Consider the following 72,089-nt stretch of genomic DNA (forward strand, 5'->3'; position numbering starts at 1 on the left):
GTCAAAATAAGCTGTGATAATTTAGGAAACAGTAAAACCACTTCCTAGTATTTCGATTTACACTAGTGGAAAAAATCTTATTTGTAACAAGCTATTCGTAACGGGCATATGATTTCCCGTTACAATTACATTATTTGTAACGGGCAAATTCAATGTCCGTTGCGAATAACCAACTAGTCGTAACCAAAAAGTTTTGCCCGTTATGAATAACCAACTAGTCGTAACCAACAAGTCTTGCCCGTTACGAATAACCAACTAGTCGTAACCAACAAATCTTGCCCGTTACGAATAACCAACTAGACGTAACCAACAAGTCTTGCCCGTTACGAATAGGTTTCAAAGTAAACCCTAACTTTTAATTTGCCCTTTCTCACTCTCAAAATATTATTTCCCCTTTCTCTCTCCAATGTTGAAGCAGCTCAGCCGTCGTCCTCCGTCCTCACTCCCGCAACTCCATTGAAGCAACTCAGTTATCAGCTCAAGCTCCGTTTTCTCTTTCTATTTATTTATAAACCCGCTTTACTTCTTCTTGTTCCCCTTCAATTCTTAGGGTTGTCGAATACATACTTGTTTTTCTCTGAAACCCTACATCAGCAACGACAATTCTCCAGTTGAAGCATACGTAACTTAAAGTTGTGAACCCAGGTATTCTCTCTCCTCACCTTCTTAATTTAAATTTTAAATCCAATTTGTTTCAGTTCAATGCAATTTATCTTCTTTAATTGCAGTTAAGAAATTGAATTCAGTATTTGAATTCGTTTAATTTGTGTTATACTCTTCCTTTGCCTGTATAAATTCAACATGTAAGCCTAAAATTCATCGAATCCTTGTTTTTTAAATTCGTAATTTGATGTTCATTTGATTTGTTCGTTGTTTTTATTGATTGTTTCAATGTTGAATTGATTAATTTGGTGTTCAATTGGTTGATTTAATTTGATTAAACAACAAGCAGTGTGACGATACAGGGCGTTATAGTTAATATCATATATTCTTTGTTTTTGGTTGAATATGACAGATTAAAATGTCAAAAGTGTTATGTTGGATTTTGTGGAAAAATGAAATTGAGTAGATTTGAGTTGTTGTTTTGCAGCTTGTGAAATTAAGGGTTTGAGTAATGGAATGGGTTATTTCTTAAAAATCGAGCTGGGTTCCGGGTGACTCATCTAATCCCCGAAAACCACAATATTACAATGGCTTCAATGTAAACTTTAACATGATTAAGGCATTATTATTACATGTTCATTCTGGTTTCAAGATTTTGTTTGTGACTTTTTGACAATGCGTTCTAATTGTCAATTAACATATCTTGTTTCGAGCACTCATAAGTGATTCATATACCTTACAACATTATTTGGTTAACATGCATGGTGTTGATTTTAGCATAATTATATGCTTCAACTTTTTTTTTAGTATATTTGGCTGTTTTATTATAATCAACTCTTCATTGTCCCATACTTGATTTGATAATAGTGGATTTGTAATATGTTATAGCTTTAATGTCATTACAGTTGAGATAAGTTGATGATTTTACTGTGTTTGCATTTAGCTCATCTGAACTCTGAAGTCTGAAATGTATAGCGGTTGATTCTGGTTTGCTATCTTGATATTTCATGAAAATAAGTTCTTTGATAGATTTATTAAGGAGCGAAAAGAGAAGGATCCAAAGATGGATGTAGCAGTTGCAACTAAGTTTGCTGCATTACCATGGAGATTAGGACGCGAAAGTTTTGTCAAAGCCTTAAAGGATTCTCTCAGTCGCCTAGAACTCTCATCTGTGGAGTTGTATCAAGTTATCAACTACACTGGTGAGTATGATCTTACAGAAAATGGCCAATAACTATGTTAACATTCCGTTTTCCTTTTTTTGACATGGTTCGCTGAACTTTTGATGATCGGCTTTCCATATGTTGCAGTCTATTAAGGTGAGTTATTATATTAGTGTGTTATCATTGACTACTTCATTCCAGATTATTGGATGAAGTTGTGAAAACTGGCAGAGCATGTTAATAAGATAGGCAAACTTATAGAAAATTTATGCAAGTGGGTATGATAAAGAAGAAAAGGCAGCTAGGTCATACGACTTGGCAGCTCCTAAGTACTGGGGCCCCACTACCACCACCAACTTCTCGGTATTTTGCAATTTGAATTCGAGCTTTACTAATTATACTTAATATTGTAATGTCAGGTTCTTGCTGAAAAAGCTTATCTTGTAGGTGTGGAGCAAAAAGGTGTTAAAGTGGATTCTTTTGGAATAGAAGAATCTCTGAAAGAATCTCTGAAAAAGCTTAAAAACCGGTTTCTTTTTTGGATTTTGGCCCGTCAAACTCGTCATGCAGATGGATCGTGGGCTATAGACCCGAAGAATGTCGAAACCCAGCAAATAGCCAATGCTATTGAAAGTGTTGTTTTAAGTAACCAAGCATATTTTATTTTCATTACTTTTGAGCTGATCAATTCTAATCAGGCCTTTTCTGTTTATTGCTCATTTCGTGCGTTGTTTAATGGGCTTTGTTAAATTTGAGGCCTTTTCTGATCAGTTCCGATCAGTTCCGATCAATTCTGATTAGTTCTGAAATTTTAGTTCTGATCAGTTTTGAAATTTCAGTTCTGATCAGTTCTGAAATTTTAGTACTGATCAGTTCTGAAATTTCAGTTTCGATCAGTTTTGATAAGTACTGATTAGTTCTGATCAGTTCTGAAATTTCAGTTCTGATCAGTTTCGATTAGTTCTGAAATTTCAGTTCTGATCAGTTCATTTCAGGCCTTTTCTGTTTATTGCTCATTTCCTGAGTTGTTTAATGGGCTTTGCTAAATTTGACCTACATAATGGTTTATATGCACCATCTACCTCTTGCTTCTACTTATCACATCAGTAGAAAGCTTAAGATAGGGAAAGTGTTACCAAAGTCAATTCCCTTGATGCCTTGCATGCGTGTTACCCTTTTTCTTGATGAAGAGGATTTTTGGTGAACTGAGTGGTTCAACTTCTTGTTCAGAAATATATGTTAATTAAGGCTGTATTTAGGAGTTTTTAACACCTATTTTTTTCCCCTTTATATTTAATTTTCCCACTGCTGATTTGGTATGTATCTAGTGGGTAAAATGAATGAATGCTTGATCATTTGAACACTATGTTGATATAAACTATACATTTACATATACTCATGTTATTCATCTTTGAAAGTGGTATTTGGACACATGTTAATTATATTTAAGCAATTAGATTACGTTAGTTATAATTTACAAATTGTCAAAGATTGACAGACTCATCAATGTTAATATGAGATTGAAGTTGGTTATAATTTAGTCTTGCTTTTATGAAGTTCTGTTGATTGGGAAAGTAAGGTGTCCGTTACAAATAAATACTTATTTCGTAACGGGCACCTTTTTGCCCCTTAGGCAATTTTGAAGCCTTTTTTGCTCTATACGCACTCAAAAGTGAGTAAATGTCACTTTTCATTGATTTCAATTCATAGAAACCAAAATATAAGTTAATTAAGGATGTTATGTGTTTTATTGTGTTAATTTGAACCAATACATGAAAGATGGGAAAGATAGAAGTCCCTTAGGCTATTTTAAAGCCTTTTCGGCTCTATACGCTCCCAAAAGTGAGTAAATGGTCACTTTTCATTGATTTCAATTCATAGAAACCAAAATAGAAGTTAATTAAGGATGTTATGTGTTATATTGTGTTAATTTGAACCAATACATGAAAGATGGGAAAGATAGAAGTCCCTTGGGCAATTTTAAAGTCTTTTTGGCTCTATACGCTCCCAAAAGTGAGTAAATGGTCACTTTTCATTGATTTCAATTCATAGAAACCAAATCATAAGTTAATTAAGGATGTTATGTGTTTTATTGTGTTAATTTGAACCAATACATGAAAGATGGGAAAGATAGAAGTCCCTTAGGCAATTTTAAAGCCTTTTTGGCTCTATATATACGCTTCCAAAAGTGAGTAAATGGTCACTTTTCAGTGATTTCAATTCAAAGAAACCAAAATATAAGTTAATTAAGGATGTTATGTGTTATACTGTGTTAATTTGAACCAATACATGAAAGATGGGAAAGATAGAAGTCCCTTAGGCAATTTTGAAGCCTTTTTTGGCTCTATACGCTCTCAAAAGTGAGTAAATGGTCACTTTTCATTGATTTCAATTCATAGAAACAAAAATATAAGTTAATTAAGGATTTGCGTGTTTAATGTGTTAATTTGAACCAATACATGAAAGATGGGAAAAATAGAAGTCCCTTATGCAATTTTAAAGCCTTTTTTGGCTCTATACGCTCCCAAAAGTGAGTAAATGGTCACTTTTCAGTGATTTCAATTCAAAGAAACCAAAATATAAGTTAATTAAGGATGTTATGTGTTTTGTTTCTATATTATGAGTTTTATTTCTATAATTTGGTTCATCACATTTATTCTAATGATTGTTTTTATTATGGATTGTTTTTATTTTGTAACCTCTTTCATATGTTTTTTTTTTCAATAGGATTTTTGTCCAAGGACCGCCCCGTATGATGTTGACGAGTTGAATGTGGTTCGAGAACAATGGGCGCAATACTTTAGAAGTAAATATTTATTGAATGCATAACTATTAGCTTAGGTAGAACAACGTAATATTTTTAGTGTTGTTGTATATGTTGGATAAATTTATACAAGTTTTTATTTGTAATGTGTTACTACTTCAGTTTTTATATTACGTCGTATTAATTTTAACGAAAGATTGTTCGGTATAATTGCTTATTTACAGGAACAAGTATATTATAACAGGTTTTTATTAATAAATATTAATTATATATAAATACATGCTGTCGAAATTAAATAAAATGAAAATTTAATTTAATAATTATTTGTAACGGTAGCAAAATTGTCAGTTACAAATAACTAGTTATTCGTAACGGGCACTTTTGTTGTCCGTTACAAATAAGTGTTAAATTATATACAATAAAACTCTATTCGTAACGGACATTTAAGTTGTCAGTTACGAATAATCACTTATTCGTAACGGGCGTTTTAGGTGCCCGTTACGAATAAGGACTTATTTTAATACAAAAAAATTTTATTCGTAACTGACATTTCAGATGTCCGTTACGAATAACCCCTTATTCGTAACTAACATTTAAAATGTCCGTTACGAATAACCCCTTATTCGTAACTAACAATAATGAGTTATTCGTAACGGACATTTTAAATGTTAGTTACGAATAAGGGGTTATTCGTAACGGACAGTGCCCGTTACGAATAACAATGGCCATCCGTAACGGCCGCATACGTAACGGACGCTGCCCGTTACGGATGGCCCCTTTTTGCCCGTTACGGATGAGGTTTTTTCCACTAGTGTTACTTACTGCCCAAGATCCCACTCCTTACACTTCCTAGTTTTAAGGGAGTTGTGGTTGAGTGGTGATTGAGGCAACGATTATTTCAACTTCCTAATTTTCCTATAAATATATAGCTTCGGTTTTCTATTGAGAAAAATATACTTGAGCATTACAGTCTTTTAGCTTTAAAAAGAGTCATAATCCACTTGAGTCCTTGAGTGTCTTTGTACTTAGCAATTTAGAGTTTAATCTTGAGTTGTATTGAGATAGAGTTTCTGGAAACTCTAAGAGTGTTTTATTGCTTTGAGTGAAGCAAGGAGAAAGAGAGAGTTAGAGAGATCGACTGATTGAGGGATCAGTTGAAGGGAGCTTAAGTTTGTTGAGGAACTTGAGTTTAGAGTCTTAATTTGTAATAGGTTGTTTGCCCTATTATTATTAAGAGTTGAGTTTAAAATCCCTTGTGGTCGTGGTTTTTCTTCTTGATTAGTGCCAAGAATTTTCCACGTAAAATATCTCTTTGCACTTTTAGTTTTTGTTTGAGTTCCTTTATAAATTCCGCAAAAATTATCCTAGTTCCTCTACAATACAATTCATCCCCCTCTTGTATTGTTCATTCGAGTCAACAAAAAGATATAATATAGTCATATAGAACAACTTCGGGTCAAATACTCCTATCTTACACTCCAAAGTCATACTACACTTTCGACTAGGACATCAACGTTGGTGATTCATAGTTTGGACATCAACGTTTCTACTCCCCCTCCCTTCTTTATCAGTTACTTCTTGATCGATTAATATAGTGTTGCGTTTTATCAATTTATTTTTTAAATTGTTAATATTTTTAATTAAAATTAAATTATAAGTATATAATATTAAAATAATATAAGTCATACGAATCTAATAAAATCCCACATCACTATATTTGCGTAGCTATAGATCATCAAAGCTAGTCATAGTAAAAAAAAAATATGAATAGTGTAAAAGTCAAGCTGTTGCAAGAATAAAAAAAATGGACAAAGTATATAATAGAATAATGTCTTTTAATAGTTTAATTTTCCAATTGATTTATATATACTTTCATGAATTAATCTTATATTATGCAATATAATCTTCCTAATTATTTACTTCTTCATTTTTTATATATACTAGTTTAAAAAATAATATTTTTTTTGAAAATAATGCAATGCACACTATTTTTTACTTAATTAACCTAATTATGAATTACAATGTCAATTTAAAAATAATATTTTTTTTGAAAAACCAATATTTTTAATTGAAACAAATACTTTAATTTCTTTTCAAAGAAAACTAATTTAGATTTTATATTATATTGATATCAAAATTTGTTGATCATTAAATATTTTTTTTTTTAAAAAAAGCAAATTTAATGATGATAGGGTTTTATATAAGAATGAGATTTTATGTTATATATTTATAACATGTACAATGTACTTATATGTCCCTATTTTGTTGGCATAACCGGCAAAATATTTTATAGCATACTTTATTTGACCGGGAAAAAATATTTTATACAAATTTAATTGACTTACTAATCTGACAATTAATAATTAAGTTTCTTTATTTTTATTTTATATTTATAGTTATTGAATAGTAGTGTTATTATTATAAATAAATCAACAAATGTGTAATAAAAGCTAACGTGTCAATCCTGGTTGAAGTGAAAAAAAATTTAAAAGAAAAAAATACGATGTGAATGATCCAGAATACGGGAGTAGTACACTATTCTTATATATTACCTTCTACATAGGAAATTTTGACATTTGCTACCAGGGAAAACACCTGCTTTCACATTTACTACCGGTTAATTTTTTTTACTTTGCCACCATACCTAAATCAGAGTTTGTTAAAAATCACTACCACTTAACGGAATCTGTTAGGATTAACAGATTCCGTTAAGTTTATTCAAAAAAAAAAAAAAAAACCATCCACCCTTAAAAGCCAACCCCTCCCATCAGCTACCCTCCCCCATGCCCTTGCCGGCGGCAGAAAGCCAAAGATGTGGCTTACGCCGGTGACCCTATCAAAATCGGACTCTTCCCCTTTAGGGATGGCAATGGGGCGGGTCGGATGCGGATGATGGTACCTCCATACTCATACCTGCTTAAAAATCTTATACTCATCCCCGCCCCACCACCCGTGGCGGGTACAATATCCACATCCATACACGCCCCACCGGGTACAAGATAGGATTCATCCTCGCCCCATCACCCACTTGGATATTCATACCCACCTCATACCCGCTCCAACATCGTCCCACACCCAATTCCATGACACTCTATTGTATCACATTAATGACAATTATATCAAATTAGGTTAAAAAAATTGGGACTTTTACTATTCAAGCTTATTGGGTCTTAAGGGGTATCAAGTTTCATAAATTATAAACTCTTATAAAAGAAATATGGTGTGGGTATAAGGTGGGTATGGGGCGGGGCGGATATGGAGCGGGTTTACTCTAAAATCCATACCCGCCCCATCACCCATGGCAGGTACAAATTTTATACCAACCCTCGCCCCATCACTCGCCAAACCTCCCTCCATCCCCGCCCCACTTGGGCGGGGGTAGGGCGGGTCTCCCATTTAGTCCGACCCACTGTCATCCCTGCTCTCCTTCCCCCACCAAAAAACCGACACCCCTAACCCTAAACCACTAGCAATTTGTGGCTTCTTTTGGTGCTACTGTTGTTCCTCTTAGATATGCTTTGCCTTCGCAATTAAATTGTCAATCACAAGATTCGATTGCTCCGAAAACGAAACTGGGTCGTTCGCCAAAGGCTAAGCCTTAGGCCAGCCTAGTTTGGGTTCTGTCGGCCCATCTCCAGATCCTGCGGTAGGAGTTGGTAATGGGCCTTCAACTAGTAAAAGGCCTCGAGGCAGGCCGCCGAGGCAGCAGCAACAGCAGCGGCCGGCTGTTGCGGAGGTGTCGTTTGTTAAGCCTGTTTATAATGCTCCACCACTAGAGGTTGGGTTTGAATAATGGACAACCTGTTAAGTTTTCAAGAATAAGCCAAATATCCGATTTATCAGGCGCAGCTGATTGGGTGTCGGTTTGGGGCAAGGGAGAGAATATGGGTGGCATAGTGGGATGAGGTGGGTTAGTCGACACGACTAAGGGTGTCAGGGACGCTGGCCGAGGGTGGGGAAGGAGTAGTGGCTGAAGATGGCAGTGAGGTGGCTGGACAGTGGTTGGGCGCCACTAACGGAAATAGTAACGGTGTAAGACATCAGGTAGTGAATTTTAACAAACTCTAATTTAGGTGGTAGCAAAGTAATATATATATTAACCGGTAGTATATGTGAAGACAAGTGTTTTCCCTGGTAGCAAATGTCAAAATTTCCTTATACGTAGTATATGTTTGCTTATTATACAAAAAAAATACCTATTATAATATATATGAAAGATTTGTTAAATTGAAACTTAATTAATATAGGATATATAAATATTACCTCCGTTTCTTTTTAGTTGACACGTATTCCTTTTTAGGAAGTTTTTTTTTAGTTGACACGTTTCCTTTTGGGGTAAATTTTTTACCTTGCATTTACAAGCTACCCCACTTGCTTTTTTATTCTCTCTCACTCTCTCTCCTCTCCTTAATATATGTGCCTGAATCAAACGCATCAACTAAATAGAAACAGAGGAAGTATTTATCATGAAGATTTGAAATTAAAATAAAAAAAGGAAAGTAAAATGGTGTCACGTGGCTTTATGGCCTTAGTTAACGGATTCCTAAATGGAATCAGTTAAGTGATGGTAAAATCTAGAACGTTTTCCTTAGGTATTGCTGAAATCAAAATTAATTCCTACTTTGCACTGTTTTAAAAACTTATTCCTTGAATGGTGTCCACGTAGGATCGAATATTAGCTTTGTTTTTTGGTTATGTGTAGAAGCGCAAGGAAGGATAGCGGTTTTACATGTACAACCGCAATTGTTGGTAGCGGTTGTATATGAATATGGATGGCAACGGGTCGTACTCGAAGCGGATTATGCTAAATCCGACTCCGACCCGACAGGAAGTCGGAGGTTAAATCCGACATCCGACTCCGACTTCAATATCCGACCTCCGACTTCGACTCCGATCCGACCCGACTCCGAGTTTTTTTTCATTATTCAATATACTTTGAGATGTTGGGCTATTTGGGCCTTTACAACCCACACCCAATGCCACCATGACCCACGCAAAAATCCACTATCTATTGGAGTCAGAGTCGTATAATTCGTTAAAGTCGAATATTTGTCGGAGTCGGATTTTTTTCTCGGATTTTTTATAGGATCCGACTCCGACCCTCCTCCGACTCGGAGTCGGATTATTTTAACGGAGTCGAACTCGGATTGCTTTTTTCTCGGACTCGAAGCGGATATTTTACCTCGGATCGGGGCGGAGTAGGGTCGGATCCGGACTAGATTGCTATCCCTATATATGATTATTGCTAATTTTCTATTGGCGTTTCTTTTTGCAAGTTTTTTTTAACCATCCCATTGATAATCTGATATAATCTCACCATTTAACCGTGCAAGTTTTTATTAACAGCCCCAACTGCAAAAAATTACAAAGAAAAACAGGAAGAAAAAAAAATACATGGAATTGGAGTTCTTGAGGTTGAATGCTGAGATATTCCCCTAAATTCATAATTGTATAATATTACCCAGAAAATCAAAAGAAAAAAAATTACAATTAAAAGCTGAATTTAGAGAAAGGAAGAACAGAGAAGATCAGATCAAACAAGATTTGAGGTTTACAATTAAGAAAACAAGAATGAAAGTACAGGAGAGAGAAAATGGGAAGATAGAGAAGAACGTGGTAAGAGAAAATGTGTTCTTTTATTGTTGGGCCTAATTTGAATTTTTATCATCATTGTACAGATTTGTACTGTGTAGTGTGTACTCGTACTACAGGATTTGCGGTTCTACACCTAACAAAAAAAAAAAACAAAGCTAATGTCTGATCCTACGTGGACACTATTTAGGGAATAAGTTTTTTAAAACAATGCAAAGTAGGAATTAATTTTGATTTCAACAATATCTAGGGAAATCGTTCTAAAATCCATTTTTTGGAATTTTGTTTGGTGTTAAAATTATATTTTTTTTTATGGGGGTGTTAAAAATCAATTTTGGGTTTTTGTGTGGTGTTAATTAACATCTAAAATTTGCAATTTTTTTATTCAGAACATGACAAGTGTCATGTCAAATTCGCTTTTAGTATTATGTCATTGACTAGTTCATTGCAATGTTTTAAAATTTACACTTGGCATGCATGCATAGCTTCAACCCTTCACAACCTTATTATTAATAAATAAAGTAAGAAAAATATGTGATCCGATCCTTAAAGGATATCATTAATTAGTACAAATATAAAAATGTTATCCCATAGTAATATAAATTGAAACAAATATAACAAGATCTCACATGATACATTTTACGGTTTTACCTAACATATAATTAGCAAAAACAGTTAAATGGAAATATGTAAATAATGCAAATTTTCAAATGTTCAAACAAAAAGGAAACAAATAAAGTAGTTATTAGTACCTTCTCTCAAGTTTTACAATTATTAGTACCTTCTCTCAAGTTTTACAAAGCTAAAAAAGTTTTAAAAGCGGGCACAACTATATTCAATATGTCTGGATACAATTTTTTTTGTGTGTAGTCAAACCAATTTGATATTCTGTTACCATAATCACACATTCAAAATGCACTATTTTATTTTCATTTAAAGTTGAAGAGAAAGCCCTGCTGAGTTAAAAACTCACACAATTTGTAATTTTAATACTCGCAATAGATGTACACCCCAAATGTGACATAATATCATACCAAAAAATACTCCTAATTTTCTCCGTTACGACTCTTGATAGTCGTAGTATAAAGTCGAATCTTCCTTCCATTCTTTGGATGCACTGGTCTTGCATTTTTCTCCGCATCCTACCCAAAACAATGGAAAATAAAATTAACATCCATTTACGTGCAAGTAGTTAGTTGTTCTCTAACTAGGAACTTTGTGAACGAGAAAGATCAATTCATTAATAAAGCATCATGTTAATAGATACGAGTCATACGACATCCACAAAATATATACTTGTACTCTTAACTTACGTCATGAACAACTTCTCGCATCATTGCTACTTGATGTTCCGAAATTGTAGCAACCTATTGAAAAGAAAATTATTTTATAAAACATGCATATAAATTATGAATCTTTCAATCATTAGAGAAAAACGTGCATAGTTTATGATAAAGTTTACATATATACCCGTTTATCGACAGTCCAAATGACACCTTCAGTACAAGGAGGAGTGGTTAATGAGCCCATATATCTGTAGTACTTATTTCCTCTAAACTTTATTTCTCCAGGATTAATTTCACCGGCGTTTGTCTTGTCTAGAGCATGAGGTACTAATTCTAATTTTTTCATGAGCTGTAAAAAAATATTGCAAAATGTTAAGCAATTGCTTTTTATTGTAAAAAATTAAAAACAAAGTATAACTTTAACCAATGATTGATTTAGGCTGTGTTCTATTAACTTATTGCAAAAAAACTTATTGCAAATACTAGTATTTGCTAATTGCAGAATTGGTCATATCATATTAGACCTTGTTGCTAAATTTTTATAAAATATGTGCTTAAAAATTAATTAAATTTACATATTTGACAAGAGCAATGGTTGTAGCTAGGGATTTGCTTGCAATTTCAATAATTCCTTAGTTACTAGCTTGACCATTGGAGCTAGAAAAGGTAATTAAACTTGCCAAAATAAAATGTCCATTGCACTAATTAAGCTCTTTCCATGTATTTTCTGTCCATCGACTACAACTAAGCTAATAGCTAGCCATTGGAGTAAAAAGTAGCTAAGATGATAATTAGCTTAAAAGATTATATGGCATGGTAAGCTAATTGTCAAATTAGCTTGTCATTGGAGTTCCTCTAAGAAGCTAAATATATTCAAATTGAAACGGACAAATAATGTCAAAGTTTAGTCAAATCAACAACTCAATTCAAATCACATAAGATTAGATGAACCAAGAATAACCCTTAGTTTATCTATCTATTAACATATACTAAAAGCAGATCTTTCTATGACATTTGTGAAAAAATTTCTAGCCATTTTCGTTTTTTTTTCCTCAAAATCTTTAACTACACTATTTATACCTTATGATATTTACTTTCCAGTTTGACAATAATCATATTCCATATACAACCAAATAAAATATTTCTAATTATCTTTTATATAGTTTATATTTTGTAATATCATTGTTAAAAATATTTAACAATCTCGCATTGCACGGGAATTTAACCTAGTTATGACTAAGATACAAAAATATAGGGCTTATCCCAAGTAAACTTAGGGAAGGCATGTATCCCGAATTATTTGTCACGCTACTATGTACAAATCTAACCCTTTGGTTAAGGAAATGATGAAATCTCACAAATCTACCCTTGAATAATTTTCGTGGCATAATAAGAAATATTTTCCCTTTTTATGACTTGTGCTGTTGTACATTTTTACTTTCTTCTTAATGTTTTCAAATTATATATTAAGCATCGAGAAATAAAAATTGATTAATTATTTATTAACATATTTACTTACTGAGGTGAGTCCTATAAGATTTCAAATGTTGTTTTTCTACATTAATTAAAGCAACAAATAGTCAAAGTATACTATTAAAGTCAAAATATTGCTAGTAAAAAGCAGATGAAATATTGCATATCAACCAAGATAATATAAGAGTTTGTATTAATTTTTGTATTAGGCCCTGTTTGATTCATCTTAATTTTGCTGAACTGAAATTATTTTTACTGAACTGAACTTATTTTTACTGAACTTAAATTATTTTTACTGATTTTCTATTATAATTCTTCTTTAAAAAAACTGAATTTTACTGAACTGAAATTATTATTACTGAACTGAAATTAATTTTACTGAACTGAAATTATTTTTACTGAACTAAAATTATTTTTACTTAATATTATTTTTTTAAGGTGAAGAGAACAGGGCCTCATTTACTTAGCTTGCTCCATTGACAAAAATTAATTTTGAACGGATGGAGTACAAATATTTGAATTCAATTCCATACCTTTGTAAGGAATAGATTAGGTTTGCCAAGCTTGTAAAGAAGTCCAATAACAGCAATCTTGTTATCTAAGCTTTGATGTACCAAGTGCAATTCTGCAGCAAACCTAGGTTGTTCCAACAAAATTCATTAGATTATTAACATTTACTTTTGTGAGAAAAAAAGCTTTTTATTAATCAACAAGAAAAAATATGTACAAGAAAAAATATAGTATAAGTAGTGATACCTTATGCCATTTATAGTGTGCTCTGATGGGGAGTGCCAATGGCATTGCCTAAGGATATAAGTAGTGCCATTCATCTGTATTGAACTGTGTCCATTTTCCCACTCAATCTGACAATAAAAGTTTTTTTTTTTTTTTTTTTTTTGTTATAAAAATTCAAAAATTTGATAAGATAAAAAATGGAATAAGAAACTTCATACTTCATATTATATTAGCAACTAGCTAGACAAGGATTGAAATTTTATTTATTCAAATATGGAGTAGTTAAAGTAGAGGTGATCAAAGGGTGGGCCAAAGCAAGAAAAAATAGCCCGCATGCTCGGGCCATGCAAGGCTTTGGACCGAAAAGTGCTTGACCAAACCAGTAATGTGCTTGGAGTTGGGTGTTTGTATTGAGTAAAATAAGTATGGGCGTTTGTATTCTACTTGTTATACATAATTGATATAGATAGACATGGGTCTAGCTGAAATAAAAGTTGAGTTTGCATGGCATGAAAATGTCCGGCATAACACGAGAGATCCGTTGGTGGGTCATGGACCATGCACGATATCATTTTCGAAATTTGGCATCAACCAAATGCAAGAACGATTGACTACCCTTCTATCATTTTTTTTTTCTAGTTTCCTATTTAGAGAGCCGGAAGGGAAAGTTAATGATAATCGATCCCAATATCCACTGAAATCGGGAGAAAGTTGTAACCATTCGATCTATCCATCACTCTCAGAGTTTGGTAGCACGACACTAAAAGTAGGCCGAACAATGCTTGGGCTCAAATTATGCAAAATTAACATAACACGACTATGCCTAGGTCCGTTCAAGGCAAACAATACAATGGCATAACTCATGGGCCCACATGTTATGGCCGTGCCCACCTTTATAATTGGTAGCCAACTAGCCAGACTAAGGATGGCAATTTTATATGGATATCCATTAACCCGCTCCACCCGCTTAAATTAAATGGATGAAAACCCGACTTAAATGGATGGAAGGCGGGTGGTGGATGAAACGGGTGACGGATTGGATCGGATTCGGGTGGAGCTTTAAGTCATCCGTCACCCGATCCATCACCCGCTTATCATCCACCCATTTATTTTTATATATAAAAAAAAATACAAAACTTTTAAAAAAAACCCTAATCTAATGTACATACTACATACAGCTAGCCGCACATAGTCATTCTCAACTCTCAAGTCCTCCTAACAGTCTCTCTCCTTCTTTAGTTCCTCACACTCTCTACTCACCACCAAATATTCCATTTTTACCGGCAACTTCTCACCAGAACGTCTCACACTCCTCTTGGGCGAGGCGGCGACTCCTCTTACGCGATTAAGTTCATTAATTTCATGAATTTTTGAAGGGAAAATGGCATCACAGATCACTTATTTAACTTAATCATATCAATAGTTCATGTATTTCATAGTTGGTGGTACTAGTAATTGATCTTGTAATGCTAAATTGCTAGTGCTATATTTTTTTTTTAATTTTTGCAATGCCGATTTAGATGGCACAGTAGGAATTACTTAGCATCAATTTTTTTTTTTGTTTAATTTCATAACACAAGTTTAATCTTCACCCGTTTATCATCCGATCCACCCGTTTCACCCGCGGATGATGGGTGGATCGGATGTGGATGATGGGGTTAGCGGGTGGTGGGTGGATCGGGTGGAGTGGATGGAGGTAGCGGATGGATGCAGGTGAAGCTCCACCCGATCCGAATCCGACCCGTTGCCATCCCTAAGCCAGACGTATAAAACGAAATATAGTGTAGACATTATAGAGTAAACATACTTTTCTACTACTACAAATCCACAATCTAACATTGTTTTTTTTTTTTTTTTTTTTGGCAGCTAATCTAACATTGTTAACTCTGACAGATTGTTATACAATTCCCGAAAAAAAAAAAAAAAAAAGTTGCAATCATAAAGAATCTGATTTTCCTGATTGAAAGGGTAAGCGAGTATTAAAAATAAAATAAAATTGCTCCAAAATAGAACAGTAAAAAACAGAAAAAATTAGAAAATTACCATAATATCATGTCCTCTATTTTTTACAGTAGCATTACCAGTCCTATAATTTTTGACAATTTCTTCAGATTTGGGCAATACTTGAACTCGTCTATGTAATAAATCAATTGGCGATTGCATTCTACCCGTTTTACAAGTCTCCCATTCTTCCTTTATATGTCCCCATTTTTCTGGCCCTCTTTCACTTCCTCTTATGTAGTCAAATTCTGTCTCATCATCTGCCAATCAAAATTCCAAAATAAGTGCACAAAAACTTACACTTGTATAACTTTTATCCGTTGAGCGACGGCCCTTCCACTCGGTACCATCGGGTAAACGGATCTTAAAAAAAAAAAGTAAACATTATGCTATATAAAAAGTTTATGTAAATACGAAGTATTCAAATTAAAATAGAATGGAGTGCGAATATATTACCGACTTCTTGAGCAATTGTTGGTCCGATAAGGAGAAAGATGAGGATGGAGAAGATTAGAGAAGACATTAGCATTGAAGGGTACTTCATTTTTGTATTTTTAATGATTTAGTGTATAAATATTTGAGATGGTCTTATGTTTGAATTTATATACAATATTTATAGATTAAATAAGAATACTTGTCTTGCCATTTCAGTATTAAAATACAAAAATTGGTACAAAAACATAATTTCTGCACACCTTCATATAATAATGTTGATTTTTATAATTATTTTGGTGTTGGGTCTTAACCACTTGCTGACTATTCTTCAGTTTACAGTTTTACACCGTGTCAACTAGCCTTTAATCGAATATTCTAATATCATAAGTTTTGACTAAATGTAGGCTTCTTAGTTGAAAGTTACAAAAAAAAAAAAAAAAAAAAAATGTTGAAAGTTACATGATACATTCTATGACATTTTAATATGAAATCATGAAGTATTACAAGTTGAAAGTTACACGTTTTCCAAAAAAAAAAAAAAAAAAAATAAAATATATATTTATATATATATTGTTGAAAGTTACATGTTTTCCAAAAAAAAAAAAAAAAAAAAAATTGTTGAAAGTTACATGATACATTCTATGACATTTTAATATGAAATCATGAAGTATTACAAGTCTACAAGGAATTAATCATGGGAAAGATATTGTTTAAATATTGGTTGAAAATAAAAATTGATAATCAGAAATCACTATAAAGTTAACTTGAAATCAATTTTACCCGGAAATTTACAATCCAAACCTAACTTGGTATCGACTCATTATTTATCTGAAACCAATAAAACCCGACAATTCAACACCTGGATTCGATTTAACCCGAAACGAAATCTGCCCAAAACCATTTATACCCGAAAAATATCTCATTTTACCCGACCTTTTTTTTTACCCAATTCAGAACTACCCACAACCCTACTTACCTGACCCAAATTAAAACTTATGAGTTTATTAGTTAACTATTTTTTTTATTATACTGGAGACCGTGGGATTTTGAAAATAAAGTGTAGTTAATGGGTTTATGTTTAATTGTTAGTAGAAGAGAGAAATTCTACTAACAATTAAAAATGGGGTTGATGGGATTTAAAGATAATACAATACTTGTATAGAAAATAGTTCTATAATGAGTTTAAAATTACATGATTGATTTGAACTGAGATCTAACCGAATTTGAGATGACCTGATTCAAAATCTATTAAATCCATTTTGACCCAAATAAACCCAATTAAATCTGAATCCGAGCTTAATTGAACTTGATATGACTCGACCCTATTTTGACTTGACCCGAATTCGATTTGTACCTGATCATACCTTGACCCACCTTTGACTCGAATATAATTAAGTTTGATCCAAACACCCCGACCCATCGTGGGCTAACCCAAACTCCATTTGGGTACCCGATTTGACACCTCTGGATATTATTGCATTTGAGGTAAGCCATTGTAATATAATTTGAAAAAAAAAAAAGAAAAAAAAAATACCTAGCCAATTTTCAAATGATTATTAATGTAAAAACTGAAAAGTGTTTGTCAAATGTTATTGTTATATGGGTCAGAATAATGGACATTCAAAATAAGCCATATTAGGATGATGGAAGTAGTGGAGTAACGTATGTTGAGATGAACGTGTGAAAAAACCTTAAAGATAGAATAAAAATGAAGATATTAGAATGGAGGTTGTAGTTGAATATAATGAATTAGGTAAGACTAACTTCAATGGTAAGCTACAAGTAATATATCAAATTATTAGGCTACTATATATAGTTTGTAGTTATAAAGTGCCCCAGTGCCCAATGGTAAGATATTAGCACATTGTAGCTTGGAAAAAAAAGTGGTTATTATCAAGCACATGTCAATAATTACGTAGATGATGTTTTCTTTAAACAGTGTGTTTCTGGTGCGGCTAGTTGCACGGTGCCCTATTAGTAACCCCTAAAATAATCCCTCAAGTAACCCCACTTGAGTAACCCCTCTAGTAACCCCAAAGTAACCTCTCAAGTAACCCCTCTATTAATCCCCCAAGTAACCTCTAAAGTTACCCCTGACCGGACCTAGTAACCCCTAACAAAGTAAGTAACCCCTAATCCTACACCACCTCAAAGCCTTAAACTCCACCATACCACCACCACCTCTTGTACTGACTACCCCCACGCCACCAACCCCAACGCCACAAGCAACCACGCGCAGCAACCATGCTGCCACTAACTTCGATCCCAAAAACCACCCTAACCACCAACAACCACCAACCACGCCAGCAACCCATACCACCAGCAACCCACACCAACCACGCCCAGCAACCCACACAACCAACCACCAGCAACCCCACCATCAACCACGCCCACCAACCCACACCAGCCCCGATCCCAAAACCCGCCCTAACCACCAGCAACTTCGATCCCAAAACCACCCACACCAACCATGCCCAGTAACACACACCACGCCCAGCAACCCACCACCTCCCGTACCCCCTACCACAAACAAACCCAAATCCAACAAAAACATTACCAAATCGGAAAAACAAAAACAATTAAATCTAACAAATACCTTAATTATTAACAATGGCTTCAAATTTGACTTCAAGTAGGCTAAAAAGGCAAAATTCGACCATGAAAACACTAGATCTAGAGTTTTCATGGCTGAATTAAGACTTAAAAACCTCTAAATTGTTTTCCAACGACGTAGTACGAGGATCTTCACGACGACCACGAGCTAGGTTGGAGCTTCAAGGAAGTCGACGACGATCTGGGTTAGAGAAGGAACTCGACGATGATCGTTGGAGTAGGAAGTCGGTGTTTCAAGGATGAGAAAATGGAGGCGAGAAGAGGAGATAGAAGAGAGGAGAGAGAAAAGAGAGAGAGAAAAAAAGATTGTGGCTGCCGTACGGTGCGGCCAGCCACATATAAAACTTTGTCTACTTTAAAAACTCAAGCAACATACCTTATTCGATCAGTATGGGAAAAATCAAATTAGTGGAAAATTTGTTAGAAAATTCTATAAAAAAAAGTAATAAAAGACAAATCAATTAAATAAGCACAAATAATTTATAAGAATTTTCTAACCATATATGAAAAAGGATCGAAATGGGAACAACTTTTATATCCTTTTTTCGACTGGAGGAGTCTACGCGCGTGTGTAAATATTTAGTTATTATGGTCGAATTGTAAAATGTTGCCCTATTGCTAGAAAGTTGTTAGGTAGTCTTTTAAATACATACTAAAGAGCATTGGCAATAACGATTCTCTACCCTTCTAAATCCCACAACATGTGAGACTGTTTCAATTCTACAGTGCAGTGACTCTTTTACCCTTACTTTTTTTTTTCTTTATTCTTTGTTTCTTTTTTATCCCGTTGCCCTTGTTGACTGCTGTAAAACAAAGGAGAAAATTACTGCACTTAATTTCCTTTTCCTATCTCGAATTTCCTCACCTCCACTTATTTGTTTGACTACATTTCCCTTTCATTTTGATTTTTCAACATAACGCTGCACCCCTTTCTTTCTCCTCCCTTTAGACATGTACTCTGGATTCTCCATTGAAGCTACTTCTTAGCTTTATTCTCCATTGAAGCAGGTTAGACTTTTGTTTCTTTATTATATCATCGAATTTGAACTTCGCAATCTAGGGATTATCGTAAAGGGTCGGGATTAAGAGTCACCTTTGTGTAATATTTGCTATTAAAAAATTCTAATTAGTTTTCAGGGAGGTTAAATTAATTATGTTTGCCCAGAATAAGATCAAAGATAAAGCTGAAAAGGATGTTAGTAGAAGGAGAAGAAGATTTCTAGGTGTGCTTTGATTTTCCGAATTTGTTAAATTTCCTGAAGTAATTAAAATGGTATTTCATAAAAAAGCTTCAACCTCCATGAAAATTGCAGCAAGCATTCAAACAGATCTGATTCTCATTTCACAAAATTCTCATTTCTCAATTCAATACTTAACCGAGAGTGTGCCAAAACTCAAAGTTCAAATATGACGCCAATCTTCGAGTATTTCTCAGTGTGTAGAATTGGACCTGAGATGACGCCAATCTTCCTCTCAATTATATTTTCTATCCTCCTCCTCCCCAGTTTCCCATGGTATGTCTAATGGTAATAATATTTGGGGTTGATGAATAATTGGTAGCTTAATCATCCTTTTTTTAATCACATTTTGAAGAAGGAATTAATTGCTTAATGTAGCAAAGACTGAATTTTTTTCCAAAAGCATAGGGTGTTGTTGCTTGGGTATATGTATCAAAGTGTTTTATAATATTAATCTTATGTTGGTTTGTATGTATTTGGGAGGGATGTCTATGCCCAGACTACAATGCATCATATTATTGGTGATTGTGGGATTATGTGTGGAGGAAGACTACAATGCCCAGACTACAATTGAGGAATTGGTGATGTGGGGTTGTTATTGTTGGTGCAAGGAGATGGAGCAGCAGCATGGCGCCAGGGTTGCTGGTGGCTGCTGTTCATGAGGAAGAAGGGAGTTGTGGTTGGGTGAGGTGGGGTATTCTGGCTCATTGGTGAGGTGTGTGGGAGTTTTTGGTGGTGAGGGTTGGCTGCAGTGGTTGGGAATGGGTGGAATCAGGGTTGTAGAAGGGTGGGTGGAATAGGGACTAATTGGTGGGGTATGGGAGTTTTGGCCTGGTAGGGGGGCAGGTTGGCAGCTGTTGTCGGGAAGGGGAGATGGCGATTCTAGTGGTGGTATTGGGACTGGAGTGGTGCAATGATGGTGGGGATGGATAGAGGGGTGGGGCAGTGGTTAGGGTCGTGGAGAAGAGTACTAGAGTAGGGTTGGGATTTAGGAGTGGGCGAATAGTTAGGCTTGAGATGGGATGGTCACCGACTACTAATTGAGATCTCATCATCTGAATTTCTCTCCTATTTCTTTCATATGTTTTTTTATAAACTTTGATTTAATGTTTGATCTTAGCCTTTTAATATCATTATTGATGTTAATTTTTTATTTGGATTATTTATGTTAATCAACCTGTAATTTCTAGCAAGTTGTAAGGAGCAAGAAATCAAACAATTTCCAAAGGAAGTAAAAAAAAAAACATTTGCAAGGGAAGCAAAGAGAGTTTGAGGCTAACAAGATACGGGGAAATGATGTTGGAATATCTAAGGTTGGTATGAGTGTTTATTAAACCCTTTAAGTAGTACCTTATTATAGCCAACAATTTTTTGCTGATGAAATTTTGCTTATTATTGTAATTATTATCTGTTGTCATTATTTTATATTCTTTGGCTGTAATTTAAGAAGTGATATGGTCCAATGTAAACATATTCATGCTCAACTCTTTCATTGCTTACAATATTGATTTGACTCATTTGAAGGTGGCTATTTCATTGCTTACAATCTTGAGTCAATAAAGTCACAAACGTCAGGTCCAAAGTTCTTGAATACGACGATTAATCTTCTGAGGTCTTGTTTTTATTGAGTGTTATTGGTTAGTAATATTCATAATTGATCAGGTATTTGGAGAATTGCCCTCTCCATCTGCTTCCTTTCAGTCCATAGTGCTGTTTTGCATAGTTCATCTGCATTTGTAAAAGATGACTGCCTTGTTTTTGCTATTGTACCAGTGGTTTATGTTCCTTTTCCAACTTTTAATCCAAAATAAAAGATATGGATGGATAGTGAATAGGGTAAGGTTGTGTGCATCTTAGTCACTGAAAATACTGTGAAAAGCTGGACACATCACATTTTAAAGTGAAATGGATTTAACCTTTGTGTCATTCAGAGAAACTTTAGGTTGAAACTTGAGGTTCTTTTGTGTTGCATTCATCTTGGTGGGACAATGAGTTTGATCATTTGATTGTGTTATTTTTATTTTGAGCTTGAAACTTGAGGTTCTTTAGATTGACTTTCTTTTTAATAATATGGTGATTGACCGATTGAGTGTGTGTGAATTCTTACAGAAACTAAACTTCAGTAGGTCCCTTTGAGTGAGGTTTTAAAAGTTTAAAATATGATAGATTTGGAAGATTATATTGGATAGTGTCGTGTAATTTGGTTTTTTGTGGCATTTAATCTCAGAATATGGACTAATATTAATGTTGTGAAATTATAATGATGATTTTTGGATTCTATTGTGGGTTGTGTCATAATTTTATTTTGTTTTGGCATTCATATGCATTGGTGTTTTGGACCTTAATGAATTGCAATTAATGAAAATTTAGAAGCTTAAGATCAATTTCAATTGCATTCTTTGCATTGAGAACTGTCTTTTCTGATGTCATTTGTTCTCATCGAAATTAATAATAATTATAATTGACCATTAAAAATGTTTTAAAATATATTATTTTCAAAATTTATGAGTAAGATTATGAAAAAAATATCAAAACTACAAAATTAAATTTGATCACAACACCCGCAACCGGTTCTGGGACAACCGCATCATTTCTGTTACCGCAACATGCGATCGTTACCGATATCACGACTAAAACCACATTTTCGAACCATGCATCGGATTCTTCAACTATTATTATATCTTAAGCTCTATTCATGTGTGATTATGAAATGTTTACTATATATTTTATAAAGAATGGGGTTGTCTCCTTTTCCTACAGGTCTTAGACTCAGCTCATCAAGTTGGAAGATTTACTGTCTCAAGCTCTCAACTGCCCTTGATTTTCCTTACAAGGAAATGGCCATCCACTATGAAGCTCTTATGATGGGTAAGCAGCAGAAGATGTCCCATTTGATGACGGTTCGAACGAAATAGGGCTACTCCTTCACATGTAAGGCACTTATTAAGATTCTTTTAGTTTTGAGGTTTCAATTGTTGCAATGTTTGATATATGCATCTGTGAAGAAATTTTTAATATGGCATAATTGTCCTATGAACACAAACAATTTGAGACCCTAAAAAGAAACCGGTTAACAAGAAGGGAAGGAGCGATGATCCATTGTACTGTTTAACACTTAAATTATTTGGCTACTCAGAACAATCTGTCATCTCAAAATGGGAATAAGGCTACTTTTGGTGTTAAATTTGGCAATCTGAGTGAGTAGAATTGTTTTTTCTTATTCCGAGTTGAGAAATGTTGCAGAAAGGAAATCCTTTTAAATATGATAATTTAATGGTTCCTGCAATCAAATAGCTCTATCCCGCCTTCTTTTCTAGATACACTTAATTTTGTCATCTTCAATTGGCTAGCTTATGAAAACTATATAAATACAAGTAATAGTTAAACCGAACTCTACTTCTGATGATTAACTACTAAAGATCAATATTGCCCCTGCTGGGTACAAACTGATCACCATCGTTTACAAGGCACAATATGAAAAAGCTAGCAATACACATGTGATGAACAGGGTAGTTTGTTACTAACTCCCAAATTCTTGGTTGAATATAGCTCGGAGTGTTGTCTTCCCAAAAATAGTTCTCTTGTCACTACTGAATACAAGCTTCCCACATCAAGCCCTAGTGACAACTAACTTCTTAAAAGCTGTTGGTTGTTGATTATCAATACACTAGAGGCAGCCGAAATGTTCCAGGGGAGCAATATATATTTAGTTTCTGGAATTGGTATTGACGTCTTGGTGTGTCTCACATGGCAGGCGTTCTGTCCAAAAAGTAGCTAAAGATTCTATTAGCTACTATGTGAATTGCTATTTGCCACAATAAAATTACTCAAGTTATAGTATTAAATGACTTTCACGCCCCTTATAATTTTAAAAATTACATAACAATCCAACCATTACTAACTTTGCCTTTGCTCCACCTTCACCATTAGCTCCACCACCCATACTATCACTCACCTTGACTGGTCCACCACCACGACTCCACCTTGACCATCATACACCACGACTTTACCTTGACCACCCACGAGATATAAAATGAGTCGACGACGGTCGGCGTTCATATCGGAGGCACTTGGCGGGGACGATGAACCGTCGACGCCGTCGAGTCAGGTATATGTCGGACTGTTTTTTTCAATTTCCGATGTGCCCGGTCGCATGCTTTATGCGACTATACCACGGTATAGTCGCATGCTATATGCGACTACACCGTGGTATAGTCGCATATAGCATGCGACCGGAATCCTTTATATATATATTTTTTTTTTAAGCAATCCATGTAATTTATATTTATTAATTTTTGATAATTATTAAAAATAACAAAATACACTTAATTTAATTAGTAAATTTATGGCTTAATAAAAAAAATTAGTAGTTTAAATTTGCAAAAAAAAATAAAAATATATATATATATATATATATATATATATATATATATATATATATATATATTTGTTTTCAATTGAATTTAATTTAATTTGTAGTTAAATTTAATTTTAATTAACTTAATATTTTTCTTTCTTATAGGATCCAATTGAAGATTTTGGCGGTGATGGAGTAAATTATTACCCACATTTTCAGACCGATCAATTATTCCCAACGTATCGAGAGTTGTCACAATGGGCGAAAGACATTGCACTAACACTCAAATTTCAACTTGTGATTTCTTACAACCATAACGGATGGTTGTATTTGAGATGCAATCGTGGTGCAAGAGATAGGGGGAAAAATAGAGATCTTAGTGTTGCTCAACGACCAAAGACAAAAACTCAACATTGCGGTTGCAAGTTTTTGATCAAGGGTTATAAAGTTTCTGATGATGAAGGATGGCAGATTGTCTTGGGTCCCGATGCATATGGAAAACACAACCATGAGCTAATTGTCTATGAAGAAGGCAATCGACAAATGAGCAAGCTTAGTCCGGGTGCGAAGCAACTTGTTCGTATCACGTATCTGTCACATTATATTCCAATGATTTTTCTTAGGTAAGCCTTTGCATAAAGTATCTGTCACATTATATTCCAATGATTTTACTTAAAATTTTGTTGTTTAATTTATTAGGTGGGCAAGACAATTGGATACAAGCTCGGTATTTAATTGTGAACGAGGTTAAGGCCAATCGACCAGAGTACATACATTTGTATCACGGAGGCTTGGATCAAGCAATTGATCGTATCACCTGGAACGGTGGACATTGTGGCGCGAACCATTACATGGACTTGCCTGATGATTTGTACCCAATTGCAAATTTTTGGAATTGTGCAGTTATGGTTTATGGAGTTGGCCCACGAGGAGAGTTGTATCCGTGTATGACAGTTCTACCATTGCGAGCCCCGTCTACTGATGATCGACCTCGGATTGAGATTGCCATTGCACACATTGGTCGCCATTATGTTCGACTTGATCTATCGCCAAACTATCCAGTACCTCCTATTGTTGATCCATGGTTTATGTATAGAGATCAAAGTGTGATTGGTTGGGAGCAACTTTATCAAGAAAGGAGGGCACATTGGGATCAACTAATAGCAGCATCTACTTCATCATCTTAGGAGGAGGATACATTGGAATTCACTGTAATCAATTTCTTACATTTTTAATGTAGTTTATATATATGCTTAATGTGTACAAATTGCTTATGTTATATGCTTATGTGTAGAGGTTGCTTATCAATTTAGGCAAAAAAAAAAAAAAAAAAAAAAAAAAAAACTTGCATCAGAAAAATATCTAAAAGTTATAGTTAAATAGTCAAGTCCATCAATTACATAACAAATCTAAAAGATAAATTAAAATAGTAGCAAATCGTCCGGTACAAAATATAAATAGCAATTCACTAAAACATAATCATCCAGCATACTCATCCCATTCTTTCAGCACTTCAGCAACACGTGGATGGCAGTCGACGCAACCCTCAATGGCCTGAGCAATCCGTCCCATCCACTGCAAATGAGATATTCATAATTCTAACAATAATTATTATTATTTCAAGTATTATTACTAATAATTTTACTATTAAACAATAAACACTATTGAAATTATTTTTTTTAAAATAACATAATCCTAAATATTTACAAATTCAAAACCTATGCCAAAACCAAATTTACTACTCCCTAATTAGTAACAACAATTATATATGCATATAACATAACAATAATTACATTTAGTAATTAATTTTTTTTTTGTTTTTCACATTTAGTAATTATTATTAACTACTTATTGCTATTACTAAATAAAAATTTTATGAATTATCATATTAAAAAAAATTAAATTCGAATTTAAAAAAAAAATACGACATTTCAAATTATATTACTAATTTAATCACGAATTCGAAAAATTTGAAATTAAAAATACACAAATTACAACCATAATTCAAAATTTAAATTCAAATTCAAAATTCAATTTCAAATTATATTACTAATTTAATCACGAATTCGAATAATTCGAAATTAAAAATACATAAATTACAACCATAATTCAAAATTTAAATTCAAATTCAAAATTCAAAAAAAAAATTAAAAAAAAAAACCACAGTCGCGTGCTATATGCGACTCCACCACGGCATAGTCGCGTATAGCATGCGACTACACCGTGGTGGAGTCGCGTATAGCATGCGACTGAGCCGTGGTAGAGTCGCGTGCTATATGCGACTATACCGTGGCTCAGTCGCACGCTATATGCGACTCCACCACGGTGTAGTAGCATGCTATATGCGACTATGCCGTGGTGGAGTCGCATATAGCACGCGACTATGAATTTTATGCGAAAATAAAAAAAAAAACTTACCGACGAATTGGCCGGCGTTTTCCCCACGTTTCCCGGCAAATGAACACCCTTCCCCCGCCGCGAATCCATTATCGTCAACCCCTTCCTTTTTCCGGTTGATTTGGTGTAATAAGTGGTTGATATGGTGTGATAGATAGTGAGAAAATTGGTTGATTCCGGCGACCTTAGGGTGGTAGTGGTGATGGTCTTTAGGGTGATGGTGATTCCGGCGACCTTAGGGTGGTGGTGGTGATGGTGTTTAGGGTGATGGTGGTGGAATGAGTATGGTTAGTGAGAAAAATTAAAAGATGTCAAACATGGAATTTATAAGGGTAGATGAGTCATTTAATACCGCGCCCTAAGTAATTCTATTGTGGCATTTAGTAACCCCCTTAATAATTATATAGTCAGTCTTAGATTAAAAAGATTCATTTTATTCATTAATTAATTTTTTTTTATTAATTATTATTTTAGGTTATCCAATTTTGTTCCAATCGATCGGATAAGGCAAATAGGTTGTATCTTCTTGAATTTTTTTTTGGGTCAAAATTGATTTCAAGTACAGCTTTACAGTTTTATACATTCATTTGTATCTACTAAAAGTTTTGGCATTGTATAAAAGAAACATTTTTCTAAAACTCATCTTATTGGTGTTGACATCAATTTTGTTTTATATAAAGTACATATTATGAATAGAACTTACTGTAAATTTGCTGAGCATTGATTAAAAAGCCTTTTTTTTTTCCATGTATTTTGATCTTTCTGTATAAGCAAGATTGAATCTAAAAGTAGTAAATTACTAAATTAGTATTTAAAGAGTATAGTTGAGTCGATAGACAAAGAATCGGAGATGACGTTGGCTAATGATTTTGATGCTAAAATTTTGTTATGTTGCTATTCTTAAGTGAAGAATTTATTGTAACATATTTTCTAATAACACTAATTAATTACATGAAATACAGAGTAGTACATATTGAGCTATCGCGCGCGTTCCTAATTTATTGGATTACAATTAATAATAAAGTTCCAAGTAAATTGTATATTGTTGTTAAATAATCTCTTTTTAGTACCACGTGTTGTAACAAAATACTTTTCCTTTTTATTAATAAACTAATTTTAAAAATATTACTAAAATTGTTGCTATCACTATTTTTATCAATTTAAATATTAACTTTCGTATAAACATTAATTATATTTCTAAAAATCAATTACAAAACTCCTCGTTAGTGACTCACTATTATATATTTGCTAATGCTACAAATTATACTTACACTCGATAATTACTTTATTGGGCTATCGCGTGCATCGCGCGCATCGCGCGCAATGACTCAACTAGTAAAAAATTTTTCTTATTCTCTCTTTACTAACTTTCTCACTTCTCTTTCTCATTACCATTTTGATGATCATATTTTTATCCCACCAATAATTTTTAAAAAACAAAACATTCTTCACCATGAGACCATTTTCTCTTACTACCACATCATTCTCTCTTACGTTTACTAATACAAAACATAATTTGTATAATTACTTTTACTAATAAAATTCAATTTATCATATGGTCAAGGTTGATTGAGCGATCTAACTATACCAATTAATTGGATTTAATCTAGAATAAAAAAAGTTGCGGTTGAATATCTAATTATAGAACACAACCATGTGAATAATATGGAAAGATAACAAATAATTTCTGCAAGTATCATAAAACTTAATGGGTGCATATGTAGTATATATACAAAAACGTTGGAATTACCTCTTTGTATACAAAAGGGTTGGTAACCCTTAGCCTATATAATCAAGTGTTACAATTTTTTTTTTTTTTTTTTAAAAAGCAAACAAATTAACACAAGCAACGTAAATGCTGATTTTATCAAGCAATTAAACCAAGACTTTTAGCCTTACTTTACTAGTACATCATGCTTATTAAAAATGTAAAAGCAAGGATATAAGGATAGTAAATACGTGAATAAACTTTTTGAAGGATATATTATATAGTCTCAACACTCTTCATAAGAATTGAGTGATACTTGTAAAATCAACAATATAAGGGTAAATATGTAAATAAACTTTTTAACAGATATATTAGTCTCAACACTATTCATAAGAGTTGAGTGATAATTTTAAAAGGTAGGGATAGGGATGTATATATAGGTAAAACAAATGGAAAAGTATTATGTGAGTTAATGAGTCCGACCACACAAACAAGAAAAAACCTAACAAAACAATCTTTACTACTGCCTATGTTTCCTATTATCTGCAACAAACCTTGCCACACGTTTCCCGTGATAAAATTTGTTAATAGTTGATTAACAAAGTGAAGGGTGTGTGATTAAGGGTAGGAAAGAGAAAGGGGGATAATTAATTAATGGCCACAACTAGCTGTACTACCAACTGCCGTGGCTTCCCCGACATCCACCACCACCCACATCCGCCTACTCACCGCTACCCCATAACCACCACCACCACCATGACCCGAAACCAATAATCCAAGTCGCGGAACCCCACCAGCCTAATTGTAGAACCCCACCACCTGAGTGAAATCCCGAAATCCCACCACCAGTATAATATTGAAACCTAGCTAGCCCACCTTACTCACCGTCCTTGTAGGCCACAACGGATCGAAATCCACCACGAACACCAACCCTTCGCTTTAGATCTAAATTTTGTCAATTTTTCAACATCACACACCATTTCTCGATCTTTAATTCGATATAAGAATGTGCCTGGTGGTGGTAGTGGCGGCGATAAAGAACATGAAACTTAGAAGAAGATGATGAAAATGGTGTTGGTGGTTATTGTAGGGAAATATTCCAAGCATTAATCCCCTTAGCTTGAACCCCACTGTGATCATACACTAAAGAACGGTGGCGTCCAAAGGGAAAGAAGATAGAGCAAAAGAGTCGCCAACAAGTTTTAGGAACTTGTAAACCGTTCACGAGGTGAAGGCTACACCCCTTAACGATCCAAGAGATCGTCAACTCCATAAGGTCTTGAGCCAAATAAGGGTCCGGGGATGAAGGTACAAATCCAACCTAAAAGAGATTGAACCTGCCCTAATAATAGGCCTCTACTTTATTCTGATCGTATTCATGTGCGCTTTTTGACTAACATGCAATCAATAGGATTAACCCTAAACCTGTTTAATCTATGTTGGTTGAATATTAATGCATAAATAAATCTATTATTGGCGATCACTTAAATTATAATCATATTAACCTAAACAAGATTATTAATTATCTTATTAAGCGTGATTACAAGTACAAATTCCCTTTAAATATGCATAAAGGTGTGATCAAGCAATAACAATAAATGTCAAGCAACATAATAAATAATCATAAAAATAATTATAATCATAACAATAATCATAATAATGTTAAAGCATAATAATAGCAAGATCCTAGGCATGATACTAACAAGATTAATAACAAACTCTAGCATGTCACTAAACAATAAAATCATATATTTAACCCTAACATGATACTAACAATCATAAATATTAGGAAGAAAATAAAAGGCATCATAACAATCATATTTAACATTAAATTTACTCTAGACATGATACTAGGAATCATAATAGCAATCTAAACATGATTTCTACATCATAATAAAAACCATTAAAGAACTTACTTTGATGCCTCGTACCTCTTTCTAATAACAAAATACACGCGTTAGTAACTTCAAGGAAAATAATAATATCAAACAATTAAATTAAATAATTGAAAGAGAGATTTGGGACCAAACCCTCAGAAATTAAACCTTTCACATCTAGGGCGAAGGCAACATCGAATATGGCTAGGTGTATCTAGGTCTTGTGAATGCGGAATTTTGTATTTGAAAAAGCTAGTTTAGAAAAAAGAGAGAAAGAATTGGTAGATTGTAGAAATAATAAGAATTAATGAGAATTGATTATTGTAGGTGAAAACTGGTTATCGAAAACGGAGTTTTTAATACGTTATTTATAGAGAAAATCAGCTAAAAAGATAAAATATCAAAACAGAGTTCTAGCACACATAAAACCTGATTAGCGCCAACGCTGGCTATTGGCACCAGACGCCAACATTAGCGCTAGGCGCCAATGCTAGCGCCAGGCACTACAGCTGGCGTTTGGCGTTGATTTAGAAAATCACGCGTTTTCTTAAAATCAGATAAAAATTGCTGTACAGGAGGATAAAATCGTATTTTTCCTTTAAAATGCTCTTTGATCTTAATTAAAACTCTGAAAAGTCAACAAAAGTCAATTTATCAATGCTAATTAAATTAGGAATGAAAAGAACCTTCTAGAAGAATCTAGAAGACTAATATCATTCCTAATTGCATTAGGAATGATAAATCTATATTAGGCCCTCCCCTAGATCGTTGGGCCGCATATAAGGCTCAAACCGGGCCCAGTTCAGTAATTTGGCCATAACTTCCTCAATATTCATCGGAATTGGGCTTATAATATATCCTTGGAAAGCTCTTGTCAAGCCCCATCCAACTACACTACTATTGGACCCATATCATGGACCAAACAAACTGGATTGGTTGTTTTAGTAAAATAATTTTTCAGAAACAGAGAGAAGAGAAAAGAAATTAAAACTACCCGCAACACTAAACTTTCCACACTTTCACTTCATTCGATTATGATTCGACGTGAAAGGTACTCATAACTGGGTTTGGTTTTGGGAAGACACAAATGGGTGTCTACAGAAGCCCCCACTTTGATTGAGTTTTGAGAAACACAAGTTTCGAAAACAAAAGTAAAAGTATCGATAGGGACGGAGAATGATTAAGAACGTTCTGCGATTCTAAGTCATTCTTGTAACGCCGATACCTGCATACTAGCGTTAGTTAAACAGATAAAAGAGTTAAGAAACGCGTATCTTGCACCGTCGAGCACACGTCTCTGAAAGTAACCGATTTGCTGCCGCTTTACTGTTGTATTTGTCCTGATAACCTTCCAAAATCTAGGGAACGCCATCTTGCTGCTTGTTTTGACGATCTTCCGCAATCTAGGGAACGCCGTCGATCAATGTTGCTACATCTCGAGCCTTTTCTTGAATCATAGTGACAACCTTTCCAATCATAGAAAAAGTCGTCGAAGACCGCCTCATCATGAACCGCTCTTCTCATATCTTGGTGACAACCTCCACAATCCTAGCGAACGTCGTCGAAGACCGCCCATCTCGTGCTATCTTCTCAAATCTTTGGTGACAACCTCCACAATCTTAGAGAATGCCGTCGAAGACCGCCCATCTCGTGCTATCTTCTTAAATCTTTTCTCAAATCTTAGTGACAACCTCCACAATCTTAGCGAATGCCGTCGAAGACCGCCCATCTTGTGCTATCTTCTCAAATCTTTTCTCAAATCTTATTGACAACCTCCACAATCTTAGCGAATGCCGTCGAAGACCGCCCATCTCGTGCTATCTTCTCAAATCTTTTCTCAAATCTTAGTGACAACCTCCACAATCTTAGCAAATGCTGTCAAAAATAACTTTACTTGAAGTCATCCTAAGTTGTTGCGATAATATTCCGAAGAAAACTACCGAAGACCAACGCTTGTCGATCTTTAAAGCTCGCTTAAACTTGCTTTAGCCAGTGCGTCGGCGCTTCTGCTGCTTGTAAACCAGTATGTCGGTGTCTCCGTGATGAGCCAATTCTTAGGCGCTTTAAGCTAAGTGAGACGATCTTTCATCAGGTCGATCACTTATTGCGATTGTAATCAAACAGACTACTTAATCATGTCAAATTGCTTATAGGGGCTTACTGGCGTACCAAGGAACCCGAAATTGTTGTATGAGGTCTAAATCACCTTTCTGAGAGGCTTCGAGCTCTGTCGCTGCTGAAATATCTCTGGCGCCAAGAATTGACTCTGTCGCCAGACGTTGGGATCTAGCGCCAGGCGCTAAAAGCTATTGCCAGACGCTAGATGTTTTCATTTGGCGCTGGGGTAGGGTCTTCCCTATTCTGCTGCACCTGTATTTATTTTTGACTATAGAACTTTGCAAATCTTTTTAATCATCTTAGGGTTGACCTATTGCTTGACTCATTGACTTGACATGACTCAAGGTATAAACTTGACTCGCTGTGATCGATTCGAGGTTGACTCGACTCGAAGTGAAATGACACATGTGACTCATGACCCGTGTGTGTATTGTATTGTGATCGTGCGACTCAAAAATGCAAAAAAGCAAATATTTTCCGTCATTTTTGTGGAGGGTACCGACTTTCTCCTGAAAAAGAAAGATACGAAAAAAGAATCGAAGTTTTAAAGGTGCATGTTGAATGAGTTTAGTCAAATGTTGTTTGATACTATCTCTCAAGGTGCAAGGATTAATCCATCCTAGGCTATCTCAATCGTTGACTCAATGATGAAAGTATTTGGGTAACTTAGGCACGGAGGCTAAGCACTTCATACGTCGATGAAATGATGAGTGAAGTTTATATGACAAAGCATGCTTCAGCATTAAGATTTCATGACAAAGGGTTCCTAAGGGAAATATATTTGGTCATGTATCTGTGCAGTGTGTGAAAGTGACACTAAAGTTAGGCCGCAAGGGCTAAGTGTGTGGGAAAATATATTGAAAAGAGTCAAATGGTGGTGACTCTTAGGCTAGGTAAGCTAATGATATAGGGATCAAGCCCCCAAGTCTAGCTCTAAGTGAATAGGGATGAGCATTGGAGATCCCTTGATATGATCATGGTGTAAGTGTGTGAATATGAATGTATTTTTATTACGTCCGCACCTCGATGTGAGGTTGCCTACGTATCCGTTAGGAATCAGGTCGAACGTTGCTCTAGCCGAACCTCGCACAAGTGTATGTATACCTCAAAAAGGTCTTTTAAGGGTTGTAACGTGGTTAGGATAAAGGTTAAAGAAGAAGGGGATAAAAAGGCTCAAGACCCTAGATAAGCCCCCAAGGTGTTCAACCTTACTTTTGAGTCTTTATATTTTTATGCTTGAGGCTTGCTTCTCTTTTTTAGCTCTCTTTTTTTTTTTTTTTGCTTTAGAATTTATTTCATTTTTATAAGTGTGGACAATCCCAATCATGCGGTCTATCACTCACTTGGCATTCATGTTTCTCAGGCACGGTACCGAGCACTCGATAAGAGACGCAATCTGAGAAGTGTTCTTATCAAAGACATTTTCATATCAAAGACATTGGAACACTTGCCCTTTTGTACACTTTTATTATTTATTTTTGCTATTCTAATTTTTTTTTGAATTCACTCAAGCCTTTTTTTTTTTTAGAATTGCATAAGTTACACACCATCCCATCCCAAGGTTAGGTAGATGTGCGTTGAAAAAAGAAAGGTCCATCGTTAGACGAGGCTCAAAGTGGTTTACCAAAAAAAGATGTATAATTGAAGGGTGAAAGGTAATATAATGTGGCTACAAGGGATGCCTCAAATCATTGGTATACCTTGTGCTTAGTTCGACATGGTTTTTTTTTTTTTTAATGCAATATAATGAAATGATCATATATAAGGAAATAAATGCTCATTTTTATTAAAAGAAAATATATAATGATCCTACAAAATAAATCTAAGGAGAATAAAAAGGTTCCTATGCTAGACTTATTGGGGAAAGGGTAAATAAAAAAGAAATAGAAAAAAGAGGTCACGAAATCTTGTCGTTGAAGCTCGCCTCTTGTCTTGTGTTGTTTCCTTTATCATCACTCGCTCTTCTTGTTAACTGGAGTCATGGGAAGCTTGTTATTATCAATCAAATGTTGGATAACCTCCTTTAGCTTCCAACAACTCTCAGTAGCATGACCTCTACCTTGATGGTACTTGCAGTGTTCGTCTGGATTCCAACTAGGCAATCTCTTTTCAGGTGCGGGATATTGAATAGGTCCAATGGGAGTAATGAGTCCTTTGGCATGGAGTCGATCGAAGGCAGTATCATAGCTCATCTCAATGGGGGTGAAGCCTTTCCTTAGTTGCTTCTTAGATCCTTGGTTATCCATGGCTAAAACTTCACTGAGATCAAAGGTACTAACATTGTTACTAGAGTGGGCGTTTCGGAAGAAGAAGGATTGTCGTTCTTCTTTCCTTTCCAGCCACCGTGGTTACTATTGTTAGTAGCTTTTTGCTTTGCTAGGTCATCTTCAATTTCAATTCCGATGTCATAAACGGCCTTGAAAATATTCAGATTGTGTTGATATTTTAAATGCTTCGAATACTTCTCTTGGAGATTCTTGATAAACATCCTCACAGATTCCTTTTCAGTGGGCGCCTCAATCATCTTAGCGGAAGTTTCCCTCCATTTATTAAAGAAAGAAGTAAAGCCTTCATTCTCTTTTTGTCTTAGCATCTTAAGTTGTCTATAATCACTTTCGACTTGGATATTGCATTTATATCTATCTATGAAAGCGTTTGTTATTGACTCCCAAGAAGAGGTTTTTTCTTTCTCGAGAGAAAAGAACCATTGCTGGCAAACGGTCTCGAGAGATAGTGAGAACAGAGAGGGGAAAACCTTCTTATCGATACCCTTAATGCTCATTATAGTTTCAAAAGCTCTTAGATGAAAATAAGGGTTATCTGTTGCTTTGAATTTAGGGATGTCAGTGGCGTTGAACTTATGTGGAAGAAGTTCCTTGTCCATCGAGACCCCTTGTGAACTCATGCCCTGAAATTTATAGTCACTAGATAGCTTTCTCAAACTTTCTTGCATGAGGTTCATTTGTTGTTGCTTCATAGGGTCATCAATTTTGAGGGTTAAAGCCTTTAACACCTCAGTTACGTCATTCAATTGACTCCTAAGTTCATTGACCTCTTCTTTACTTGCCATTATCTTTTTAGCCTTTCTCTTTTGACGAATTAGTTTATTAAAAAGCGAGACCTGAATAAAGAGATTGTCCTTGATTAATCGCCCTTCTCTCCTCGACCAAGTACTGTGGAAAAGGAATTTGGGGATATTCATTGTTAATTATTTGACTCAAACTTTATTCAACATGCAATGGATGGAGGAAGTGAAGAAAGATTGGAATAGAATGTGAAGAAAAATGATGTAGATGGAGGGATATGAAGAATTAGGAATAGAATGTACCCCCGACTCAGATGACGGAATAGACCGACTCATGCATGAACCTAAGACATGGTCATGGTAATATGTACTCGAAGTGTATGCTACGGCTAGTGAGTGTAGGTGATATGTTAAGACTCGTGTTATGAACATGTGGCTAGACTATGTGACTAGACTCAATTAATGACTCGACAAGGTATTATTGACAGTAAAAGTTAACCGAATTAATTAGTAAACTGGTCAATTAGACATTAGGTGATGACTCGAGCAATAAACCGAACTGTCGCCAAAACGACAGGACTGGCGCCGCACTGTGTAGTGTAGCGCCAGACGACAGAGCTGTCGCCAGGCGCCACACTCTACAGAGTGGCGCTAGAGCTCATATTTTGGCGCCAATGCTGGAGCTTCAATTTGGGACTGTTTTCGGTGTTATTAATCAACAGGGGTATGCCTAAAGTCGTACTAGGTCAACTCTAATTAAGATATTAGACTTTATTTACTCAAATAAATTAATAAATTAATAATTAAGCAAAGTTCTTTAAGTCATTAATTTATTAAATCTCAGCACAAGTCAACAAACGGTTAAGAAAGCATAGTATATGCACAACAAATAATGCACAATTAGTCAAGTAGGCACAATATGATGCAATGAGTTTGCAACCTAACCATGGCTCTAGTTCTCTAAAGTTCGGGATATGGTTTAGTCAATAGAGGGTCCATGGTTAATTATCCGGATGCAACGCGTGGAAGCCTAACCGTAAAGGGTTGGCGCGAGTGGATGGGACACCGCGAGTTTTAGAAAAACTCGCTTCCGTGGTTTGGTGAATTCAACATTCTTAGATGTACCCTTTGTTTCTCAGAGCGTTCAATCAGGTAGATGGAGCATGAATTCCCAGAGGGTTATGTCCATATGTAGAACACATATGGGTTTCAGAAAAGTGAGAAAAACTCAATCAGGAAGTAGGATCGAGCAAACAATACGAAAACTGGTCAAAATTAGAACGCATATTTCTGGCTCGGTATTGGAAGAATCTGGCGCCAGGTTTTAGCTGTAGCGCCTGGCGACAAGCCTGTCGTCTAGCGCTACAGTTAAATGTCTGGCGCCAGTGCTCTGGTCGCCGACGCTAATTCCTACATGCCTCAGCAGCTTTCTGTGCTCGATAAAATTTTCCAGTTTCGCGCAGTGTTATTTTGGTCCTAGTTGTGAAAGATATTTCTCAAATTTCCTACGTGTAAAATCCTATGTTTTTAACTCATTACAGATGGTCTTTCCAATGAGATATTTTTTATGCATATGACAATAATGTTAATCAAAATTACGCACATGAAATACTTAGAACGTTTCGAGTCTCATCCACTAATTCTAAATCATTGCCGAAACAAATTCAGGAAATAAAATAGAAATCCTCCCCAGTGGAGTCGCCAAAAACTGTAGGGAAATATTTCAAGCATTAATATCCTTAGCTTGAACCCCATTGTGATCATACACTAAAGTACGGTGGCGTCCAAAGGGACAGAAGATAGAGCAAAAGAGTTGCCAACAAGTTTTAGGAACTTGTAAACCGTTCACGAGGTGAAGGTTACACCCCTTAACGATCCAAGAGATCGTCAACTCCATAAGGTCTTGAGCCAAATAAGGGTCCGGGGATGAAGGTACAAATCCAACCTAAAAGAGATTGAACCTGCTCTAATAATATGCCTCTACTTTATTCTGATCGTATTCATGTGCGCTTTTTGACTAACATGCAACCAATAGGATTAACCGTAAACCTGTTTAATCTATTTTGGTTGAATATTAATGCATAAATAAATCTATTATTGGCGATCACTTAAATTATAATCATATTAACCCTAAACAAGGTTATTAATTATCTTATTAAGCGTGATTACAAGTACAAATTCCCTTCAAACATGCATAAAAGGTGTGATCAAGCAATAACAATAAATGTCAAGCAACATAATAAATAATCATAAAAATAATTATAATCATAACAATAATCATAATAATGTTAAAGCATAATAATAGCAAGATCCTAGGCATGATACTAACAAGATTAATAACAAACCCTAGGATGTCACTAAACAATAAAATCATATATTTAACCCTAACATGATACTAACAATCATAAATATTAGGAAGAAAATAAAAGGCATCATAACAATCATATTTAACATTAAATTTACCCTAGACATGATTCTAGGAATCATAATAGCAATCTAAACATGATTTCTACATCATAATAAAACCATTAAAGAACTTACTTTGATGCTTCATACCTCTTTCTAATAACAAAATACACGCGTTAGTAACTTCAAGGAAAATAATAATATCAAACAATTAAATTAAATAATTGAAAGAGAGATTTGGGACCAAACCCTCAGAAATTAAACCTTTCACGTCTAGGGCAAAGACAACTTCGAATATGGCTAGGTGTATCTAGGTCTAGGGAATGCGAAATTTTGTATTTGAAAAAGCTAGTTTAGAAAAAAAAAGAGAAAGAATTGGTAGATTGTAGAAATAATAAGAATTAATAAGAATAGATGATTGTGGGTGAAAACTGGTTATCGAAAACGGAGTTTTTAATACGTTATTTATAGAGAAAATCAGCTAAAAAGATAAAATATCAAAACAGAGTTCTGGTGCACATAAAACCTGATTAGCGCCAACGCTGGCTATTGGCGCCAGACGCCAACATTAGCGCCAGGCGCCAAGCGTAGCGCCAGGCGCTACAGCTGGCGTTTGGCGCTGATTCAGAAAATCACGTGTTTTCTTAAAATCAGATAAAAATTGTCGTACAGGAGGATAAAATCGTATTTTTCCTTAAACATGCTATTTGATCTTAATTAAAACTCTGAAAAGTGAACAAAAGTCAATTTATCAATGCTAATTAAATTAGAAATGAAAATAACCTTCTAGAAGAATCTAGAAGACTAAAACCATTCCTAATTTCATTAGGAATGTTAAATCTATATTAGCCCCTCCCCTAGATCATTGGGCTGCATATAAGGCTCAAAACGGGCCCAGTTTAGTAATTTGGCCATAACTTCCTCAATATTCATCGGAATTGGGCTTATAATATATCGTTGGAAAGCTCTTGTCAAGCTTCATCCAACAACTTTACTATTGGACCCATATCATGGACCAACCAAACTGTATTGGATGTTTTCTTAAAATAAGTTTTCAAAAACAGCGAGAAGAGAAAAGAAATTAAAACTACCCGCAACACTAAACTTTCCACACTTTCACTTCATTCGATTATGATTCGACGTGAAAGGTATTCGTCACTGGGTTTGGTTTTGGGGAGACACAAATGGGTGTCTACAATTATAATGGTGGCCATGGTTTCAATGGTCTGGTACTCTTGTGTCGAAGGTGTTTGTTGCCCTAAATGTTTTGATGATAATACACGTCAAATAAATTGACTAATGGCTGGATAAGTTATTTAGGTTGTTTATTATAAGTTGCAGGATTAATTTAAGGAAAAGGAACATGAGCTTATAAGATCAGAAGACTTGTTACAGGGTTCCTATAAAGGAACATAAGATTCGGAGTAGAAGCTGGAGAATGAAGGCTCGGAGCAGAGACTTCCAAAGAGAATTATAAAGTCTAATGTATTTTATATTTTAGGTTTTATGTTAGGGAAAATAATTAGTAGTTGGATACTTAGTAGAATGCTATTGAAAATTGATTTTGGATAGAATTTAAAGATTGCTAAATTGTAGGAAAGTTTGTTATTGAAAATATCTTTTCTAATTTTAACTAAAATTAATATCTTTTTATTTCATAAAGAATATCTTTCAAAAAGCTTGCATAACTTATTTCCTAAACTTGTGCAAGCAACTGTTGATTAAGTCTTCTCCACTTAACGAAGAAACTGCTTCTAAGAGGTTCAATGTGCCCTGGTTTCTAGGACATGTTTGCAGCTCTCGAAGTGGTGGCGAATAGTGGCGTTGATGTGCAGCAGTATTGGCGTAAGTAAAGGAGGTTATGGTGTTTTAATCAAGCTATGTTTTCCTACAAATGTCGAAGTTGTTTTCTGGAAAACTTCACCTTGCTCAATCATATTTTTCTATCTTCTAATTTTTCTAAAAGAGCCAAGAGTCGCATTCTACTTAAGTGGTTAACTTTATTAATTACTTTCATTATAGTATTTTATTTCAAGAGTTGTAATTAGGGATTGGGAGTTTGAGTGAACTCAAGAGAAGTTAGAATAGAAAGAGAAAGAGAAGAGAAGAGAAGAGCAGTGAGTTGAGGGACTTAGTACCGTGAACTTCAAGTTCTTTGAGGAACTTGAAGATAGAGTCTTTAGCTTATAATAGGTTCATTTCCCCATTCTAATAAAGAATCTTTACTAAAATCCCAAGTGATCGTGGTTTTTCTTCTTGTAAGGGCCAAGAAGTTTTCCACGTAAAATCTCTTTGTATTACTTTTGAGTTCTTTTAGCTTAGTTTTGTTAATTCCGCAAAAAGTTAGCTCAATTCCCTTATACTACAATTCACCCCCTCTTATAGTATTCTTCTAAAGTAACAATTGTTATCAGAGCCTAATCATCTCAAAATCAGGACACCCTGAAGAAGAGGCATAAGATGAATACTCACGAAAAGCTCGAAGAAGGATACTCTACTCAACGACCTCCTATGTTCAATGGGAAATTCTACACGTACTGGAAGAACACGATGGAGATCTTCATCAAAGCTGACAATTATCAAGTTTGGAGAGTCATCAAGGTAGGAGATTTTGAAGTAACCAAAACCATTGCAGAAAATGAGGTAGTTCTTAAACCAATGTGATCTGAATATGAAAAGGAAGATTCTAATAAAATGGAAATGAATGCCTTGGTTGTTAAATTACTTCACTGCGGACTTGGACCTCATGAACACAATCGTATTATGGGGTGCAAGAACGCTAAGGAAATTTGGGATTTGTTCCAGGTTACCCATGAAGGAACCAATGAAGTGAAACGTTAAAAAATTGACTTACTCATGTCAAAATATGAACGCTTTGAAATGCAACCCAAAGAATCTATCCAGGAAATGCTTACTTGGTTCACTAACATTATTAATGAGCTAGTTTCTCTTGGTAGAAAAATTCCTATAGATGAATAGGCAAAAAAGGTTCTCAAGAGTCTACCTTAAGATGAACGTTGGAGAGCTAAAGTGACATCCCTTCAAGAAACAAAAGACTTCACAAAGTTCAATATAGAACAACTTGTTGGTTCCCTTATGACACATGAACTTCATCTTGTAACTAGTAACAATGAAGGCATCAAGAACAAAGGGCTGGCTCCGAAGGAAGACTAAGAGGATTCTGAAGTGGATGAAGAAGAAGCTGCAATGATGGTCAGAAGGTTTAAGAGAATGTTTAATAGGAACAATCGAAACCAAGGAACTTTCATAAGAAATATTCCAACACCAAACCTAACTATGGTTGTCATAAATGTGGATCTACGGATCACTTTATCAGAGATTATCCTCGGTGGGATATCGAGAACGGAAAAGGAAAGGTCAAGGAACAAAGGTGTAGGGAATATTTCAAGCTTTATCCAAAACTTGAACCCCATTGTGATCATACACTTAATCATGGTGGTATCCAAAGGGAAGGAAGCTAGAGTAAAAGAGTCGCCAACAAGTTTTAGGAACCTGTAAACCGTTCACAGAGTGAAGGTTACACCCCTTAACAATCCATGAGATCGTCAACTCTAATAGGTCTTGAACCATGACTGGTGTTCGGGGATGAAGGTACAAATTCAACCTAAAAGAGATTAAACCTGCCCTAATAATAGGCCTCTACTTTATTTTTCTCGTATTCATGTGCGCTTTCTGACCAACATGCAATCAATAGGTGAACCCTAAACCTGTTTATCTATGTTGGTTGAATATTAATGCAAAAATAAATCTATTATTGGAGATCACTTGAATTATAATCATATTAGCCCTAAACAAGATTATTAATTATCTTATTAAGCGTGATTACAAGTACAAAATCCCTTTAAACATGCATAAAAGACGTGAACAAGAAATAAGAATAAATATAATCAAGCAACATAATAATCATAATAATGATAATAACAATTATAAAAATAATAATGTTAACAATAAAGCATAATAATATTAGCAAGATCCTAGGCATGATACTAACAAGATTAATAACAAACCCTAGCATGTCACCAAGCAATAAAGATAAAAGCTTTAGCCCTAACATGATACTAACATGATATTAGGAAAGAAAATAGGAAGCATCATAAAAATCATATTGATATTAGAAACTTAATCATTACCCTAAACATGATACTAGGAAGCAATTAAACATCCTAACATGATACTAGGAATCAAAATAATAATCAAAACATGATTTCTATATCAAAAGATCAATTAAACAATTAAACCACTTACTTCGATGCCTCGTACCTCTTTCTAATAACAAAATACACACGTTAGTAACTTCAAGGAAAAATAATAATCAAAATAATTAAATTAAATAATTAAAATAGAGATTTGGGACCAAACCCTTAGAAATATCAAACCTTTCACGTCTAGGGCGAAGGCAACTTCGAACTTGGCTAGGTATGTCTAGTGCTAATGTATGTAGAATTGTATTTGTAAAAGGTTAGGCTAGAAAGAGGGAGAGAGAGAGAATAAGCTTTAGCTTAGAGAGAGAGAAGAATTAAAGAATTCTGGTTATTGAAAAATGGAGGTCCAAGGACCCTATTTATAGGAAAATAGTCCGAAATCAATAGAAAAGAGTTAGAGTTCGAAAAGGAATATAACAGCACCCTGTCGCCAACGACAGAGCTCGTCGCCAGGCGACGAACTTGGCGCCATGCGCTACCCTGCAGTGCTAGGCGACGAATCTGTCGTTAGGCGATACAAGATATTTCAACGCGTTTTCAACGCGGAATCCACTTCTAGATAAAATTGAGTTGTAAAATCTGTACGAAGGCTAAAATCGTATTTTCATATAAAACACTTATTTTATTCCAAGTAAAACTCATATACATAATTATTAATCCTAATCCTAGTAGGATAAAAAGAACCTTCTAGATGATTCTAGAAGACTATAATCAATCCTAATAGTTTTAGGAATGACAATTAATAATAGGCCCTCCTCTAAATCATTGGGTCGCAAATAAGAACCAAACTGGGCCCAGTTTAGTATTTTGGCCATAACTTCCTCATTATTCATCGGCATTAGGCTTATAATATATCGTTGGAAAGCTCTTTTTGAGCCCCATCCAACTACACCATTATTGGACGCTTGTCATGGAACAAACTGAACTAGACTGGCTATTTTCATAAAATAGAGCAAGTTTTCGAAAACAGAAAGAAAGATTTTTTTATAAAAACTAACCACAACATTAGACTTTTCACACTTTCACTTCATTCGATTATCATTCGACGCGAAAGATATTTATCACTGGGTTTGGTTTTGGGAACACACAAATGGGTGTCTACCGAAGCCCCCAATTTGACTAAGTTTGGAGAAACTTATGTTTCGAAAACAAAAGTCAAAATAACGATAGGGACGGAAATTGATTCAGAACGTTCTAGGATAAAAGAGTTAAACAGATAAAAGAGTTAAGAAACGCGCATCTTGCACCGTCGAGCACATGTCTCTGGGGGTAACCGATTTGTTGCATTTACTGAAGACTACTCTACTTGTAGCTGCCTCCAATTTCCGCTGTGATAGTCTTTCGCAAGCTAGGAAACACCATCGAAGATAACCCTGCTTGTAGTTATTCTCTGCCATTTGTGACCATCCTCCGCAAGCTAGGGAACACGATCGAAGATAACTCTGCTTGTAGCCATCTTCAGTTGTTTGTGGCAACTCTCCGCAAGCTAGGGAACGCCGTCTATCATTGCTGCTACATCTCGAGATTTTTTCTTGAATCATAGTGAAAACCTTCCCAATCATAGCAAAAGTTGTCGAAGATCGCCTCATCACGAATCGCTCTTCTCAAATTTTGGTGACAACCTCCACAATCTTAGCGAATGTCGTCGAAGACCGTGCATCTCGTGCTATCTTCACAAATTTTGGTGACAACCTACACAATCTTAGCGAATGCTGTCGAAGACCGCCCATCTCGTGCTATCTTCTCAAATCTTGGTGATAACCTGACCTCCACAATCTTAGCGAATGCTGTCAAAGACCGCCCATCTCGTGCTATCTTCTCAAATCTTGGTGACAACCTCCACAATCTTAGCGAATGCTGTCGAAGACCGCCCATCTCGCGATATCTTCTCAAATCTAAGCGAGAGACCCTTTAATCTGAAAGTCCCCCTGTTGAAGACTTCTTCATCTTGAATCTTCAACTTTTCACACTTTCACTTCATTCGATTATCATTTGATGCAAAAGATATTCATCACTGGGTTTGGTTTTGGGGAGACACAAATGGGTGTCTACAAAAGGAAAGACAAATATAAACTCCCTTTTCCAAGACCGATGTCAAGAAAGCTATGATAGCTGCTTGGGGAGATTCTGAAAGTGAAGAAGATGAAAATTATCTTGGAGAGGAAACCGCAAACCTGTGTTTGATGGTCAAATCAGATGACAGACGTGCCTAGCTCAAGGAACTGGAAAAGGAGGTATGTGAAAGTAAACTCAATTCTGCTTAACTTAGAACCTTATCTAAGGATGTGTTGATTGACTTATTAATAGAAATGGAAGTAAGCCTAAATGATGAATTGTAGACACCCATTTGTGTCTCCCCAAAACCAAACCCGGTGATGAGTAACTTTCACGTCGAATCATAATCGAATGAAGTGAAAGTGTGGAAAGTTTAGTGTTGCGGATAGTTTTAATTTCTTTTCTCTTCTCTCTGTTTTTGAAAGCTTATTTTTAAGAAAACAGCCAATCCAGTTTGGTTGGTCCATGATACGAGTCCAATAATAGTGTAGTTGGATGGGGCTTGACAAGAGCTTTCCAACGATATATTATGAGCCCAATTCCGATGAATATTGAGGAAGTTATGGCCAATTTACTAAACTGGGCCCGGTTTGAGCCTTATATGCGGCCCAATGATCTAGGGGAGGGGCTATTATGATTTATCATTCCTAATGCAATTAGGAATGGTTTTAGTCTTCTAGATTCTTCTAGAAGGTTCTTTTCATTCCTAATTCAATTAGCATTGATAAATTGACTTTTCAGAGTTTTAATTAAAATCAAATAGAATTTTTGAGGAAAATATACGATTTTATCCTCCAGTACGGCAAACTTATCTGATTTTCAAAAACGCGTCAAAAACAGGTCTGGCGCCAGGCATTGGCGCCTGGATCTAGGCCTGGCGCCTGTCGCTAATGTTGGCGCCTGGCGCCTGTCGCTAATGTTGGCGCCTGGCGCCAGCTCTGTTTTAGGTGCGCCAGATGCTCTATTTTGTAATTTTATCTTTTTTGGCTGATTTCTCTATAAATAACGTATTAAAAACTCCGTTTTCATTCATCAACAATCAGTTTTCAATTATATTCACCTACAATCAGTTTTCAATTTTCTCTCATTCTCTTTAATCATTCATCTCTTCCATCTTTCTTTCTCTTTTCTAAACTTGATTTTCACATACAAAATTCCGCATTCACGTGATCTAGAAACACCTAGACATATTCGAATTGCCTTCGCCCTAGACATGAAAGGTTTAATTTCTGAGGGTTTGGTCCCAAATCTCTCTTTCAATTATTTGATTTAATTGTTTGTTTATTATTTTACTTGAAGTTACTAACGTGTTTATTTTGTTATTAGAAATAGGTACGAGGCATCAAAGTAAGTACTTTAATGGTTTTTATTGATGTTATGATGTAGAAATCATGTTTAGATTGTTATTATGATATTCCTAGTATCATGTCTAGGGTAATTTTAATATTAAATATGATTGTTACGATGCTTCCTATGTTCTTCCTAATCTTTATGATTGTTAGTATCATGTTAGGGTTAAAGCTTTGATTTTTATTGCTTAGTGACATGCTATGGTTTGTTATTAATCTTGTTAGTATCATGCCTAGGATCTTGCTATTTTTATTATGATTTAACATGATTTATGATTATTTTTATAATTGTTTTGATTATGATTATAATTTTATTATTGCAATAATTATTTTGATTAATTAACATGATTATTATTATGATTAATATGATTGTTATTATGATGATTATGAATATTATTGTTTTATGATTATTATTATGTTGCTTTATTTTTATTGCTTTATCACACCTTTTATGCATGTTTAAAGGGAATTGGTACTTGTAATCACGCTTAATAAGATAATTAATAATCTTGTTAGGGTTAATTTGATTATAATTTCAAGTGATCGCCAATAATAGATTTATTTGTGCATTATATTCAACCAACATAGATAAACAGGTTTAGGGTTAATCCTATTGATTGTATGTTAATTAAAAAGCGCACATGAATACGATCAGAATAAAGTAGAGGCCTATTATTAGGGCAGATTCAATCTATTTTAGGTTGGATTTGTACCTTCATCCCCGAACCCTTATTTGGTTCTAGACCTTATGGAGTTGACGATCTCTTGGATCGTTAAGGGGTGTAACCTTCACCCTGTGAACGGTTTACAAGTTCCTAAAACTTGTTGGCGACTCTTTTGCTCTATGTTCTTCCCTTTTGGACGCCACCGTACTTTAGTGTATGATCACAGTGGGGTTCAAGCTAGGGGATTAACGCTTGAAATTATTCCCTACATGAATGCATGCAAAAAGATGAATGTCAAAAGGTTCTACAAATCTGGAAAGATCATAGTGCCTGGCTTGAGACAACACGAAATGATATTCAGACCAGATTTGTGGAACTGTATGACAAGCATCTCTTATGACTGAAATGCTTGAAATAGTTAAAAAAAAAAGGAAAATTTCATGTTAAATGTGGAGCTTTCCCAAACAAACTTATCAATATTGATATTAATTTTAGAAGTTCCTGAAACTAATTCCTAAGTTTTCTTGTAGTTCCTAGTGAGGGGGAACAACCGAACCTGTGGTACCTCGACAGTGGTTGTTCAAAGCATATGACAGGAGATAAATCAAAATTCCTTTCACTAGAGGCCTATCTAGGAGGAATGATGACTTTCGGTGACAACAAGAAAGGAGAAATCATTGCCAAAGGCAAAATTAGAAAGTCATCCTCCTATGCAATAGAAAATGTGTTCCTGGTCGAGGGCTTGATGCACAATCTTCTTAGCTTATCACAGTTCTGTGATAGAGGAAACTCGGTAAGCTTTACTTTTGAAAAATGCCATATCTTCAATAACAAATCAGGGAAGGTTATTCTGCAAGGAGCGAGAAAAGGACATACTTATATAGTAGATCTTGACTCAATCCCAAAGAGTAGCCTCACTTGCTAGAGTGTTATTGAAGACGACTCTCTACTGTGGCACAAGCGATTCAGACATGCTAGCTAATCTTTAATTGACAAACTCAGGTCAAAGGACTTGGTAGTAGGACTTCCCTCTATCAAGTTCCTAAATGATAAAATATGTGATGCCTGCGTAAAAAGAAAGCATATCCAAAGTTTCTTTAGATCTAAAAAGATGGTGAGCACCTCTAAACCATTAGAATTATTTCATAAGGATTTGTGTGGTCTCATGAGAGTTCAGATTAGGAGTAGCAAGAAATATGTGTTGGTTATTGTTGATGATTACTCTAGATATATACTTGGGTAATATTTCTAACAAATAAAGATGAGACTTTTGATGAATTTACAGCGTTTGCCAAACATGTGCTGAAAACAAGTGGATTCTCTATAATTCACCTAAGATCTGACGATGGTACAAAATTTGAAAATTCAAAATTTGATAAGTTTTGCAGAGAACAAGGCATGAATCATAAATTCTCTCCTCAACAGAATGGAGTAGTTGAGAGAAAGAATCGAACTCTAGAAGACATGGCAAGAACAATGTTGATTGCAAGCTCCCTGCCAAGGAACTTCTGTGCTGAAGCAGTTAATATAACATGCTATATCATTAATAGGGTAACTTTAAGAGCAATTACCAACAATACTCCTAATTAATTATTCAAAGGGAGGAAACCAAACATCTCTCACCTCAGATCCTTTGGGTGTAAATGCTTTGTTCATAACAATGGTAAGAGAAACCTAGGAAAATTTGATGAGAGAAGGGAAGATGCTATATTCCTTGGCTATGACTCAAACAGTAAAGCTTATAGAGTCTATAATAATAATACATTGTGTGTTAAAGAAAGCATTCATATTATTTTTTTATGAATATAACCTGTTTATGAATGTTAAGGAACAAGATGTAATGATTTTGAAATTGGATTAGTAAGGAACAGGGATGAAGATGAAGAAGAATTAAATCAAAATCAAACCAAAGAAAAGCCAGTAGTGCCAGAAAATCATCAATAAGAAAATCCTGAAGTTCCTCATGAGGAAATCCAAGAAGAACAGGTCAATGAGAAACAAGAAAATGAAGAAGATGGTGAAGGAATTGAGCAAAAAGCACCTCAAATTGGAGTTCCGGCCAGAGAACTTCAGCCCAGGCCTTTCAAATATCGAGGATCCCATCTCACTGATCTCATCATCAGTGATATAGGCAGAGGAACCCCGCAAGATATCAAATGAGGAAATTTTGTGCATTTAATGCATTTCTCTCCATTTTGGAATCTCGCAATCATCTTGAAGCCTTAGAAGATGTTGAATGGATTGTATCCATGTAAGAGGAACTGAACGAATTTGAAAGGAACAAAGTCTGGCATCTTGAAGCCAAACCAAAAGACAAGAAGGTCATTGGACTCAACTAGGTCTTCAAGAACAAGCAGGATCAATATAGAACCATAGTAAAGAACAAATCTCATTTGGTTGTGAAATGCTACAATTAACAGGAAGGTATTGATTTCGAAGAAACCTTTGCTCCTGTAGCTAGGTTAGAAGCTATTAGAATTCTTATTGCTTTTGCTTCTTTCATGGGTTTCAAACTATATTAAATGGATGTGAAATGTGCTTTTCTCAATGGTTACTTAGAGGAGGATGTGTTTGTTGAACAACCTCCAGGTTTTGAAAATCCAAAATTTCCAAATCATGTTTTTAAGCTTGAAAGCCCTTTACGGACTTAAGAAAGCTCCAAGATCCTGGTATGAAAGGCTCTCCAAGTTCCTTTTGCAAAATGGTTTTACAAGAGGAAAAGTAGATAAAACTTTGTTTTTAAAATCAAAAGGAACTGATCTTTTAGCTGTACAAATTTATGTGGATGATATTATCTTTGGTGCAACTAACGATGTCTTGTGCAAGTACTTCGCTGATCTCATGAGTGGTGAGTTTGAAATGAGCATGATTGGAGAATTGAACTTCTTCCTTGGATTAAAAATCAAGCAAGCAAAAAAAGGAATCTTAATTCACCAGCAAAAGTATATCAAGGAACTCCTCAAAAAGTATAACCTTGATCAAGCTAAGACAAATCATACACCCATGGGAACAGGCACAAGACTGGATGATGATCTAACTGGAACAAGTGTGGATCAAAAGAAGTACAGAGGTATGATAGGTTCGTTACTATACCTAACTGCTAGTATACCTGACATTGCTTTCAGTGTTGGGATTGTGTGCTAGGTTTCAGTCAAATACTAAGGAATCTCATCTAACTGCTGTAAAAAGGATACTAAGATACTTGAAAGGAACTGATGATTTATGTATCTTCTATCCTAGAAGTGATTCATTTGAAATGAAAGGCTTTGCAGATGCAGACTAAGCAGGGGATTTAGTCAATTAAAAAAGTACATCTGGTATGGTCTAGTTCCTTGGACCATGCTTAGTGTCTTAGGGGTCTAAGAAACAAAACACTGCAGCTTTATCTGCAGCTGAAGCAGAATATGTTGTTGCAGCTGCATGTTGCTCTCAAAAGCTTTGGATAAAGAAACAACTTGGAGAATTTGGTATGAAATTTGACTGCATTCCTATTTTATATGATGACACAAGGGCTATCTGCATCTTTAAAGATTAAGTTCATCATTCTCGTGTTAAGCATATTCATATTAGACATCAATTCCTAAAGGTTCACTACTAGAAAACAGCTAAATTCCGACAGAAAAAATCCGTCAGAAACACCTCGATTTCCGACGGAATTCCGTCGGAATAGGTTGTCGAAATAGGTGTTGTAGGAAAATTCATGTTTTTCCGTCGGAACCAGTTTTCCGACAGAATTTTTCTGTCGGACGACAAATTCTGGCCCAGGAAAGTCCGTCGGAAAATTCCGACGGAAAGTATGCCGCCGGAAAATTCCGACGGAAAATCCGTCGGAAAATTCAATTAAAAAAACAAACAAAAAAAAAAAACTGCCCCAGCCCCCACCTTATAACCACCAGCCCCAGCCACCAGCCCACACCTTATAACCACCAGCCCACACCTTATAACTACCAGCCCCAGCCACCAACCCACACCTTATAACCACCAGCCCCCACCCAAAACCACCAGCCCCCACCTTATAACCACCAGCCCCAGCCACAACCACCAGCCCCCACCACAGAACCACCAGCCCCAACCACAACCGACACTACCACACCAAAAATGAACCCCAAAAATCGAAAATTAATCCCGAAAACACCAAAAAAACGAAAATTAAACACCAAAACATGAAATCAACCCCAACGAAACGAAATCCCCCCCAAAAAATTGAAAATTAACACCAAAAAATGAAAATTAGCTCAAGCATCTTAAAATCGACAACGAAATCGAAAAAATCCACACAAAATACAATCAAAACCTGTAGATCTACAAATTTAAACAGAATTTCGTTTTAAAAAAGTAATAATTTTATTACATGAAATATATAAATATACAATTATCTAATAAAATTCAAAAGTTAACATAACAATTACAAAAAATTTAACTAGTATAGATCTACAATTACAATTATTGTTGCGTCGTTGTTGTTGTTGTTGTTGTTGCGTGGTTGTTGTTGTTGTTGCGTGGTTGTTGTTGTGTTGTTGCCTCGTTGTTGCTGTTGCTGTTGCGTTGTTGCATCATTGTTGCGGTCGACGGTGGTGGACGGAGAAAGAAGAGGATGATGGAGAGAGGCAAGATAAAGATGAGAGGAAAGGGAAGAGGAGAAGATGGAGAAAACTAAAGGGAGGAAAGTAAAGTAGAAGAGAAGGAGAGGAGGGGCAGAGGGAAAAGAGGAGAGGAGAGGAGAGGAGAGAGAAAGGAAATGAGAATCAGGGGAAAGTGAAAAGAGGCGGAGAGGAGAGGAGATAGTTTGATATTTTGGGTTTTTTTTAAAAACAAGTGATTTTTTTTTTAAAAAAAAATAATTCGGACGGAAATTCCGTCGTAAATTTCCGATGGGTACAAATTCCGTCGGAAAATTAAATTTCCGACGAAATAATCCGTCGAAAAGTACATATTTTCCGACGGAATAATTTTCCGTCGGAAATTTCCGACGGAATTGTTTATTTCGTCGGAAATATACGACGGAATTATATTCCGTCAAAAATATTGGTATTTTCGACGGAATTTCATGTCCGTCGGAATTGTTCCGTCGGAATTCCACCTGATTCTTGTAGTGGTTAATGCTATGAAGGGCTTAATTAAATTAGAATTTTGTGAAACAACTAATCAAATTGCTGATATTTTGACTAAGCCCTTGAATAGAGAAAGACATGAGATGATGAGGATGGAGCTTGAAATGATTAAGTTGTGTTAAGGAAAATCCTTGGTGTTCCCTTAGGTAAAATCTCCAAACTAATGTTCATTTTATCTCACACAAAATGATATGTTTAATTACATAGATATGGATAGAGATTTAAATATGTATGTCCAAAAGTTGTGCATAAGAGAAATGGTAATTCTTGAAATCCTTGACTGATGGCATGAGCTATGTTGACTTGTTCCGTGTATCAATTTGCATAATCACAAGCTTATCTTTTCAACAAAAATAATCGTTTGATTTATTTTTAATTTCTCTCATATTTATCTCATCAAGCACGGTTTATCTGGTAAATACATTCAATATTCATCTAATTTTGTTGAAGTAATCCCTTTACAAGAAAAATACAATTCAGTCTCTAGAATTATCTTTTAGTTTCCCAAAGCTATAAATGTAGAAGACGTATCATCATAATTCACCTCACCTACCCTTTACCCTGAAGCGACACCTCACATTTACTCCAGTATAAAAAGGCGATGGGTAACTCTTGATTTTTCACACCACTCAGATCAATTATTTCCCTTCCATACAAAGAACCTCGCTCATATTCTCCCATGGACATCTCTCCAAAAGACCAAACCCTAACTGACATTTAAGCCCTTGTTGTAAAAATCTAAGAGATTTCTACAGACGAAACCACAAATATTCTCAAATAGCTTCTTCTTGAATATCCTCCATCTCTAAAATCAAGAAAAATGGAAGAGGAACCAGAGCTGCCCAAGGAAGAGGAAGTCGAAGAATTGGGGGTTTCATACAAACACAAGTCTACATCGATGAAAAGGCTTAAGGAGAACGCGAAGCACTTTGTATCAGGTTTGTGCTTAAATCTTCCATGGTGTAAGGCCTGTAAGTTCAGCGAATTTCTTGCGCTAATTGAATTTCAAACTTGGACTTATTTACTGAGTGAATGTTTTAATAAGCCTATATATGATGGTGCTTTGAAAAAATTCCATTCTACTTTTATATGTGAAAAAGGAAAAAAAAGAAAAAGTTTTTAATTGAATTTGATGCTGAGTATTTGGGGGAACTATTTGATGTTCCTAATGCTACTTATGAGTTGTATTTCAAAGGATCCGTGTAGAAACCTCTTCCTAAAATCACAATTGAGTTAATTGTAGAGCACTATAGAGGAAACCCTAAAACTACTTATGTCAATTCACCCCTCTCCAAAAATTACTCTTTGAAATTGTCCACAGTGATATTGTTCCTCGAACCTAGAAAAGAGATTCAGCCAATAAGCTTGATTGTATCTTCATTTACTGCCTTGAACACCGAATTCCCATGAACTTTCCTTCTATCATGATCCAACATCTTGATCATTGTGTCCCTCAAAACTGGAAAATTGGCTATGGTAACCTTCTCACCACTGTTCTAGAAAGCTTCGGTGTTGATTTCTCTAAATATGAACCCCTTCCTCTCAAAACAAATGAGTTTGTTCAGAGAACTTTTCTTGAAAACCGAGGTTTGCATGTGGTTTATGGGTGTTTGGAGGAGCTGCCAGTAGAAATAGAAGATGAAAAGGAGCCTCAAATTGAAGGGGAAGCAAATGATGAGCGGGGGAAAAAAAATAGGGAGACAAGAAGGAGAAAAAGAGAGAAAGGGAGAAGATTGTAGAGGTGGATATGTAAGAAATAAGGGGAAAAAAAGAAAAAGTTTGAGGCTGTCAAAGAAGAATGCCCCTAGGGAAGTTGAACTTGTTCATATTGACTTAGGGGAGCAGGATATGGAGAAGGATTCCTCTTTCCCTACACCACCAGAGTCACCTCCTAAGACTGTTCCTGTAGGCACAAGGTTCAAAGAAATCATCTCTCCAGCCATGCTTAATGAAGCAGTTTCTCTTGAGCTCAAGGAGTTGAAGGAAATGCTCAAATAGATCAACTCAAACCTTGGGTCAAACACTGCTAGGGTGGATGCTCTTGAGAAAGCTGTTGCAGGATGTACCAGTGATGCAAAGGCTTTGCTTCTCCAGGTTGCTCAAGCAAGAGATGAAGAAATCAAGCAGGTGGTGGAGAAGATAGAAGGAAAGTTTGATGAGCTTACCCCTGATGAAGCTTGAACCTGTTCCTTGCCCTTCAAACTATGATAATGATGTTTATGCTTTTATTTTGATTGCCTTGAACAATTTTCTTTTGGGTCTGTAACTAAAATAGGGATTACTTGTTTCTTTTGGAAAACTTGTGGATTTGATGCACTTTTAGCCGATGTTTAACATTGGTTTTGGATGGATGTTTCATTACTATTTTATGCATATTTTCTGCTTGGATTGTTTATATGGTCTCTGCCTTATCATTAAACCATGCTATGGTGTTGTGCTTGAGATAATTTGTTATATACATTGTGTTTTTGATAATGCCAAAAGGGGGAAAGTGTACAGGCAAACTACTTACACACTTATCATCCATCTGTACTTCAAAGTTTTGTGTCTCTCTGGTTCTCAGTTAGGTATAAAACTCTCTATAAATTCCTTCATCTTTTTAAGTATTCTTTAAGTCTTACAGTAGTATACTTGTCTTTTGATTTTATTCATTCTCTAAGTATATTTTCCTCGTTTGTCATCATAAAAAAGGGGGAATATTGTTGCCCTTGATGTTTTGATGATAACAAAAGTCAAATAAATGGAGTAATGATATGGCTTGATAAGTTGTGTAGTTTGTTTATTATAAGTTGCAGGATTAATTCAAGGCAAAGGAACAAGAGCTTATAAAATCTGAATGCTTGTAGCAGTGTACCTGTGAAGGAATAGAAGCTTTGAAATAGAAGCTGGAGAATGAAGGCTCGAGGCATAGACTTCCAAAGAGAATTATTAAGTCTAAAGTATTTTATATTTTGGGTTTTGTGTAAGTGAAAATAATTAGAAGTTGGATACTTAGTAAAATGGGATTGAAAATTGATTTTGGATAGAATTTAAAGATTGGTAAATTGTAGGAAAGTTTATTAATGAAAATATCTATTCTGATTTTATCTAAAATTAATATATTTTTATTTCAGAAAGAATATATTTCAAAAGGCTCGCATAAATAATTTCCTAAACTGGCGCAACTAACTGGTGATTAAATATTCTCCACTTAACGAAGAAACTGCTTCTAAGAGGTTCAATGTGGCCTGGTTTCTAGGACATGCTTGTAGCTTTGGAAGTGGTTGATAATAGTGGCGTTGATGTGCAGAAATATTGGCGTAATTAGTGGTGGTTGTGGCATTTTAATCAAGCTATGTTTTCCTATAAATGTCGAAGTTGTTTTCCGAAAAACTTCACCTTGCTCAATCATATTTTTATAGCTTCTAAGTTTTCTAAAAGAGTCAAGAGTCGCATTCTACTTAAGTGGTTAACTTTCTTAATTACTTTCATTAGAGAGAGTATTTTATTCCACGAGTTGTAATTGGGGATTGGGATTTTGAGTGAACTCAAGAGAAGTTAGAATAGAAGAGAAAGAGAAGAGAAGAGTAGTGAGTTGAGGACTTACTGCTGGGAACTTTAAGTTCGTTGAGGAACTTGAAGATAGAGTCTTTACCTTGTAATAGGTTGATTGGCCTATACTAGTAAAGAATCTTTCCTAAAATCCCAAATGGTTGTGGGTTTTTTTTTTCTTGTTAGGGTCAAGAAGTTTTCCACGTAAAATCTCTTTGTATTACTTTTGAGTTCCTTTAGCTTAGTTTTTTTAATTCCGCAAAAAGTTATCTCAATTTCCTTAAACTACAATTCACCCCCCCATCTTGTATTATTCTTCTAAAGTAACAGTGTTTGTGTTTTTGGTAGTCTGGTGTGGTGGTTCTCATGGTGATCGATGATAATGGTGGTGGTCGATGATGATGGTGGTAGTGGCAGTAGTAGGTAGGGGAGAGGAGTTTTTTTAATTATTAATGTTAATTAATCTTAGTAACTAAAATTATGCTATTAGTTTTTAAACAGGGGGTATTGTAGTGATTTCATTTTTTTAAAAAAAAAACTTACAAAAAAAGGAAATAATGTGTAATTTCCCTTTTTGGCAAATGTTGCACATAATATGTAACGGAGGATGTATATATTAAGAGGTCGGTGTTCATAACATTATGTATGTGCCACCTGCAGTATAAATCTACATCATCATTCAACAACCTTTAGCATCAAAATGCATACAAAGAGATTTGAACCCTAAAACTCATTAAATAGAAATCACATTTTATTACCATCTTAGCTATAATTAATCCATGCTCTATTAATCAAAATTTATACATACATGTATGTATTAGCTAGAATGTAAAATAAAAAAAAATAAAAAAATAATCCTAAAAAAAATTATTATTGTTTTTGTATTCTAATTTACCCACGTTAAAATAATTAATAAGTCTTTATTTTAAAGTGTCCAATATAAAATAAATTTATTCAAAGTTTTACTTCGGGTCACACACTAGTTTCTTACAAAACCACGTATCTATATAAAAAAGGTCTTTATTAATTTCTTTTTCATTTTTGTACCTTCTCCTCCATTTCTTTTCCTACCTTGACCTAGCCCGCCTATATCCTCCTTAATCATTCGGATGCCTCCAAAGTATCATCTATGAACAACCCCAACAACAAGAACAAGAAATACACGAACAATTTAAGCAAATCCACCGATTTCCCCGATCCTAAACCCAACTAATTTTCTAATGGAAACCACGTGAGCAACTGAAGTTGTAATACTATTTTTACAATTAGTACTCTGTAGCCACCATGGCACAGTTGTGCTATTATGTGGATCTTTTTTTAAAAAAAAATTTACAAGAGTGACTAATAAAAAAAACAACTTAAAAGGACCAAAACGAAAGCCCATGTTGTCGAGCTTTCACAACCAACCAGACAGCCAGTGTGTCGGAGCCACCCAACCACGAGGGACTTTAGTAACCTTACAGGCAGAAAAACTTCAAAGAGTACGCCTAATGTCATGCATCAACCACAAGCGAGAAATATCCTCTAAACAGTCACAGCAAAAAAAACACACCAGGGTAGCACAATCTGTATCATAAGGCGAAGAAACCCCTGTGAATAACTACTTGAAGACCCCATGAGCAAGCTAGAAGTTCTGCCTGAAGAGCAGACATTGTCCTACAAGCTCTGGAACCGCCTCCTAACACCTTAGCTGAATCAATTCTACGAAAAATCCTCCCCGCATCTACAGAGTTGTCATTAGCATTTCAAGCGTTGTCTAATATAAAACAAACGTCTAAAGAATCTTCCAGAAAACCACAAAGACAACTGACAGAAGGAGCCACGGCAAGTGAAGACCAGGATTGCTGCCTAGAGGAATACTGGAGAGAAAACAACTAAGCTTGATCACCACGAGAGATACACTCATCTGCAATATTAAATATAGAAGCAGGAGAATACAAGGCCTGTCTAAAAATGATGTGATTATGAGTCAACCAAATAGTCCAAAAAAGACACCGGAAAGATCATAAACCCCTCCATTTCTTAAGAAGTCTCAACTCAGAAACCACATTAGTAAACAACACCTCAAAAGGCTTTCCATAAAATGAAGCACCTCCCCTATTCAGAAACCAATTGGAAAAAAGATTGCAAACAAAAGCACAACCATGAAAAGGTGAGAAGTTATCTCATAATCATCGATTGGCTATAGTGGGCGTTCCACAAACAGAAATGATGTAGGATCATCAAAATACTTATGAGCCAACACAGGTTCCCACGCGTAAGAACCCGGATTATGGATAGATGAAACATGAGTCGAGAGTACTGACCCACAAACGCCGACTTTAAATTGGACATGGCCCCCGGGGGCCTAATCCTCTTCAAGAATGCGAACCCGCGAACCCGAACTAACCTTCCAGGCAACGCCCTTGGCAATAGTCTTCATCCCAACATCTAAGTTGTGAAAACCCCGCAACTTACAAGCAAGCCGTACAGGAGACAGAGAAAATAAAGAAGGATAATTGGCAGACAAAACCTTAGAGGCTAGGAGTTAAGGATGTAGGACTTTATATACTCTAAGCAAAATTACATTAATCATTTCATAAGCATCTAAACACCAATATCAATGCATAACACATAAAGAACATATAATTGTACCTTTGAAGCATAATTCCACGTGCAATCGAGCAAGAACAATAGGAGATAAAGAACCCAAGTATGATTCCTCTACTTAGTCCATGGGCACAGATTAAACCTCCACTAATGCTAGTTAGTTGTGCCTGAACACTTCAATCAACCTTCATCGGAGAAGAGAGACACGAAGTAACCACGAAACACCAAGGACAAACATCACGAGTCACTTAGGGTGGCCAGCTGTACAGAGGAGAGAGAGAGAGAGAGAGAGAGAGAGAGAGAGAGAGAGAGAGAGAGAGAGAAAGATTAGGGTTTTGGGACTTGGCTGCCTTGAGTTACAATTCACTGAATGTTAATTGTTATTTCAACCTTAGTCATGGATCTTATTTATATATTATATCTCTAAATAAGAGTCCATATCAAGCCTAAAAACCTTGTCCTAATTAAACTACTCTTGCCCAAAACTCCATATTTTTACCTGTTTAACCCAATAACCTTGTGTGATCTCATAGTTACCATTCTATTGGGCTTTGGACTATTTAAATAGCCCAAAGATCATTTTCCATATCTAACACCAGGCAATGGTGACCCTATAGAATGAACTGATGATCTTAATCATAGTGATCCTTGATATATCTAGTAAACGCCCTTATCAAAGACATAATTCCTTTAGAGGATACTGACAAAAACGTCATCACTAGCGTGCTAACACAACTGAATTAAAACATGTCACGGAACGAAGGCCCAAACTTCTCATACCCTTGGGAAGATGTAACAAAGAGGCCAATCGTAAGGCTAATCCCCGAGAAACAGAAGACGAACGCCACCAAAACCGAGCTAACAAGCCATCGATGACACGAAAAATCGAGGAAGGAACCTTTAAAACTGAATGTGATTAAAAGAGACGACCAAAACTAAATTAATGATGACTAACTTTGCTGACTATGAAAAATGAAGCGAACCGAAATCAACCAAACAACACGAAACCTTATCAACCAAAAACTGAAATTCGAAGACTTTGTGACACCCTAAATCCCCCGACAAACCAAGATAGGGACCATAGGACTCCCGACATTGAAGTTTCAAACAATGAGCCAAATAATCACGATAGGCGGGAGGGGTATTTGAACTAAACTTAACAAACGACTTATGTAGGTTAATCATCTAGCCTGACATATCACAAAAATCGTCTAAGATACCAAAAACATGGTCCCCAAGCATCAGGAGAGACCTAGAAAAATAACAACAAATCATTGGCAAAGAACATGTTGGGGTTTGGTGAGTCCGACTCACCGCGGAAACAACCCCGACCCAAGGAACCACTCGTAATTAACAAAACCATAAAGCATAAATAAATAAGCACAAGAAAAGGAAGACCGAATCATACCCATGAAGCGAGCTTCGCCCTCTCAAAACGGGCTCTTACTTGAAAGCCTTGAGCACCGCAAATGCCGTGCCTCCAACGGTATCCACCCACAAAGGACGAACACGACTTTTTAGGTCCGCTACCTTGGAGTTAGCAAGGTCCGACCAAAACCCAAGTGTTAATGGAGTTTAAGAGTTTTTCCCAAAATATGGAATGCTCTTTCTAACTCCCACTCAAGCACTTTACTCCAAATCCCAAGGTTGGTAATTATAGAGGAAAGTATGAGTGGGAATTTCTATCCCATCAATGTGGGATCATGAAATTCCACAAGCTAAATTAAATTAAAATTGCAAACTAATAATAAATCTACAAGTGGCATTACCATGTGAAATGGGTTGGTTAGGACCACATGGAGAGTAGGGGACCATACTTGCTCCCCACTCAATACTCTCCTTGTGCCACATGTCCTTACACACTTGCTCCCATATTCCTGAAGCTTCCCCATAGTGATCGGCCCTATGGCCTAGCCACGAGCCCAGCCCGAGCCCAGCCCTGCACCAAGATGCGGGCTACTGCTGTGCGCGCAAGCCACGCACTTGGTGCGGGCTTGCTGCTCCGCGTGGCTACTAGTGCGTGCGCTGCTAGCACGCCTAACTTGCGGCAGCTAGCTGCTGCACGCACCACGTGCACGCGGCTGCTAGCTGCTGCTGTGCGTGGCTGCTAGCACGCACCTAGCCAGCCATGCTAGGCTCGGCTTGGTGCGCTTGCTAGCCACCTATGCTTGGACATTTTTGCCCCTAGCATTCGGATGCTCGGGGCACTCCGATGCTAGGGGTATTTTGGGAATATGGTCGATTTATTATTATTTTGCGCGTCTCGTCTTTTTATTATTATTACTCGACTTCCGACGATCGGTTTCGACGCTCCAAGCTCGAATTACCGACGTCTAAATATTTAACACTCGGGCGACGAATTAATTTCTTCCGAATTAATTCGTCGAGTCGGTTCGTATATTTTGCTTGGGTGTGACCCGGAGGGTTCAGTCAAGATTAAGCTGTAATATTAATTATATTAATATTATTGATCGGAAGCGGCCTCCACCCAGGCATTCCGATCACTTGACCTTACTGAATATATTAGCTTTCTAATAATTCTGAACCCGCTATCAGAATAATACACTTATTCGAAGGACACCATTCCTTTCAGAACAAGTGAGAGATAAAAGGGGCTCCTCTAGATATCCGAATACCGTGAAAGAGAGACTGATCCTCTACTAGGAGAAGCATAGCTAAAAGTACTTCCATACAAAGGACAAACAAGTAAGAGGAGAGAGGATCCCCCTGATGGAGGCCACATTGGGGCTAAAAGGGCGACTAAGGATCCCCATTGACCAAGACCTGATAAGAGACTGTCGAAACACATTTTTGAATAATATGAATCCATTATGAAGGGAAATCAATGGCATATAAGACACGGAGCAAAAAATCCCACCAAACTCTATCATAAGCCTTATTCATATCTAGCTTTAACACTGCATAGAAACGCTTCCTATCTTTAGAAGAATTCATGAACAAAAGTATTTCATGGACCGTTAACGCATTGTCCGATAATAATCTCCCTATAACAAAGGCATTTTAAAAGTTCGAAATCAAATAGGGTAGAACTAAACTAAGACGGCTAGTGAGACATTTTGCAATGTATTTATAAATAAAGGACATTGCACATGCCAATAGGTCAAAACTAAGACACCAATTTTGGACATTTGATCTTAGGAAGGAAACCCAAAACCAAAAACGTGTGATTCCATTCCTTTAGCATATAACCATGAGAAATAAGTACTGAACAACTAAAAGGGCGTCCTACCAATGAGTCTTGAAGAAAGCCGAGGAAAAGTCATATAGCCTAGAGACTTATTATCCTCAATACTAAACATTGCCTTCTGAATCTCAAGAGGTGTAGATAGGGAAATTAATTGTCGTTGTTGCTGAGAAGGAGAGACACAAGCAAGATTTAGCTTATCCCACCATGGAGACTCAAAACCCAAAGGAAAATTTTGAGTCGAATAAAGATCCTTATAAAAAGAGAGAATCGGAAAGCGAATACCTCCTAGATCACTAACCCATAATCCATCATTGATATTCATACTGTGAATCATGTTCCGACAACGACGAGACTGAAGTCACTGAACCATAGAAAAGAGCAAGCGAGAATTATTATCCTCTATAGCATCCCATTTGACCTTAACCCGCTGACGCCAGTAAAGAAAGGCTGCTTGTGCCTTTTCTAACTTTTCGTCCCTAGTAGAGAGAAAAAGACAAATTAGAGGCGACTTGGTTAACTGCTGTTACTAGATATTTCAAGTTTATACCCTAAGCTTTGCGAGGGGAGACACACCAATTCTTTAAATAATCCCTAGTCACAAAAAAATGTCGGGAGAGAGCAAACGAACGTTGGATATCCAGCAAATACTTGTGACAAAGTAGCTTAAATAAACAAGTGGACATTCTTCGCTGTTAAGCACACCAATTCTCTATTCTATAAGGCCTAGAAGTAGAACTTATAGACTCTGAATCCGATAAAATAAATTGGCAGCATGGTAAAAAAAGAGTATAGGTTGATGGAAGATCTTCGTATCTGGATGGTCAACAATCGACTAATGAGAAGCATAATCTCTATCTAAACGCTCAAAATAGGATTTGAATCCATTATGTTATTAGTCCAAGTAAACAGAGATCCTGAATAAGGAATATCAACTAACCCCATCTCCAAACGCAAATTGAAATAGTCAAGGCGACCGGGAATTGAATCCCTCCCACCAATTTTATTGGAAAAGTAATCTACTATATTGAAATCTCCCAACAACAGTGCATTAGGATGGACAAAAGGATATCAGTGATTTTGTGCCAAATTGCTAATCTATCATCAACATGCGGCGAGCAGTATGGTGGTTGTGAGATGAATAAGGTGCGGTTTCTAGGGCTTACAGGGAAGACAAAAATTTTTTTAAAAAAAATTGTGGAGGCTAAGGTTGGATCAAAATCTATGTTGTGATGCCATGTTAGATAATATGAACTTCTTCAATTGGAATGTATTCCATTAATTCGTATATATAGCAATATAGGGTTATAAAGATGAATCCTAATCACGTTAGCAAATCTCAAAAGATATTTACAAAATATTTACAAAACTATATTCTTGTGTATAGTATAATATCTAGAATATTTATCATATATTTTATCAATAATGTACACCACATAAAAAGCAAGGGATATGATATAATTATATTGTATGCATCTCTCAACAATCAAAAGCTATATAAAATATTGGAAAAATTAACAAAAATAATCCGAACTATTGACTATCTTCTCATTTTTTATCCGAACTACTCTTTAACTTAGAATAAACCAAAGTATAGGGGGTATTTGCTCATATTAGTTTAGGTAAGTAAGCAACCTGCTAAACAAGTTAAATTATATGTTTAGGGCCCACTTTTTATTTTTTAATGGCATTTACTTCTTTTCTCTGCTATCACCACCCAAACTATAGTGGAGTATCAATCGTGGTTTTCCTCCATGAAAGTTCCTTCATCAAAGATCAATTTCACATGTATGACCTTTTATTTTCAAATTATGTCATCAAATTTTGTTAATTTCAAGTTTTTTTCTCTCTTTTATATCTAATTATGTATTTCCTTGCTTCTAACATTCCATTAAAATTTCAATTGCAGTTGATGTTATTGGGGCTTAGTGGCGAAATACATACATGGTAAGTTAACGCAATTTTCAATATTTATCGTATTTCAAATCTAATATATATACTATAAAGGGGAGTTTTTTCCCGAGTTTTTAGAGAGCCACGTAGGATTTAATTTTTTCAGCGCGCCAGGTAGGATAATAAATTTTAGTGGTAGCCAATTAAATATGATATTATTAATTTCTTTTAGAATTAAATAATTTAACTGACACGTAAGCAGAATTGGTGAATCAGATAATCCAGTTTAAATTAATTAAATATAAAATATTATCTTTTAATATCAGGAATTTTATCTAAACATTTAACAATTTTTAGCACATAAATATATATATATGTAAAAATATTATTTTAAAAAATTCAAACAAATCATGCATCGCACGGGCTTCATCTAGTTTTTTCAATTATTTGAAACTGCAATTTGGGGATGAATTTTTTTGCCTCGCAACCTCTAATTACATGTCAATTTGTGAAATTGTGTTGCTAAATTGCGTTGCTTTTTTTTTTTTTTTATTTAGAAAGTATCTAAATTCCGCTTCTTAAAATTTCTAGAATATCTGTTAAATTGCGTTTCTAGATCATGTATGTTGTTAAAATTAGGGATTTGCTACCTTAAAATTCTGGCATGGTGGTATGTTTAAGAGGCTTCCTTCTGGGCTAAAGTATGTTGGTGGAGTGGAAAAATCATTTGATGTAGATGTTGATGTTGATGAGCTTTATTGGTTTACTTTGGAGGAGTTGGCTAAAAAATATGGTAATTATTTAGTGATTGATGACATATATTACCTTGAGCCTAATGCAGAGAACTTTGAGAATGAGTTGAAGAGGGTTTATAGTGATAATGAGGTTAGGACTTTGTCTGCCATTGTTTTAAAATGTAGGTGTGTGGACTGTTTTATTGTTTGTACTGCTCATGTAACAAAATTGAATGGTGATGTAGAAAAGGCATGTGTAGGGGATGTTGTTACCAAAACAAGAAAAAAGTTGTCTCCTAGGAAACAGAAAGTGCCACTGAAAAACCATCAGGGGACCAGTTTGGGACTCTAAATAAAGAATGCAAAAAAGGAGATAATGGGTCTTTGGTAGTTGGATCTAAACCCCCTTTTTATATACAGGGCTCTGAGCTTCATCCCTACCCATCCCAACAAACTCCTATTAGAGCTTCATTACTAACAAAAGAACCCTATCCCCCACAACAGTTACTGCCCTCACAACCTGAAAAATCTCAAACTAAAAAAAAAACCTGAAAATTTTGATGAATGATTGAACACATTGGATGATCATCCTAGTCCTATAACAATTTATGAAACATATGCTGATATAGCTGCTTGGAATGCTGAAAATGAGGGAGGTGACAATGAGTTTCGATTAGATCAACCTGTTAACCAAGACCAAGACGAGGCTGACATTAAAGAGGAGGTGGTTGATGAAGAATTTACAGTTTTCTCTGATGGGGATACCGATGATGATGAGTACAAAGATTCTAGAAAGAAGATAGAGGCTTGGAATGCTAAGGCCTTGTCTATAGCTAGGGAGTTACAAAAATAGGTTATCGACGATGGACTTTCAGGTCAAACACAAGCCTTCTATGGTAGAAGAAGTTGTTGATCCTAAAGGGTTTGTTAGTGACAATGAGAGCAATGGTGATGAGTTGCAATCAACAGATGAAGCTGATGAACATTGCATAAGGAATCGGAAGGAAAACAAGAAATCAGCTGTAGTTAACGCTCAAACTGATTTCTCAAAATTCAGGTGGTATGTTGGTATCAAATTTCCTAACAGACAAGAATTTAGGGAATGTGTAGTTAGATATGTAGTTGCTCAAGGGAGAAATCTTCTTGGGTAGTTAGTGACAAAAGCATAAATCAAAGACTTGGAGTTAAATGCAATTCTGGTTGCCCTTTTAAGCTTTATTGCAGTTGGGACAACGGAATAAAGTCATTGGTTGAGAAATCGGTGAAGGACCAACACACTTGTTATAGGAATATGGAGGCCAATCTGTTTCGGGTCTTTTTTGGATCTCCTGGGATACTGGTCACGCTTTGCTGGCAATACGTTGGTCCCACCTGCAAAACCACGAATATTCCGTTCAACGGAATATTCGCCTCCGACGATCAAGTCAGTGATCAGAACGGAAAAGGCTAGAGAGAGAAAGTAGAGAGAAGTTGGAGCTTATTTAATGCTCTGTGTCTTTAATTGTCTGAAAAAATCCCCCCCCCCATCATAAATGATTGGGGTATTTATAGGGGTGGGACTCGTGCCCCTCTCTAGGGTTTATACCCTAGATTTGCGTGATGTGATTGGCTGCGCAATCAGCGAATGCCACGTGCCCCTCTGGAGGCGCCGTTTTGCGGCTTTCAGCGTCATCTCTCGGGATTTGGGCCTGACGTTGTTAGGGCTTTTTGGCGTGCTGATTATTAGAAGGATCACTTTGCCTAGACACATGGCATCCTCCCGTGGTGACACGTGTCACCCTATGACTGGGCCACGTGTCACTATGGGATTGGCCTGAGACCTTAAGAACTCTGGATTGCGTGGCATCTTCCCGTGGTGACACGTGTCACCCCATAATTGGGCCATGTGTCACTGTGGGATTGGTCCACGTATACGGGGTATTTTTACCCTCAATATTTGCCCCTCAGAGGGGATGGCTCGTACTCTTATAGGCCGGCTCCTCTGACCTTTAATAGCCTTGGCGTGTACAGATGTATTAGAGTTTTGTCAACTTTCTGTCCGCCTGACATTTTTAGGGCGAACGCCTGTCTATTCAAGCGGCGCGGACGAAACTGGGCCGTCGATTTTTGCGACCGTCTTGCCATTTCGGAAAGAGCCTTAGTTCTGCCAGCTTTCCCTTGGACAAGCCGTTTATTAGGTCGTCCTTTCCGTCTAGTTTAACGGAGTTACGCCTTGTCCTTCCAAATTCTAGGTCACTTTTTTCAAATTGTAACCGTTTAGCTAAGTTGGGCGGGAAAATTGAATTTACTATCTTACCCCCACAAATTTTTCCTATATATACAAGGGGTTTGACTTCATTTTGGCACTTTGGAACTTTACATTTTCTAGAGAGAAGTCAGAGCTTCTAGAGAGAGAAAGTGTTTTTCCCTTTGAATCTTCAAGAGCTCCGCCGTGCGTTTGAGTTTTCCGGTGACATTGGTTGATTTTTCCGATCAATCTTCAAGTTTTTCCAAGTTTTCAACACGTACAGAGGTAGGCCGCCTGTTTTTCTTTTCCTTGTCTTTTTATTTCTGTTTATTTAAAAGCTGGCTCAACACTTGGCTTCGTCCGTTTCTCCTCATGAGGCCGGCCGTTCGCCTGGGACTGAGGAGTCTAGAGTGGACGGAGACGAGTTGTCTCCTTCATGGAGTGGGTCCATTTCTAGTGTGTACCAACTCATATCCACCCATTCTTCTCTGTCCCTGCAGTCGAACATGGCACGGACGATGCAAACGCACGACCGTCACGCGGCCAGAAATCCAGACGGAAGTCTGGTAAACCCTAGGCCGCCTTATGACCCAAACAGAGTTAATGCTGAGACCCCTTCTACTACTCCTACGACCGCTTCCACGGGCACTCACTGCTCGGCCGTGAAGGTAACTTCCTCATTTGAGGAGCGTCAAAGAACTCAAGGCGCTCCTTTAGTGGGAGGAACGTCCGGGCAAACTCCGGAGTTGAGGTTCCCCCAATATGCCAGCTCGGTCATGGATGGGGCCGAGTTGCTACTCTGTGAGGGGCCTCCTTCCTCTTCTCGAGCGGACGCTTATGCATCCATCCCCACTTCTTCAGAACTCTATCTCCGATATGGCGGGTCGGACAGACCTAGAACGGGGATTTCTCTTAACGAACCGTCCGACCTGCCCCCTCGCAGAGCCCCTCCTACTGGGAGTCAGGCGGCCGGTGCCAAAGATAAGGGCAAACGACCACTTGAAGACACAATCTCCCCCCGAGGCGGCCATAGTTCTAGGAGCCGCAGCTCGGCGGAGGCAGCTCACCTCGATAGAGTGCTGTCCTCCGAGTTTGGGAGCGCTCCTCAACGAGAGGAGGGCGAAGCTGAAAATGCGGCCGAGGGTGGAGCGGCGGCCGCAGAGGGCGAAGAGGCGGCCGATGAGGAGGTTGCCAACATTGACAACTTCAAGGATCCGTACGCCTGCATGGTGGGTAGCACGGCCTTGGGCTACCTGAACCACAACTTTGAGGAATACAAGGCATTCCTCCTCCTTAGGGAAGGATTTGAGATCCAGCCTCCAAGGAAGTCCCGCGCCTTGGCCGCCTGGGAAGAAGAGAGGCCGCGCCAAAGATCCTTCAGCGTCTACAGGGCGGCCTTAGACGTTGGACTGCGCTTCCCCCTCCATCCTTTCGTCCGCACGATCTTGGACGAGTATGATATTGCTCTCTTCCAACTGATGCCGAACAGCTGGTTGAACATTTTTGGGTACCTGGTGACGTGCATCTGCAAAGGCTTCGAGCCAGACTTTGCAGTTTTCTGTGAGATGCACTCACTGACTAGGCTGGACGCGGATACGGACGGCTGGCTCATCTTAAGCACCACTAGGGATTACATGGTGGTGATGGACCGCGTCTCCAAGTGGCGTGACTGGAAGCACCGATTCTACCGCATCAAAACTAAGGACGTCGAATTTAACTTGCGGATGAATCGGTTCAATGCTGAGCCAATTCAACTTGGACGCGGGGATCTCAAACCCGATAAGCCACCCGTCCACCCCATCCAGGAGCACCAGCTTGAATATTTTAAAGTCAAGCGGGTGAAAAGGAACGGCAAGACTGAGCGCGTTCCAAGTAACTGGGTCCTTTTATCCAGTGGGCTGCGGGATCCCACCTTCATGTCCGCCTATGGCCTATACAGAAACCTGCCCCAAGGTGGACGCACGGACACATATTCTTACACTTACACATAATATTTGATCTTGAAAAATCTTCTAACTCTTTTTCTTCTTCTTTCAGCTGAGGCGTACGAGATGCTGGACAAGGAGCAAAAAGAGGAGGTCAACATGTCCGAGATTGACCTGGCTCGGTACAAGGCTCGCCAGAGACTGTACGAGCAAACTAAAGGAGTAAGTAAACACATCTAGCTTTCTTCCTTACGTCCGTGTATGCATTACGGAAGAGATCTTCTTCCTGACTAGGCTCGGCCTATTATATTATCTTGCTTTCTTTTTCTAACTTTTGTTTCTACAGCTGGCCACTCCAACCCCCAGGTCCAAGCGGAAGCAGTCGTCTCCTGCGTCCAAGACGGATCAGGACGGCAAGGCCTCCAAGCAAAGGAAGACGGTCGCATCCAAGACCACTTCCACTTCTGCGGCCAAGACAACATCGCGGACTGTCTCAAGACAGTCCAAAGGAGAACAACCCCGACTGAGCGATAGCGGGGCCTCCAAGTCCATAGATCCGGCCGCCATGCCGGATCATGTTAGGTCCGAGAAATCGGACGATAGGGGTAAGTCGACCCAGGCAAAACCGACCGGGCCAGAAGTGACTCCGCCCGTCAAAAGAGTCAATGAATCTGATTGGCTTGATTCCAATCAGTCGGCCGGCAATCAGCCTGGCCGGACGGGGGAGGAGAGTAATGAGCCGGCGCCGCCCTCGCCATTCACTTTCAATCTTCCTACTCCTCCGAGCTTCTCTGACGGTCAGTTCCAATAACTTTGGATCTTATTATTACTTCTTCTTCTTCTTTATTTATTTATTTATTTATTTATTTATTTTTTTTTTTTTTACGTTAAACTCTTTGCGTCTGCCTACATACATTGCAGAGGAGCTACAAATGAAGCTGCCTGGCCAGTCCCTTACTGGAGCGGACAGGAAGGCGATGCGGGAGGCCATGGCCCGGGCCGTCCCTGCTGAGCAGCGAGATAAGCTGCGGGGAATTCAGGAGGGCTTCCTCGGCCCTATGATCAATTGCAGCGCTGAGGTAAATTTTTTCTTCGAATACACTTAGCCAATTTTTCGCTCATTTTGCTAACACATTTACCCTGTACGCAGCTCTTCCTGCGGCTGAACGCCTTCCTGGAATGGAAGGACAAGGAAAACGAGCAGCTGAAGCACGCCTGGGCCCAGATTCAAAAGACCCAGGATGTCGTGACTTGGGAGGTGGCCGTCCAGCGCCGCTATTTTGAGACCCAAATCAACGCGCTGTCCGACAAGGCTGCGCGGCAGACGGAAGATTTGGTGAAGCTGGGGGAGGCCCTAAAGCAAGAGTCCTTGGCCAGGGAGGCCATGAGACAAGAGAGGGACCAAGCCTTGCTGGACGGCGAACGCTAGAGGGCAGGGTTCGAGGCCTCCGAAAAGCTTCAGAGTGATGTGGCCTTGGCCCAAAAACACTTGAAGGAGGCCTTGGACGAGTCGGACACTCTGAGGGCCGAGGTGGAGACCTTGAAGAAGTCCGTTGAGGACTTGACTCTCCAGCTGAAGAAACCTCGGGCCCCTAGCGCAGACGAGGTCGTCCGCATTGAGCAGAACGCTGAGGATCGGCGGAAGAGTTTCTTCTTCGAAGCGTTCGAGCTCTTGGTGGGGATGGGGAGGCCGCCTATTTTCAAGAGCGCTTCACTAAGCGCCTCAACTTCGTCTGCCTCAGGGAAGAGGCTAAGAAGGCTGGCCAGCCTTCTCCTGAGCTGGACGCCACACCAACAACCTCAGAGGATGAGGAAAATCAGGTGGCGGACGGCAATGATGGTGAAGCGAAGAGCAAAGAGGTGCCAGCTAAGGACGCCTCTCCTGCAGCTCTTCAGGATCCCATCCCAGTCCTTGATTCAGCTTCTGCCCCGGGCGCCCCCTGACTTTCAGCTTTCTCTGCTTTTAAGCTATATTTATGTATAGTTTTCTTAACTTTTCCAACCGCCTTTTTGAGCGGTTTTTATGTAAGATATTTTACCGCCTTTTGAGCGGCCCTTTTATTAATTTGAGTTTGATGATTCTTCTTCACACTTTGGGGGGTATGCCCCTTTATACGCGTACTTTTCTTGTTTTTATATCCTCGTACAATTGGGGGGTATGCCCCTTTATTCGGCGTTCGCCTAGTCCATATTTTGGGTGTTTTGATTGGCTTGGTAGAATTTATACCTTAGGTGGTATGACTTTTACCAAGTTAATCAAATCATAATAATGATTACCCTTGGACTAGGTGGTACGCCGAATCAACACATAAATTGGCCGTTCGATTGGCTTTATTTGAGTTTGCCCGTTGAAACTATCGCTCGGACGCACTCAGGAAATTCCAAGTGTGATCTCAACTTAAAATTTTCATGTTCGGCTAGGCTGGAATGCCTTGGTATGCCCTTGCCCCACTATGTGGGTTTCACAGGGTACCTTACCCCTATCGTCCGCATTAATTTAGGGCGGACGCATTTTGGGATCAAGCTGCCCATTCTTATTTTATTTATTTTTGTTCTGCTACCGTGTTGCTATGTTGCAAGTAACCTACTTGCAACTTTTACGCGGCCTATTCGTATAAGTTATGACTGTGCAAATAAGCATTAATAAAATGGAAAAATAATTATAACAATGTTTGACTTTTTCATTAATTTGTCAAAATTACATTGTCGTGGCCGTACGGCTTACATTGCTCGGTCAACAGACCTAGCTGTATACACAGCTTTTTGGCTAAGTAATTGAACATAATATTTCTCCAGATTGTCGGTGTTCCATGTGCGCGGGATGGGTCGGCCGTTCATGGCTTCAAGACGGTAAGTCCCATCTCTGACCTCCTCCCTAACTCGATAAGGCCCTTCCCAATTTGGGGTCAGCTTGCCATCCTCATTTGCTCGCCCCACCGCTTCCATCTTCCTTAGGACCAAATCTCCCAATTTTATCGGTCGCTTTGACACTCGGCGATTATATGCCCTGGTCATCCGAAGACGATAGATTTCGTGTCTAAGCGCCGCATTGCCCTAGCTTCAGGAAGGAAGTCTAGGGCGGTCTTCATGGCTTCCCAATTGGCCGCTTCATCATATAGCATCACCCTAAGAGTGGGCTCGTACATTTCAATTGGAAGGACCGCCTCAGCACCATAGACTAGGAAGAAGAGAGTTTCTCCTGTGGAACTTTTGGCCGTGGTTCGTATGGACCACAGCACATTAATCAATTCATCAGCCCACAAGCCACCTGCTTTTTCTAGCTTGCACTTAATTCCATTGGAGATCAATTTGTTGTATGCCTCTACCTGACCATTTGCTTGTGGGCGGCCGACCGAAGCAAAGCAATGAGCTGTGCCTTAGTCTTCCAACCATTTTTTGAGTTGAGGCGTTTCGAACTGAGGTCCGTTGTCAAACACCATAGACTGGGGAACGCCAAAGCGTGTAATGATACTCTTCCATATGAAAGCTGTAACATCTGTCCATTTGATGCCTCGGACGGCCTCGGCCTCTACCCATTTTGTGAAGTAGTCTACTGCTACAAACACATACCGCCTCTGGCCGGACGCTGGTGTGTATGGTCCTAAGATGTCCATCCCCCATTTGGCAAAGGGGAGCGGACTACTGATGGCCGAAAGGATGTTGGCGGGTCGGTGAATTAATATTGCGAACCTCTGGCATTTGTCACACTTCTTCACCATTTCCATTGCGTCCGACTTTAAGCTCGGCCAGTAGTAACCCAGGCGGGCAGCCTTTTCAGCCAAAGCTCGTCCTCCAATGTGAGAACCACACTGCCCCTGGTGAATATCATCCAAGACATCATACCCTCTCTCAGGAGTGATGCATTTCAGGTATGGCTTTACAAATGCCTTTTTGAACAACTCCCCTTGCTTAACTTCAAACCAAGCCGCTCTCTTTTTCATCAGCCAGCTCTCTTTAGGATCGGCCGGGAGTAATCCGTCCTTAAGGTAAGATATAATCCCGTCCATCCAAGTGGAGCTTCTATCAATTGCATGTACTGGCTCAACATCAATGCTCCTCTTCTCTTTTACTTCCCAAAACACTGAACTGGGAGTATCACATGATGCTGAGGATGCTAACTTAGAGAGGGCGTCCGCCTGATGATTGGACGAACGAGGGACCTGCTGTAGGGTAAAATGGTCTAGGCTCTCAGCCTCCTCTTTTACAATCTTCAAGTATTTTACCATGGCCGGCTCCCTCGCCTCAAAGTCTCCATTCACCTGGCCGACTACAAGTAGGAAGTCCGAGCACACGTCAATTTTTGTCGCTCCTACCGCCTTACACATTCTGAGGCCGGCCAAGAGGGCTTCGTACTCGGCCTCGTTATTAGAGGCTTGAAACTGGAATCTCAGGGCGTACTCAAACTTATCTCCTTCAGGTGACTGGCATATAACACATGCACCACAACCAGTGGCTGTTGCACTGCCATCCACGAACACTTTCCAGATTTGATCTCCGGCCGTCTAAAGATCCGGCCGAGTCATTTCAGCTAAAAAATCAGCAAAGGCTTGCCCCTTGATTGCTTTTCTTGGCTCAAATGTAATATCCAAACCTCTCATTTCCAAGGCCCATTTGAGCATACGGCCGCTTGCCTCTAGCGTTGTAAATGGTTTCTTCAAAGGTTGGTCTGTGTAGACCACAATTGAATGTGCCAAGAAATATGGCCGCAGCTTTTTTGATGCCATGTACAATGCCAAGCCAAATTTTTCAATGGGGGGATACCTTAGCTCAGCGTTATGTAGGACGTGGCTA

At 37.0% G+C, this 72,089-nt stretch overlaps 2 protein-coding genes and 1 long non-coding RNA gene across 6 annotated transcripts; 2 read left to right on the forward strand and 1 right to left on the reverse strand.

Moving 5' to 3' along the window:
* Positions 1-377: 377 nt before the first annotated feature.
* LOC145611879 (uncharacterized) lies at positions 378-3,401 on the forward strand. Of its 3 annotated transcripts, none has more exons than XR_014106482.1 (3): positions 378-645; positions 1,633-1,805; positions 2,186-3,401. XR_014106482.1 is itself a non-coding variant. In XM_081667269.1 (3 exons), exons 2-3 carry the CDS (start codon positions 1,667-1,669, stop codon positions 2,513-2,515), a joined length of 441 nt encoding a protein of 146 aa, XP_081523395.1. In that variant the 5' UTR covers positions 378-645; positions 1,622-1,666; the 3' UTR covers positions 2,516-3,401. The 3 variants fall into 3 exon arrangements, 2 of the variants coding, with proteins under 2 accessions (XP_081523395.1, XP_081523388.1); XM_081667269.1 differs by having other exon boundaries at positions 1,622-1,805; positions 2,214-3,401; XM_081667262.1 differs by having other exon boundaries at positions 2,214-3,401.
* A 7,530-nt stretch (positions 3,402-10,931) lies between these two features.
* Positions 10,932-16,292, reverse strand: LOC145611897 (alpha carbonic anhydrase 7-like). The gene is made up of 7 exons (XM_081667283.1): positions 16,074-16,292; positions 15,660-15,877; positions 13,638-13,744; positions 13,415-13,517; positions 11,593-11,757; positions 11,436-11,489; positions 10,932-11,264 (listed from the first exon to the last, which is right to left on the reverse strand). The coding sequence occupies exons 1-7, from the start codon at positions 16,159-16,161 to the stop codon at positions 11,169-11,171; spliced, it is 831 nt and encodes a 276-aa protein (XP_081523409.1). The 5' UTR covers positions 16,162-16,292; the 3' UTR covers positions 10,932-11,168.
* A 4,850-nt stretch (positions 16,293-21,142) lies between these two features.
* Positions 21,143-23,692, forward strand: LOC145611908 (uncharacterized). 2 transcript variants are annotated; one of them, XR_014106487.1, is made up of 3 exons: positions 21,143-21,216; positions 22,664-22,834; positions 23,453-23,692. It is a non-coding gene; the product is annotated as an uncharacterized LOC145611908 (long non-coding RNA). The 2 variants fall into 2 exon arrangements; XR_014106486.1 differs by lacking the exon at positions 23,453-23,692 and having other exon boundaries at positions 22,664-22,928.
* Positions 23,693-72,089: the final 48,397 nt, after the last annotated feature.

The sequence above is a fragment of the Chenopodium album genome, chromosome 3 (genome assembly GCF_948465745.1).
Source record: "Chenopodium album chromosome 3, dcCheAlbu1.1, whole genome shotgun sequence".
NCBI classification, from domain to species: domain Eukaryota; kingdom Viridiplantae; phylum Streptophyta; class Magnoliopsida; order Caryophyllales; family Amaranthaceae; genus Chenopodium; species Chenopodium album.

Coding starts and splice junctions, on each gene's coding strand:
- LOC145611879 (XM_081667269.1), top strand. CDS start 1,667: ATGGATGTAGCAGTTGCAACTAAGTTTGCTGCATTACCATGGAGATTA. Junction 1,806..2,213: donor TCAAGTTATCAACTACACTG/GTGAGTATGATC, acceptor CTTATCTTGTAG/GTGTGGAGCAAAAAGGTGTT.
- LOC145611897 (XM_081667283.1), bottom strand. CDS start 16,161: ATGAAGTACCCTTCAATGCTAATGTCTTCTCTAATCTTCTCCATCCTC. Junction 11,490..11,592: donor TTTGGACTGTCGATAAACGG/GTATATATGTAA, acceptor TCTTTTCAATAG/GTTGCTACAATTTCGGAACA. Junction 11,265..11,435: donor TGCGAGAAGTTGTTCATGAC/GTAAGTTAAGAG, acceptor TGTTTTGGGTAG/GATGCGGAGAAAAATGCAAG.